General features: G+C 38.0%; 1 protein-coding gene across 3 annotated transcripts; it reads right to left on the bottom strand.

Moving 5' to 3' along the window:
• Positions 1-31,923: 31,923 nt before the first annotated feature.
• Positions 31,924-41,626, bottom strand: CA1 (carbonic anhydrase 1). Of its 3 annotated transcripts, XM_065895013.1 has the most exons (7): positions 41,533-41,626; positions 40,840-41,037; positions 39,383-39,501; positions 36,826-36,921; positions 36,030-36,092; positions 33,327-33,482; positions 31,924-32,379 (listed from the first exon to the last, which is right to left on the bottom strand). In XM_065895013.1, the coding sequence occupies exons 1-7, from the start codon at positions 41,567-41,569 to the stop codon at positions 32,263-32,265; spliced, it is 786 nt and encodes a 261-aa protein (XP_065751085.1). In that variant the 5' UTR covers positions 41,570-41,626; the 3' UTR covers positions 31,924-32,262. The 3 variants fall into 3 exon arrangements, with proteins under 3 accessions (XP_065751085.1, XP_065751086.1, XP_065751087.1); XM_065895014.1 differs by lacking the exon at positions 40,840-41,037 and having other exon boundaries at positions 32,263-32,379; positions 41,533-41,569; XM_065895015.1 differs by lacking the exons at positions 39,383-39,501; positions 40,840-41,037 and having other exon boundaries at positions 32,263-32,379; positions 41,533-41,547.
• Between the last annotated feature and the right edge of the window lie 30,463 nt (positions 41,627-72,089).

The raw sequence follows: 72,089 nt of genomic DNA on the forward strand, positions 1-72,089 counted from the left end.
TTTGGATTTGGCCCTGCCTGTGCGTGTAGATCGCCAGAGGGTGTCTGCTCTTCACTCAGACAGGATGGGGTTAAAGGAGCCGCTGATTTGGGGACTCTGGCTCACTCAGGCCGGGGGGAGGGAGGGGCACGGAGTGCGGGGCGAGCCTGCAGTGGCAGAGGTCGGCAGGATGTTGCACCAGCCTGAGGGTTGCCGTGTGTTCTCCCGGGGAAGTTGTTCCTGGATCCCGGGACTCTGGCAGTGGCGGGCTGCACAGGCTCCCTGGAAGGGGGTTGTGGATAGTAACCTGTGCTCGCACACAGGCTTCTTGGTGGTGGCAGCAACAGCCTTAGCGTGTCATGCCCGTCTCTGGGGTCCGCGCTTTTAGCCGCGGCTTGCGCCCGTCTCTGGAGCTCCTTTAAGCAGCGCTCTTAATCCCCTCTCCTCGCGCACCAGGAAACAAAGAGGGAAGAAAACGTCTCTTGCCTCTTTGGCAGGTCCAGACTTTCCCCTGGACTCCCTCCCGGCTAGCCTTGGCGCACTAACCCCCTGCAGACTGTGTTCATGCTGCCAACCCCAGTCCTCTCCCTGCGCTCCGACCGAAGCCCGAGCCTCAACTCCCAGCCCCGCCCGCCCCAGCGGGTGAGCAGACAAGCCTCTTGGGCTGGTGAGTGCCAGTCGGCACAGATCTTCTGTGCTGGAATCTCTCCGCTTTGCCCTCCGCACCCCTGTTGCTGTGCTCTCCTCCGCGGCTCCGAAGCTTTCACCCTCCGCCCCCCGCAGTCTTTGCCTGCGAAGGGGCTTCCTAGTGTGTGGAAACCTTTCCTCCTTCACAGCTCCCTCCCACTGGTGCGGGTCTCGTCCCTATCCTTTTGTCTCTGTTTTTTCTGTTTTTCTTTTGCCCTACCCAGGTATGTGGGGAGTTTCTTGCCTTTTAGGAGGTCTGAGGTCTTCTGCCAGCATTCAGTAGGTGTTCTGTAGGAGTTGTTCCACGTGTAGATGTATTTCTGGTGTATCTGTGGGGAGGAAGATGATTTCCGCATCTTACTCTTCCGCCATCTTCCCAGAAGCCCAGCCCACCGTCCCCACAACTCTAAATTTTGACTTGAGACTTTGCTTTCTGGAATTGAGAACTCACTAACTGCTCCTTTGGTGCAACAGAAAACTACATGGCTGCTGGGGTAAGGAATTTAGAGTTTACAGATCATTCTTGTACAATGCCGGTTCACAAAAATACAGAAAAAAAGGGAATACATTATTTTTCCAATTTTAGAAAGGAAAAAATGGCTAAGTGATCTCTTAGTTTTGAAAGGTTTCTCCAGATATCTTTCCTCTCTTTAGCTTTCACTGAGTCTTAGACTTTTAAGAAAGTGATAAATGTCACCAAGGACATCAATTTGTTCTTCTTTACTTGTTCTTTAAGTTGCAAAACTTTCTGGGCTCCTAATTTCTATGGAACTAACAAAGATCTCTGTTTAATCTATGTTCCATCTGAGAGCTTAGATGTCCTTTTGAGTTAGTTTTCTAAAGATCATAACAACTTGTTTTTTCCTGGACCTGGCTTAGTGATTAGCTCTGGCACTTACAAAGTAAAAATAATTTCTTGACCTGCTATTCAATTCATGTAGTGAGTGGAAGGAAATTGCTGCTTTTGAAGCCCAATTGCCATTGCATATGTTAGGGAACATTCAAGATTTCAGAGTTGGAGATATCTTTCTAAAATATGGCCAGTTTAACCTTTACCTACCAGTCTAAATATTTCTTTTCTTTGTTTCTCTCACCTTTAAGGCAGTGGTAACTCATTTTGGGGTTTCCATTTGGCTCACAATGACTCTAAACTGCATCTGCTCTCAGAGCCTATCTGTCCCTGGAAGCCAGTAAATTCAATGGGGTCCCCATCCAGTGCCCAGCCAGAGCTGATAGGACCAACACTGAGCTGCATCCAAGCTGGGTTAATTGAAGTCCTTTTCCTAGGAAACTGGGACTAGAAAAATGCAGAAAGTAACTACTAAACAGGGAGTTTAACTTAGTCTGAGAGCACTTTGCTTTTGATGACAGTGTTGACCTAAAACAAATAGAATGTCAGTTATTTCTTTAGAAATAAAAAAAAAAAAAGAGGGGGTTATTTGGGATCAGCAGAGAATTACAGTTCAGAGTCTGCAATCATGGTGAGCCATGTGCAAGTTCCATACAGCAAGGGAAGGAGAACTCTTACAGAGAGGAAAAGAAAGCTGGGAGGGCTAAAGTAAACAAAAAGTTCATGGTTTTTCATTGGCTGAGTTTTTGCCAAGAAAGGAGTCTCTCTTCTTTCTTGTTGGGCTCCCCCTTCTGGTATCCTGACTGTATTTGATTGAGGTTTCAGTTTATTAATTTTTTACATCTCCCCCTTTGATCAAGGTCTTTCTCTGAATGCATTGTTGATCAAGTATTAAGATTCCTGGTTTCAGTAACTTTTTGTCCCTCATTGATACAAAGAACCTTTCCTGGGTATAAAGTCTCATGTTGGAGGGAAATTTCACAGACTGGAAACCTACTGAAGTCACATTTGAGTAACAAGGAAAGGTAGGAGGGAGAACTCTTAGGCACTTTTTATCTAAAATCTGTATGCTATCAAGACCAAAGATCAATGCCTAATTGGAGATCATCTAAAGCATATGTTGTCATCAAAGGATTGGCGACAAACTTCTAACAGGCCTGATCTGGATACCTAGGGAAAGCTGTGTCATTAGATGTCATCTGCTTCAATTCTGGATAATGTTTACTTTCAGATCACTAGATGATGTGCAGGTCAAGTCGGGGTTCAGTGCTTTCTTCATGTATGTACCCTGAATCCAAGTATCCCTTAGAATTTGGTGGCACAAGAGTTGGTTAGCAGTACCTGATAGGGGCCTCTCTAGTGAGATTGAAGAGTTCTGGAGGTGCCTTTTCCAATGGACAAAATCTTCAAATTGCATGGTGTAATGCTTAAGGTCTTCGTCTCCTGAGAGCACACTGTGAAAAGATTGCTCTACCAAAACATGGTTCTTTTTAATAAAAGCAATTGGGACTTTGCAATAATTGGAATATCTCTCTCTTTATGGTTTGTGGGTCGAAGGAAGCAGGATTGAAGTGCACTGGACATCCTGTGACTGTCTCAAAGGTTAAGAATTTATGAGCTCCAAAAAGTGTGGATCTGAGACTTACAAAGACAAATGACAATGCTTTTGGCTGAGGTATTTGGAAGACTTCTACAAATTTTGCCAGTTCTGTTTTAGTAATGATGTTAGTGTATTAGACTAAACCAGAGGATTAAGGGTGGTAAGCACAGTGTAAGTGTTGTAAAACTGGCCAAACAGTGCACACTTGTCAAAATATCTGACAAGTGAAATGGTTCTTTGATCGCTATGATATTTGAGAGGGGTTCCCCAGGTAGGGATAATCTTTTCCAAAAGGACTTTAGCCATATAAGAGGCAATAGCCTGTCTTTAAGGGAAGGCTTCAGGCCAGTGTGAAAACATACAGACCATGATTAAAATATATTTATATCCATTAGACAGAAGAAGCTGTATGAAATCCATTTGCCAGATCCCAAATTGCTCATTAAGCAGTTTAAAATGTCTGGAGCAGTAAGAACAGGCTTCCCTGGGTTGTACTTTGGACAAGTGGGTCTAGTGAGGCAGGCAATTTTTGTGGCTTTGTTAATTTTTTTCACCAATATTGATTCATGAAGGCTATCACTTTTTCAGTAGAACAATAGTTTAATGCATGTACAGTGGTGAGAAGTGAGAATTTTAGAGTCTCCAGTAGGACTAGGTTGCTATTTGGTCCAAACCAGAGCCTTCTCTTTTTATCAAACCAACAATTGTTGAATTTCCCTTTTTTTTTTTTTCACTGAGGCCAGTTGTTGGGCTTCTCTAGTCAGTTTTTTGAAATCATTATTTGGGGAAGTATCTCTTTGGAGCATAACAGAGGTTTGACTGCTGTTGGTCCCTCTAAGGGCAGCATTCCTTGCAGAAATATCAGGAAGGTGATTTCCTTTAGCTTCCAGAGTCAGGTTTACAATGCCCCCAAATCTTTTTTGTTGTTGTTGTTTTCATTTTAACATCTTTATTGGAGTATAATTGCTTTACAATGGTATGCTAGTTTCAGCTTCACAACAAAATGAATCAGTTATATATATATATATATATATATATATATATATATATATATATATATATATATATATATATATATATTCCCATATCTCTTCCCGCTAGCGTCTCCCTCCATCCCACTCTCCCTATCCCACCCCTCCAGGCGGTCACAAAGCACCGAGCTGATCTCCCTGTGCTATGCGGCTGCTTCCCATTAGCTATTTTATATTTGGTAGTGTATATATGTCCATGCCTCTCTCTCGCTTTGTCACAATTTACCCTTCCCCCTCCCCATATCCTCAAGTCCATTCTCTAGTAAGTCTGTGTCTTTATTCCTGTTTCACCCCTAGGTTCTTCATGACATTTTTTTCCCCTTAAATTCCATATATATGTGTTAGCATACGGTATTTGTCTCACTCTTTCTGACTTACTTCACTCTGTACGACAGACTCTAGGTCTATCCATCTCATTACAAATAGCTCAATTTCATTTCTTTTTATGGCTGAGTAATATTCCATTGTATATATGTACCACATCTTCTTTATCCATTCATCCGATGATGGACACTTAGGTTGTTTCCAACTCTGGGCTATTGTAAATACAGCTGCAATGAACATTTTGGTACATGACTCTCTTTGAATTATGGGTTCCTCAGTGTATATGCCCAGTAGTGGGATTCCTGGGTCATATGGTAGTTCTATTTGTCGTTTTTTAAGGAACCTCCATACTGTTCTCCACAGTGGCTGTATCAATTTACATTCCCACCAACAGTATAAGAGGGTTCTCTTTTCTCCACACCCTCTCCAGCATTTATTGTTTCTAGATTTTTTGATGATGGCCATTCTGACTGGTGTGAGATGATATCTCATTGTAGTTTTGATTTGCATTTCTCTAATGATTAGTGATGTTGAGCATTCTTTCATGTGTTTGTTGGCAATCTGTATATCTTCTTTGGAGAAATGTCTATTTAGGTCTTCTGCCCATTTTTGGATTGGGTTTTTTGTTTTTTTGTTATTAAGCTGCATGAGCTGCCTATAAATTTTGGAGATTAATCCTTTGTCAGTTGCTTAATTTGCAAATATTTTCTCCCATTCTGCGGGTTCTCTTTTGGTCTTGTTTATGGTTTCCTTTGCTGCGCAAAAGCTTTTAAGTTTCATTAGGTTCCATTTGTTTATTTTTGTTTTTATTTCCATTTCTCTAGGAGGTGGGTCAAAAAGGACCTTGCTGTGATTTATGTCATAGAGTGTCCTGCCTATATTTTCCTCTATGAGTTTGATAGTTTCTGGCCTTACATTTAGGTCTTTAATCCATTTTGAGCTTATTTTTGTGTATGGTGTTAGGGAGTAATCTAATCTCATACTTTTACATGTACATGTCCAGTTTTCCCAGTACCATATATTGAAGAGGCTGTCATTTCTCCACTGTACATTTCTGCCTCCTTTATCAAAGATAAGGTGACCATATGTGCGTGGGTTTATCTCTGGGCTTTCTATACTGTTCCATTGATCTATATTTCTGTTTTTGTGCCAGTACCATACTGTCTTGATTACTGTAGCTGTGTAGTATAGTCTGAAGTCAGGAAGCCTGATTCCTCCAGCTCCGTTTTTCGTTCTCAAGATTGCTTTGGCTATTCGGGGTCTTTTGTGTTTCCATACAAATTGTGAAATTTTATGTTCTAGTTCTGTGAAAAATGCCAGTGGTAGTTTGATAGGGATTGCATTGAATCTGTAGATTGCTTTGGGTAGTAGAGTCATTTTCACAATGTTGATTCTTCCAATCCAAGAACATGGTATATCTCTGCATCTGTTTATATCATCTTTAATTTCGTTCATCAGTGTCTTATAATTTTCTGCATACAGGTCTTTTGTCTCCTTATGTAGGTTTATTCCTAGATATTTTATTCTTTTTGTTGCAATGGTAAATGGGAGTGTTTTCTTGATTTCACTTTCAGATTTTTCATCCTTAGTATATAGGAATGCCAGAGATTTCTGTGCATTAACTTTGTATCCTGCTACTTTACCAGATTCATTGATTAGCTCTAGTAGTTTTCTGGTAGCCTCTTTAGGATTCTCTATGCATAGATCTGCAAATAGTGACAGATTTACTTCTTCTTTTCTGATTTGGATTCCTTTTATTTCCTTTTCTTCTCTGATTGCTTTGGCTAAAAATTCCAAAACTATGTTGAATAATAGTGGTGAGAGTGGGCAACCTTGTCTTGTTCCTGATCTTAGTGGAAATGCTTTCAGTTTTTCACCATTGAGGATGACGTTGGCTGTGGGTTTGTCATATATGGCCTTTATTGTGTTGAGGTAAGTTCCTTCTATGCCTACTTTCTGTAGGGTTTTTATCATAAATGGGTGTTGAATTTTGTCAAAACCTTCTCTGCATCTATTGAGATGATCATATGGTTTTTCTCCTTCAGCTTGTTAATATGATATATCACCTTGAGTGATTTGCGTATATTGAAGAATCCTTGCATTCCTGGAATAAACCCCACTTGATCATGGTGTATGATTCTTTTAATGTGCTGTTGGATTCTGTTTGCTAGTATTTTGTTGAGGATTTTTGCATCTACGTTCATCAGTGATATTGGCCTGTAGTTTTCTTTCTTTGTGACATCCTTTTCTGGTTTTGGTATCAGGGTGATGGTGGCCTCGTAGAATGCGTTTGGGAGTGTTCCTCCCTCTGCTCTATTTTGGAAGAGTTTTAGAAGGATAGGTGATAGCTCTTCTCTAAATGTTTGATAGAATTCGCCTGTGAAGCCATCTGGTCCTGGGCTTTTGTTTTTTGGAAGATTTTTAATCCCAGTTTCAATTTCAGTGCTTGTGATTGGTCTGTTCATATTTTGTATTTCTTCCTGATTCAGTCTTGGCAGGTTTTGCCTTTCTAAGAATTTGTCCATTTCTTCCAGGTTGTCCATTTTATTGACATAGAGTTGCTTGTAGTAATCTCTCATGATCTTTTGTATTTCTGCAGTGTCAGTTGTTACTTCTCCTTTTTCATTTCTAATTCTATTGATTTCAGTCTTCTCCCTTTCTTTCTTGATGAGTCTGTCCAATGGTTTATCAATTTTGTTTATCCTTTCAAAGAACCAGCTTTTAGTTTTATTGATCTTTGCTATTGTTTCCTTCATTTCTTTTTCATTTATTTCTGATCTGATTTTTATGATTTCTTTCCTTCTGCTAACTTTGGTTTTTTTTTTGTTCTTCTTTCTCTAATTGCTTTAGGTGCAAGGTTAGGTTGTTTATTTGAGATGTTTCCTGTTTCTTAAGGTAGGATTGTATTGCTATAAACTTCCCTCTTAGAACTGCTTTTGCTGCATCCCATAGATTTTGAGTCATAATGTCTCAATTGTCATTTGTTTCTAGGTATTTTTTGATTTCCTCTTTGATCTCTTCAGTGATCACTTGGTTATTAAATAGTGTATTGTTTAGCTTCCATGTGTTTGTATTTTTTACAGATCTTTTCCTGTAATTGATATCTAGTCTCATAGCGTTGTGGTTGGAAAAGATACTTGATACAATTACAGTTTTCTTAAATTTACCAAGGCTTGATTTGTGACCCAAGATATGATCTATCCTGGAGAATGTTCCATGAGCACTTGAGAAAAATGTGTATTCTGTTGTTTTTGGATGGAGTGTCCTATAACTATCAATTAAGTCCATCTTGTTTAATGTATCATTTAAAGCTTGTGTTTCCTTATTTATTTTCATTTGGATGATCTGTGCATTGGTGAAAGTGGGGTGTTAAAGTCCTCTACTATGAATGTGTTACTATCGATTTCCCCTTTTATGGCTGTTAGTATTTGCCTTATATATTGAGGTGCTCCTATGTTGGGTGCAGAAATATTTACAATTGTTATATCTTCTTCTTGGATCGATCCCTTGATCATTATGTAGTGTCCTTCTTTGTCACTTCTAATAGTCTTTATTTTAAAGTCTTTTTTTTCTGATATTAGAATTGCTACTCCAGTTTTCTTTTGGTTTCCATTTGCATGAAATACCTTTTTGCATCCCCTTACTTTCAGTCTATATGTGTCTCTAGGTCTGAAGTGGGTCTCTTGGAGACAGCAAATATATGGGTCTTGTTTTTGTATCCATTCAGCCAATCTGTGTCTTTTGGTGGGAGCATTTATTCCATTTACATTTAAGGTAATTATCGATACGTATGTTCCCATTCCCATTTTCTTAATTGTTTTTGGTTCGTTATTGTAGGTCTTTTCCTTCTCGTGTGTTTCTTTCCTAGAGAAGTTCCTTTAGCAGTTGTTGTAGAGCTGGTTTGGTGGTGCTGAACACTCTCAGCTTTTGCTTGCCTGTAAAGGTTTTAATTTCTCCATCAAATCTGAATGAGATCCTTGCTGCGTAGAGTAATCTTGGTTGCAGGTTTTTCTCCATCATCACTTTCAGTATGTCCTGCCACTCCCTTCTGGCTTGCAGAATTTCTGCTGAAAGGTCAGCTGTTAACCTTATGGGCATTCCCTTGTGTGTTATTTGTTGTTTTTCCCTTGCTGCTTTTAATATGTTTTCTTTGTATTTAATTTTTGACAGTTTGATTAATATGTGTCTTGGCATATTTCTCCTTGGATTTATCCTGTATGGAACTCTCTGTTCTTCCTGGATTTGATTAACTATTTCCTTTCCCATTTTAGGGAAGTTTTCAACTATAATCTCTTCAAATATTTTCTCAGTCCCTTTCTTTTTCTCTTCTTCTTCTGGAACCCCTATAATTCGAATGTTGGTGCTTTTTATGTTGTCCCAGAGGTCTCTGAGACTGTCCTCAGTTCTTTTCATTCTTTATTCTGCTCTGCAGTAGTTATTTCCACAATTTTATCTTCCAGGTCACTTATCCGTTCTTCTGCCTCAGTTATTCTGCTATTGATCCCATCCAGAGTATTTTTAATTTCATTTATTGTGTTGTTCATCATTGTTTGTTTCATCTTTAGTTCTTCTAGGTCCTTGTTAAATGTTTCTTGCATTTTGTCTATTCTATTTCCAAGATATTGGATCATCTTTACTATCATTATTTGAATTATTTTTCAGGTAGACTGCCTATTTCCTCTTCATTTGTTAGGTCTGGTGGGTTTTTATCTTGCTCCTTCATCTGCTGTGTGTTTTTCTGTCTTTTCATTTTGCTTATCTTACTGTGTTTGGGGTCTCCTTTTTGCAGGCTGATGGTTTGTAGTTCCTGTTGTTTTTGCTGTCTGTCCCCAGTGGCTAAGGCTGGTTCAGTGGGTTGTGTAGGCTTCCTGGTGGAGGGTACTAGTGCCTGTGTTGTGGTGGATGAGGCTGGATCTTGTCTTTCTGGTGGGCAGGTCCACGTCTGGTGGTGTGTTTTGGGGTGTCTGTAGACTTATTATGATTTTGGGCAGCCTCTCTGGTAATGGGTGGGGTTGTGTTCCTGTCTTGCTAGTTGTTTGGCATAGGATGTCCAGCACTGTAGCTTACTGGTCGTTGAGTGAAGCTGTGTGTTGGTGTTGAGATGGAGATCTCTGGGAGATTTTCGCCGTTTGATATTATGTGCAGCTGGGAGGCCTCTTGTGGACCAGTGTCCTGAAGTTGGCTCTCCCATCTCAGAGGCACAGCACTAACTCCTGGCTGCAGCACCAAGAGCCTTTCATCCACACGGCTCTGAAGAAAAGGGAGAAAAAGTAGAAAGAAAGAATTAGTAGAAGTAGAAAGAAAGAAAGAAAAGAGGGAGGGAGGGAGGAAGGAAGGAAGGAGGGAAGGAAGGAGAAAAAGAAAGAAGACAAAGTAAAATAAAATAAAGATAAAATATAATGAAGTTATTAAAATAAAAAAATAATTATTAAGAGAAAAAGAAAAACAAAAAAATGGATGGATAGAACCCAGAACAAATGGTGGAAGCAAAGCTATACAGACACAATCTCACACAGAAGCATACACATACACACAAAAAAAGGAAAAGGGGAAAGAATAAATCTTGCTCTCAAAGTCCACCTCCTTAATTTGGGATGATTCGTTGTCTATTCATGTATTCCACAGATGCAGGGTACATCAAGTTGATTGTGGAGCTTTAATCCGCTGCTTCTGTGGCTGCTGGGAGAGATTTCCCTTTCTCTTTGTTCTCAGAGCTCCCAGGGCTCAGCTTTGGATTTGGCCCCGCCTCTGCGTGCAGGTCGCCCGAGGGCGTCTGTTCTTTGCTCAGACAGGACCGGGTTAAAGGAGCCGCTGATTCGGAGGCTCTGGCTCACTCAGGCCGGGGGGGGGGGGGGGGGGGTGGGTAGTGTGGGGCACAGAGTGTAGGGCGAGCCTGCAGCGGCAGAGGCTGGAGTGACGTTGCGCCAGCCTGAGGCGCGCCGTGCGTTCTCCCGGGGGAGTTGTCCCTGGATCCTGGGACCCTGGCAGTGGTGGGCTGCACAGGCTCCCTGGAAGCGGGGTGTGGATAGTGACCTGTGTTCGCACACAGGCTTCTTGGTGGTGGCAGCAGCGGCCTTAGCGTCTCATGTTTGTCTCTGGGGTCCGCACCTTTAGCCGCGGCTCGCGCCCGTCTCTGGAGCTCCTTTAAGCAGCATTCTTAATCCCCTCTCCTCGCGCACCAGGTAATAAAGAGGGAAGAAAAAGTCTCTTGCCTCTTCGGCAGGTCCAGGCTTTTCCCCGGACTCCCTCCCGGCTAGCCGCGGTGCACTAATGCCCTGCAGGCTTGTTCACGCAGCCAACCCCAGTCCTCTCATGGCACTTCGACTGAAGCCCGAGCTTCAGCTCCCAGCCCCGCCCGCCATGGCGGGTGAGCAGACAAGCCTCTCGGGCTGGTGAGTGCCGGTCGGCCCTGATCCTCTGTGCTGGAATCTCTCCGCTTTGCCCTCCGCACCCTTGTTGCTGTGCTCTCCTCCGCGGCTTCGAAGCTCCCCCCCTCCGCCACCCGCAGTCTCCGCCCGCGAAGGGGTTTCCTAGTGTGTGGACACTTTTCCTCCTTCATAGCTCCCTCCCGCTGGTGCAGGACCCGTCCCTATCCTTTTGTCTCTGTTTATTCTTTTTTCTTTTGCCCTACCCAGGTACGTGGGGGGGGGGGGTTCTTGCCTTTTGGGAGGTCTGAGGTCTTCTGTCAGCCTTCACTAGGTGTTCTGTAGGAGTTGTTCCACGTGTAGATGTTTTTCTGGTGTATCTGTGGGGAGGAAGGTGATCTCCGCGTCTTACTCTTCTGCCATCTTCCCAGAAGTCCTCCAAATCTTAATAATAGCTAAAGCAGCAGGTAAAAGTACTGCGTCTAAGAATTCCTGAATATAGTGGCTATTTAAAATTTTATTTCCACTGAAAGTAAGGAAGCTATGTTGCTTCCACATTTCAAAGTCATGAGCTATACTCTAAAAGTATATCTACTATCAGCATAAATGGTTCTGTTTAAGGGCTTTCATTTGCTGAAGTTGAAGATTAAGAATTTTGGTGGTCTTCCTTTTAGGTGCCTTATCTAGATGTATGAGAGAGCTGATTTGCCCAGATTAACTAAATCTGCAGTGTACATAGTTTCTCATTCCATTCTGGCCCATTTTACTTGAAGGGAAGGGTCCTGGTTCAGCCCATTAATAAACAGATAAATAATAACATAATAAACATAAGCTACTCAGGGGGAATCAACATCTGAAGGAAGACCAGAATTTTCTTTAAAAATAATCCAAAGTCAATTGTAATCGCCATGAACATATTCATGTGCACGCCTGAATTTTGTTCCAATCAACAGGCTTTTGAAAAGCCCTAGGATTTGTCTGATGAAGTCACCTAGCAATTGCCCAAACCTGATCATATAATAAGTTAGCTGGCTGGTCTCCAAATTTTAATTCTAGAGATCTTTCAGGATTTTCCCAGTTAGCAGTTTTCATCCAATGCTGAGCCTGGCCCTCACCAATGAGCATGTGAGCTAGCTAATACAAATCAGAGAAACCAGGTTGATAAGTTCGAATGACTATATTAAATTCCTCCACAAATCTGTGAGGTTCTTTGGCTACTTCGGAAATTCTTTGACTATGGCTTGCTGTTCAGCTTCAGTCTGAGGAATATAAAAAATTAAGCGTTTAGCCTCCGGATCCTCAGAAAGCTTAATTTTAAAGGGACAGGCTCTGATAAGATTAGAGAAAAAGAGAGTGGGGAGAATTCCAGAGAAAAGGGTAAGTTCGATGAGAGAACTAGTATGGGAGAACTGAGTGTATAGAGGAGGTGTAAGCAGCACACAAGGGAAGGAGGAAGATGGTGCTAGTGGTGGGGCTGGGGCATGAGCACCAAGACCAGAGACAGAAAGATAATGCCAGCAGCAGAGTCTGAGGCAAAGAAGCCAAGGAAGAAGTCATGAGGTTTTGAAAACCATTTTATCTATCTTTCTTTAATACTTTGTTTGCCTCAGTTATTCTTTTTTTTTTTTTTATTGGAGTATAGTTGCTTTACACTACTGTGTCAGTTTCTGCTGTACAGCAAGGTGAATCAGCCCTACGTGTACATATATACTTTGTTTTTTGGATTTCCTTCCCATTTAGGTCACCACAGAGCACCGAGTAGAGTTCCCTGTGCTATACAACAGGTTATTATTAGTTATCTGTTTTATATGTAATAGTATATACATGTCAATCCCAATCTCCCAGTTTATCCCACCACTTTCCCTTTTCCCTTTGGTGTCCATACTTTTGTTCTCTACATCTGTTTCTCATTCCTGCTTTGAAAATAAGATTATCTATTCCAAATTTTTGGATTCCACATATATGCGTTAATATACGATATTTGTTTTTCTTTTTCTGACATACTTCACTCTGTATGACAGTCTCTAGGTTCATCCACATCTCTACACATGACCCAATTTCGTTCCTTTTTATGGCTGAGTAATATTCCATTGTATATATGTACTGTACCACATTTTCTTTATCCATTCTTCTGTTGATGGACGTTTAGGTTTCTTCCATGTCTTGCCTATTATAAATAGTGCTGCAGTGAATATTGGGGTGCATGTATCTTTTTGAGTTATGGTTTTCTCTGGGTATTTGCCCAGCAGTAAGATTACTGGGTCATATGGCAGTCTACTTTGAGTTTTTTAAGGAACCTCCATACTGTTCTGTGGCTGTATCAATTTACATTCCCACCAACAGTGTAAGAGGGTTCCTTTTTCTCCACACCCTCTCCAGCATTTATTGCTTTTTTAAAAAATTTAATTTTATTTATTTATTTTAAACATCGTTATTGGAGTATAATTGCTTTATAATGGTGTGTTAGTTTCTGCTTTATAACAAAGTAAATCAGCTATACGTATACATATATCCCCATATCCCCTCCCTCTTGAGTCTCCCTCCCACCCTCCCTATCCCACCCCTCTAGGTGGTCACAAAGCACCAAGCTGATCTCCCTGTGCTATGTGGCTGCTTCCCACTAGCTACCTATTTTACATTTGGTAGTGTATATATGTCCATGCATTTATTGTTTGTAGATTTTTTGATGATGGTCATTCTAAACAGTGTGAGGTGATACCTCATTGTAGTTTTGATTTGCATTTCTCTAATAATTAGTGATGTTGAGCATCTTTTCATGTGTTTGTTGGCCATCTGTATGTCTTCTTTGGAGAAAAGTCTATTTAGGTCTTCTCCCATTTTTTGATTGGATTTCTGGTTTTTTGATATATAGCTGCATGAGTTGTTTGTATATTTTGGAGATTAATCACTTGTCAGTTGCTGTGTGCAAATATTTTCTCCCATTCTGAGTGTTGTCCTTTTGTCTTGTTTATGTTTTCCTTTGCTGTGCAAAAGCTTTTTAGTTTAATTAGATCCCATTTGTTTAGTTTTGTTTTTATTTTCATTACTCTAGGAGGTGGGTCAAAAAATATCTTGCTGCAATTTATGTCAAAGAGTGTTCCGCCTATGTTTTCCTCTGAGGGTTTTATAGTGTCTGGTCTTACATTTAGGTCTCTAACACATTTTGAGTTTATCTCTGTGTATGGTGTTAGAGAGTTAGAGCTGTCCAGTTTTCCCAGCACCAGTTATTGAAGAGACTGTTTTTTCTCCATTGTATATTCTTGCCTCCTTTGTCATAGATTAGGTGACCATAGGTGTGAGGGTTTATCTCTGGGCTTTCTATTTTCTGTTTTTGTGCCAGTAACATACTGTTTTGATTACTGTAGCTTGGCAGTATAGTCTGAAGTCAGGGAGACTGATTCCTCCAGCTCCATTGTTCTTTCTCAAGTTTGCTTTGGCTATTCGGGGTCTTTTGTGTTTCCATAGAAATTGTAAATTATTTTTTCCTAATTCTGTGAAAAATGCAATTGGTAATTTGATAGGGATTGCATTGAATCTGTAGATTGCTTTGGGTAGTATAATCATTTTGACAATATTGATTCTTCCAATCCAAGAACATGGTATATCTCTCCACCTGTATGTGTCATCTTTGATTTCTTTCATCAGTATCTTATACTTTTCTGCATACAGGTCTTTTGCCTCCTTTTGTAGGTTTATTCCTATGTATTTTATTCTCTTTGATGCGACGGTAAATGGGATTGTTTTCTTAATCTCTCTTTCTGATGTCACATTGTTAGTGTATAGGAATGCAGGAGATTTCTGTGTGTTACTTTTGTGTCCTGCAACTTTACTAAATTCACTGATTAGCTCTATTACTTTTCTGGTGGCATCTTTAGGATTTTTTATGTATAGTATCATGTCATCTGCAAACAGCGACAGTTTTACTTTTTCTTTTCTAATTTGGATTCCTTTTATTTCTTTTCTTCTCTGATTGCCATGGCTAGGGCTTCCAAAACTATGTTGAATAATCGTGGCGAGAGTGGACACCCTTGTCTTTATCCTCATCTTAGAGGAAATGCTTTCATTTTTCAACACTGAGAATGATGTTTGCTGTGGGTTTGTCATATATGGCCTTTATTTTACTGAGATAGGTTCCCTCTTTGCCCACTTTCTGGAGAATTTTTATCATAAATGTTGTTGAATTTTGTCACAAGCTTTCTCTGCATCTGTTGAGATGATCATATGGTTTTTATTCTTCAATTTGTTAATATGGTGTATTACATTGATTGATTTGTGTATATTGAAGAATACTTGCATCCCTGGGATAAATCCCACTTCATCATGGTGTATGATCCTTTTAATGTGTGGTTGGATTTGGTTTGCTAGTATTTTGTTGAGGAATTTTGCATCTATGTTCAGCAGTGATATTGGTCTGTAAAATTCTTCTTTTTTTTTTTTGTAGTATCTTTATCTGGTTTTGGTATCAGGGTGATGGTGACCTTGTAGAATGAGCTTGGGAGTGTTTCAGCCTCTGCAAGTTTTTGGAAGAGTTTGGGAAGGATATTTGTTAGCTTTTCTCTAAATGTTTGATAGAATTCACCTGTGAAGCTATCTGGTCCTGGACCTCTGTTTGTTGGAAGATTTTTAATCACAGTTTCAATTCCATTCCTTGTGATTGGTCTGTTCATATTTTTGCTTTCTTCCTGGTTCAGTCTTAGAAGGTTGCACTTTTCTAAGAATTTGTCCATTTCTTCCAGGTTGTCCATTTTATTGGCATACAGTTGTTTGTAGCAGTCTCTTATGATCCTTTGTATTTCTGCAGTGTCAGTTGTAACATCCTTTTTCATTTCTAATTTTATTTATTTGAGTCCTCTCCCATTTTTTCTTGATGAGTCTGGCTAAAAGTTGGTCAGTTTTGTTTATCTTGTCAAACAGTCAGCTTTTAGTTTTATTGATCTTTGCTATTATTTCCTTCATTTCTTTTTCATTTATTTCTGATCTGATCTTTATGATTTCTTTCTTTCTACAAACTTTAGGTTTTGCTTTTTCTTTTTTCTCTAGTAACTTTAGGTGTATGTATTTTCCTTGTTTCTCGAGGTGGGATTTTATTGCTATAAACTTTAGGTTTTGCCTTTTCTTTTTTCTCTAGTAACTTTAGGTGTATGTATTTGAGATTTTCCTTGTTTCTCAAGGTGGGATTTTATTGCTATAAACTTCCCTCTTAGAACCACTTTTGCTGCATACCGTAGGTTTTGGGTCATCGTGTTTTTGTTGTCATTTGTTTCTAGGTATTTTTTTATTTCTACCTTGATTTCTTTAGTAGTCTCTTTGTTATTTAGTAGCATACTGTTTAGCCTCCATGTGTTTGTGATTTTTAGTTTTTTTCCCTGTAATTGATTTCTAATCTCATAGTGTTGTGGTCAGAAAAGATGCTTGGTACAATCTCAATTTTCTTAAATTTACCGAGGCTCAATTTGTGAGCCAAGATGTGATCTACCCTAGAGATGTTCCATGTGCACTTGAGAAGAAAGTTTATTCCGCTGCTTTCAGATGGAATGTCCTATAAATGTCAATTAAGTCTATCTGGTCTAATGTGTCATTTAAGTCTTGTGTTTCTTTATTGATTATCTGTCTGGATGATCTATCCATTGGTATAAGTGGAGTGTTAAAGTCCCCCAGTATTACTGTGTTACTCTCGCTTTCCCCGTTTATGGCTGTCAGCATTTACCTTATGTATTGAGGAGCTCCTATGTTGGGTGCATAAATATTTACAATTGTTATGTTTTCTTCTTGGATTGATCCCTTGATCATTATGCAGTGTCCTTCCTTGTCTCTTGTAATAGTCTCTATTTTAAAGTCTATTTTGTCTGATATGAATACTGTTACTCCAGCTTTCTTTTGATATCCATTTGCATGGATTATCTTTTTGCATCCCCTCGCTTTCAGTCTGTATGTGTCCCTCTGTATGAAGCAGGTCTCTTGTAGACAGCATATATACAGATCTTGTTTTTGTGTCCATTCAGCTGGTCTGTGTCTTTTGGTTGGAGCATTTAATCCATTTACATTTAAGGTAATTGTCAATATGTATGTCCCTATTACCATTTTGTTAATTGTTTGGGGTTTGTTTTTGTAGGTCTTTTTCTTCTCTTGTGTTTCCCGCCTAGAGTAGTTCCTTTAATATTTGTTGTAAAGCTGGTTTGGTGGTGCTGAATTCTCTTAATTTTTGCCTGTCTGTAAAGGTTTTAATTTCTCCTTTGACTCTGAATGAGATCCTTGCTAAGTAGAGTAATCTTCATTGTAGGTTTTTCCCTTTCATCACTTTAGATATATCCTGCCACTCCCTTCTGGCTTGCAGAGTTTCTGCGGAAAGATCAACTGTTAACCTTATGGAGATTCCCCTGTATGTTATTTGTTGCTTTTCCTTTGCTGCTTTTAATATTTTGTCTTTAATTTTTGTTAGTTTGATTAATATGTGTCTTGGCATGTTTCTCCTTCGGTTTATCCTATATATAACTCTCTATGCTTCCTGGAGTTGGTTGATTATTTCCTTTCCCATGTTAGGGAAGCTTTCAACTATTAACTCTTCAAATATTTTCTGAAATGCTGTCTCCTTCTCTTCTTCTGGGTTGTGTATAATTCAAATGTTGGTGCATTTAATTGTTGTCCCAGAGGCCTCTGAGACTGTCCTCATTTCTTTTCATTCTTTTTTCTTTATTCTGCTCTGCAGCAGTTATTTCCACCATTCTATCTTCCAGCTCACTTATCTGTTCTTCTGCCTCAGTTATTCTGCTGTTGATTCCTTCTAGTGTATTTTTCATTTCAGTTATTGTGTTGTTCATTACTGATTGTTTGTTCTTTAGTTCTTCTAGGTACTTGTTAAACATTTCTTGTATCTTTTTGATCCATGCCTCCATTCTATTTCTGAGATCTTGAATCATCTTTACTATCATTACTCTGAATTGTTTTTCAGGTAGATTGCCTATTTCCTCTTCATTTATTTGATCCTGTGGGTTTTTACCTTGCTCCTTCATCTGCAACCTATTTTTCTCTCTCCTCTCATTTTGTCTAAGTTACTGTGTTTGTGGTCTCCTTTCTACAGGCTGCAGAGTCGTAGCTCCTCTTGCTTCTGTTGTCTGCCTCCTGGTGGGTGAGTTTGGTCCAGGAGATTGTGTAGGCTTTCTGGTGGGAGGGACTGGTGCCTGCACTATACAATTGCCTGGGTTCAGTCACGTATTCAGTCAGTCTCAACATTTTATTCTCTCAAGGCAGCAGCCTTGGAACAGCTCTCACTGAGGGAACGGTGGGCAGATGACCTTCCCAGAGAGCCGAACTTGTGAGGTGCCTCGGAATTATATTCAAAATCTTGTAATAAACTATAATGGGAAAAAATCCTCTGGCAAACTGATGCACCAGCGTGTCCCTCTGGCTCATCCTCTCTCCCGCATGTCCTCTGGGTGCTGAGGCGGGATGCAGATCTGGCCACACGCAACAGCCACAGCTTCCATCCCAGACTAGAGCTGCATGGTGCCCCAGTGATGGTGAAGGAGCTGGCGCAGACACAGCTGCAGAAGGTGAGCAGCGCAGCCCTCCCCGAGGTGCTGCAGCAGCGCCACCTCCTGCTCTGGCTCAGTGCTCACCACTGGTGCTGGAGGACAGTGCCTGCCTCAGTTATTCTTAAAATCTTATTTTGCAGAGGCAAATTTAGGCTTCTGATAATGTTTGGACGCCTCCAAATACCAATCAAAATAAGCATTCTGTTCAATTTTAACACTATTTTAGTGCAATTCAGTTTTAAGAAATTTAAGTTGGGGATTTCAAAAATTCCCCATAATGACCACAGGTATTCTAAATTACTTTTGGTCAGGTAGTTCCATTTATCTAGAATGCACATGAGAAAGGACATCACTTTTCAAACATAAAAGTCAGCTGGAATTTCTGTAGGGGGTGTGCCCTTGAAATATTTAGATAATTGGGATTCCATATCTCAGAGTTTTTTTTTGTTGTTGTTCAAGGAAAATAAGTATTTTCAAAACCTTCAACAGCACAGACAGCATATAGCTCAAACAATTGAAACAGCTTGCAATTCAAACAATCTGCAGACCTAATACCAGCCGGTTCTAAGGGAACAGCTTGATCCCGTAGGAACCAGGCCAAAGGATTTTCAGCCAGTTCCCATAGAATAGCCCCTATATCAAAGGAGTGGGCTGAAGGCTTAAGTAGTACAGTTTTCGTTGAAACAGTCTTATCTCAAAATCAGACCAAAGTGCCGAATGAGTAGTCACACATAGAACAAGGCCTTAACTGGAAAGATGAAACCTTAAAACAGATCCTGGATAAAGCCTGGAGAGCTTCAAATACAAGAATGGCATAAGCTTGGATCCAGGAGAGAAGCAAACCTTCAAGCTCCAGGGTCAGTGAGAAAAACAGTGAGCTCAATGGGCTCAATCGTGGGTATCCCATCTGTGTGTTCACCAGCCCCAGAGCCTATGCAGGTCTTTTCTGGTCCCTGAATGGGCCATCAAAATGTTGACCTAAACCAAATAATCTGCCAGTTATTTCCCCAGGGGTGAAAAACCGATTTACTCAAGATCAGCAGAGGATTGCAATTCGGGGTCTTCAGCTGTGGTGAGCTACCTTCAAGTCGCTGCATGGCAAATGAAGGAGAAGGCCTTTATAGTGGGGCAAAAGGAAGTTGGGAGGCTACAGTAAACAAAATCCCTGGCTTTTCATTGACAGAGTCCTTGCCAGGGAAGGTAAGTCTTTGGGGCTTCTTCTTGTTGGGCTCTGCTATTGTCACAGGGCATGAGAGTTCTCCCTTCTGGTCTCCTGACTCTTTTATTGAGGTTTCTGTTTATTAGTTTTTTAGAATAGACAAAGAGGATTATAGCAATAAAGGGAAGGTTATATTTGAAAAGTTAGAACCAAAGGAATCACTTCAAGCTCAATGGTGGCATCAGTTAGTCAGGGTCATATTTTACCTCTTTCCACCCTGCAATTGCTTCCTAGGCTGTGAGCAAGCCATCCTGCCCTGTCACCTCTGTTCCCATTGGGGCTGATAGGCACCAGGTCTGGGTGGGTTCCAAGAGTTGTGTTTTGAATAGGTTGAGATATACTTGTGACAACGAAGTGGAGACATCAAACAGTCAATTGGACGAGAGAATTTAAATCTTGGTCTCAGATGAAAATATAAATTTAGGGATCATAAATGTAAATAAATAGAATTTATATAGCCTTTGAAACAGGGTAATAGATAAGGTAATCACATTATAGCAAGTCTAAAATTCTTCAATTTAAATTTCCTTTCCTACATTGAACTTACAGTTTACTTACTTAATTTTTGATAATAAAATTTCTTCTGGAACACAACTTTTGCTTTATTCATGAGCAGACTGTACTATTGATATTTTATGCTCTTTCCAGCGATGTATGAGTTTTTATTTCTTTACTTCACTGACAACACTGTGTATTATTTTAAAATTATTTACCAATATTATATGCAAAGACTCAGAGAACATTGTTTAAAGTTATACTTCTTTGATTATTAAGATTAAACATTTTTCATATATTTATCAATCATCTGTCTTTCTTTTTTACAGAGTTGCCTGTTCATATCTTCTTATTATTTTCTCTTGGGAATTCAATTTTTATGTTAATAACTAGTGAAAGCTTTTTCTGTAGCAGAGCCCTTGTATCTGTGGATGTCATTTATATTGAAAACTTTTCCCCAGTTATCACTTTCCTTTTCATTAAATTTTTTTTATTATTGTTGCTGGCCTACATATTTACATTTTTCATAGTTCAATCAATTATTCTGTTATTTCTTGATCTGTGCATTTGGTGTGCATTTTTTTAAAAGAAAATGTTCTTGTCCAACCGTATATTTAAATATTTACTTATTTTTATAGTACATTAATTATTTCATTGAAAAGTCTAACCCATCTCAGATTTATTTTGGTGTATGAGTGAGATAAGTGTCTATTATTTTTCTGAGTAACAAAGCATTATTCCTGCATGGTATGCTTGTTTGTTTTTGCTGGTAGTTTAGGTGGTTTAATAACATGATGGAAAATAACATATCCAAATAGCTTGGCATGTATCTGTTTCTAAAGGGTGTTAAAATACTTGTTGATGATTCGAGGAAGTTATATTCTCTAGTCTTTGAGGGAAAAAAAAATAAGGCCACTTAAACTCTATTCCTTTCTGACATAATTGCTGTTTCTACCTTCTCATAGTAAAGGGATTAGTCCAGATGCCATTCTGAGAAACGTTTAGTAAGTGCACTTGTCCTCTGAGCATTCTAATGCCTGCAAACATTACCCTTTGTCCATCCATTTACTTGTAGAACAAAGATACTAAAGATACAAGATGAGGGTATGCACATTTCTTTAAGACTCTAGGTTACTCCTAGGAGTTGCTTCTCTATTGAAAGTGAGATCTGCAAGCAGGAGTGCTTGAGGCCCTTTCTCCTAACTTCTTTCAAGCATGTTACATTTCTATTAAGATCTTTTTATTTTATGCATTTTCCCCTTAGCTTTATAAATGTGTCCATATAAGCCTAGGAATATAAAATCCACTATCTTCTTGCAGTAGGTTAAATAACCCACTATTATTCTAGGACTGCTCTATTTTGTCAAATAGAGATGTCCTAGAATAAATGCAATTATCTATTCATTTATATATATGCTTATTTTTCTATCTGTCTCTTTGTCTATCTAGTGAGATTTAAAATAGCCAAATCTAATAAGAGTAATAAGAGAATCCTAGTACAGTGTCTCAAAGAGAACAGTGGGTAAATAAGTATTTGGTATTTATAGATAATCATGAAGATAATGCTGAAATAAGTATTTCTTTATGCTTTCATGGTCTTAGATACAAAGTGTGTTGATGACTTTCAGAGTGATTTGGGCCCAGTATTATCTGATGATATCTTCCCCAAGCAACTTTTCTTCTAAGCCCTTTTACTCTCATTTGTAACTCGTTGTCTACACACTAATAAATGAACCAATTCACTAAGGTTTGGATTATCTTTCTTTTTGTATCTTTTTATATCTGTTTGACAGTGGGACCTCATACCACCTCAAAATAATATTTGGAAAATAGAAAAACAACAAAAAATAATTCATGAGCTATAGTGGAAATATACTGTTATTCCATCTCTAGGGATCTGCTTTAAAGAATGAGGTAGAAAAGCAAAAATAAATGTAAAGTTAGAAGTGAGATCAAGAGAGACATGGAGTCCATTGTAGCTCAGTTTTTATAGTTTAGAGTCAGGATCTTATCCTGGGGTCCAGGGCTGACTTTATTATGAGGAAGGAAGGAAAGGAATGAGTCCCTACATACTGTAAAACTCAGTGTAAAATTTAAGCTACATATAATTATTTACATTTTGGGAGGAGGTAGAGAGAAGATTCATAGCTTTAATCACATATTTATAGGAATTTGTGGTCACAAAATGGTGAAGAACCACTGATAATAGAGTAATCAGGATTATAATAAAATAAAATTTTCTCTTTGGAGTTCTGTCAGGAAATTAATTCTTTCAACATTTCTCTCCCTTCCTTTCCTTCGCCCTAATTCCCTCTGATGAATTTAATGTTTTTAGAGTTATTTTGCTAAAGCTTATCAAAATGAATAATTTAGAAAATATCTTGAGCTGTCTGGACTCACAAATTAGCTAAAAGGTTTCATTAATGTTCAGCATGATATTTATGAAGAGGGAGGTGGTAAATAAGACAAAAAACAGCAGGGAGTAGGAGAATCCTTCTACTCTTGAGCCTACAGCTGAGCCCCATCAGTTGGCATTGTCATTCTGGATGATTAGAAGCCCAATAGATTTGGCATAAAGAAAGTCATGGAAGAAATAGAGAATCCTTGCTGGATGTTCGAAGTCTCCACCTAAGTTGGCAAGGGAAGAGGGCGCACAGCAGGAGGGTGAGTCACAGAAACATATGAGTTGCATTCTCAGATGATCCAGTTCCTGTCCACATACCTCCTTTCAACAGCTGCTTTTATCGGCTACTTCAGAGAAGAGTGGAAAGCTCCCATAATGCACCTTGTCTGTTCTGCCAAATATGTGAAATTTTGGCAGAAGCAAGTAAGGGGAAACATGCTTCCCGGTTGGCATTTAGCTTAGGGATAAAATTTGATGGCCATCATATAACTTCTGTCACTTCTTTGCCCGTTTCATAATAAGACTTACAGATTTATATTTAAATCCTGGAATCCATTTTAACCCTCTTAAAGAATATTGGTCATCAAGTCAAATATTTTTCAGGTCCTTGTCATGATATTCATGTTTAAATCGCACAATTTCTTTATTTTGTTTTTAAAAAATTTTTTTATTTTAAATTTTTTTACATCTTTATTGGAGTATAATTGTTTTAAAATGGAGTTAGTTTATGATTTATAACCAAGTGAATCAGCTATACATATACATGTAACCTCATATTTCCTCCCTCTTGCGTCTCCCTCCTACCCTCCCTATCCCACCCCTCTAGGTGGTCACAAAGCATGAGCTGATCTCCCTGTGCTATGTGGCTGCTTCCCACTAGCTATCTATTTTACATTTGGTAGCATATATAAGTCCATGCCACTCTCCAACTTCACCCAGCTTACCCTTCCCCCTCCCCGTGTCCTCAAGTCTGTTCTCTACGTCTGTGTCTTTATTTCTATCCTGCCCATAGATTCTTCAGAACATTTTTTTTCTTTTTTTTCTTAGACTGTATATATATATGTTAGCATACGGTATTTGTTTTTCTCTTTCTGACTTACTTCACTCTGTATGACAGACTCTAGGTCTATCCACCTCACCAAAAATAACTCAATTTCGCTTCTTTTTATGGCTGAGTAACTTTCCATTGTATACATGTGCCACATCTTCTTTATCCATTCATCTGTCAATGGACACTTAGGTTGCTTCCATGTCCTGCCTATTGTAAATAGAGCTGCAACGAACATTTTGTTACATGACTCTTTTTGAATTATGGTTTTATCAGGGTAAATGCCCAGGAGTGGGATTGATGGTTCGTATGGTAGTTCTACCTTTACATTTTTAAGGAACATCCATACTGTTCTCCGTAGAGGCTGTATCAATTTACATTCTCACCAACAGTGCAAGAGGGTTCCCTTTTCTCCATACCCTCTCCAGCATTTATCGTTTGAAGATATTTTGATGATGGCCATTCTGACTGGTGTGAGGTGATACCTCATTGTAGTTTTGATTTGCATTTCTCTAATGATTATGAGCATCTTTCATGTGTTTGTTGCCAATCTGTATAGCTTCTTTGGAGAAATATCTGTTTAGGTCTTCTGCCCATTTTTGGATTGCGTTGTTTGTTTTTTCGATATTTGGCTGCATGAGATGCTTGTAAATTTTGGAGATTAACCCTTTGTCAGTTGCTTAATTTGCAAATATTTTCTCCCATTCTGAGGGTTGTCCTTTCATCTTGTTTATGATTTTCTTTGCTGTGCAAAAGCTTTTAAGTTTCATTAGGTCCTATTTGCTTATTTTTGGTTTTATTTCCATTTCTCTAGGAGGTGGGTCACAAAGGATGTTGCTGTGATTTATGTCATAGAGTGTTCTGCCTATGTTTTTCTCTAAGAGTTTGATAGTGTCTGGCCTTACATTTAGGTCTTTAATCCATTTTGAGTTTATTTTTCTGTATGGTGTTAGGGAGTTTTCTAATTTCATTCTTTTACATGTAGCTCTCCAGTTTTCCCAGCACCACTTATTAAAGAGGCAGTCTTTCCTACATTGTATGCTCTTGCTTCCTTTATCAAAGATAAGATGACCATATGTGCGTGGGTTTATCTTTGGGCTTTCTACCCTGTCCCATTGATCTATATTTCGGTTTTTGTGCCAGTACCGAACTGTCTTGAATACTGTAGCTTTGTAGTATAGTCTGAAGTCAGGGAGTCTGATTCCTCCAGCTCCATTTTTTTTTCTCGGGATTGCTTTGGCATCTCGGGGTTTTTTATGTTTCCATACATATTGTGAAATTTTTTGTTCTAGTTCTGTGAAAAATGCCATTGGTAGTTTGATAGGGATTGCATTGAATCTGTAGATTGCTTTGAGTAGTAGAGTCATTTTCACAATGTTGATTCTTCCAGTCCAAGAACATGGTATATCTCTCCATCTGTTTATATCATCTTTAATTTCGTTCATCAGTGTCTTACAGTTTTGTGCATACAGGTCCTTTTTCTCCTTAGGTAGGTTTATTCCTAGGTATTTTATTCTTTCTGTTGCAATGATAAGTGGGAGTGTTTCCTTAATTTCTCTTTTAGATTTTTATCATTAGTGTATAGGAATGCAAGAGATTTCTGTGCATTAATTTTGTATCCTGCTACTTTACCAAATTCATTGATTAGCTCTAGTAGTTTTCTGGTAGCATCTTTAGGATTCTCCATGTATAGCATCATGTCATCTGCAAACAGTGACAGCTTTAATTCTTCTTTTCCAACTTGGATTCTTTTTATTTCTTTTTCTTCTCTGATTGCTGTAGCTAAAACTTCCCAAACTATGTTGAATAATAGTGGTGAGAGTGGGAAACCTTGTCTTGTTCCTGATCTTAGAGGAAATGGTTTCAGTTTTTCACCATTGAGAACGATGTTGGCTGTGGGTTTGTCATATATGGCCTTTATTATGTTGAGGTAAGTTCCCTCTATTCCTACTTTCTAGAGGGTTTTTATCAAGAAAGGGTGCTGAATTTGTCAAAAGCTTTTTCTGTTTCTGTTGAGAGGATAATATGGCTTTTCTCCTTCAATTTGGTAATATGGTGTATCACATTGATTGCTTTGCATATTTTGAAGAATCCTTGCATTCCTGGGATGAACCCCACTTGATCATGGTGTATGATACTTTTAATGAGCTGTTGGATTCCCTTTGTTAGTATTTTGTTGAGGATTTTTGTATCTATGTTCATCAGTGATATTGGCCTGTAGTTTTCTTTCTTTGTGACATCTTTGTCTGATGTTGGTTTCAGGGTGATGGTGGACTCGTAGAATGAATTTGGGAGTGTTCCTCCATTTGCTATATTTTTGAAGAGTTTGAGAAGGATAGGTGTTAGCTCTTCTCTAAATGTTTGATAGAACTCGCCTGTGAAGCTATCTGGACCTGGGCTTTTTTTTGTTGGAATATTTTTTTTTGCGGTACGTGAGCCTCTCACTGTTGTGGCCTCTCCCATTGCGGAACACAGGTTCCGGACGCACAGGCTCAGTGGCCATGGCTCATGGGCCCAGCTGCTCCGCGGCATGTGGGATCTTCCCGGACCAGGGCAAGAACCCGTGTCCCCTGCATCGGCAGGCGGACTCTAAACCAATGCGCCACCAGGGAAGACCTTGTTGGAATATTTTTAATCACAGTCTCAGTTTCAGTTCTTGTGATTGGTCTGTTTTTATTTTCTATTTCTTCTTGGATCAGTCTCGGAAGGTTGTGCTTTTCTAAGAATTTGTCCATTTCTTTCAGGTTTCATTTTAGTGGCATATAGTTGCTTGTAGTAATCTCTCATGATCCCTTGTATTTCTTCAGTGTCAGTTGTTACTTCTCCTTTTTCATTTCTAATTTTGTTGATTTGAGTCTTCTGCCTTTTTTTCTTGATGAGCCTGGCTAATGGTTTTTCAATTTTGTTTATCTTCTCAATGAACCAGCTTTTAGTTTTATTGATCTTTGTTATTATTTCCTTCATTTCTTTTTCATTTATTTCTGTTCTAATCTTTATGATTTCTTTCCTTCTGCTAACTTTGGGGTATTTTTGTTCTTCTTTCTCTACTTGCTTTAGGTGTAAGCTTATATTGTTTATTTGAGATGTTTCTTGTTTCTTGAGGTGGGATTGTATTGCCATAAACTTCCCTCTTAGAACTGCTTTTGCTGCATCCCATAGGTTTTGAGTTGTCGTGTATCCATTGTCATTTGTTTCTAGGTATTTTTTGATTTCCTCTTTGATTTTTCAGTCATCTCTTGGTTATTAAGTGGTGTATTTTTTAGCCTCCATGTGTTTGTATTTTTTACAGATTGCTTCCTGTAATTGATATCTTACCTCATAGCATTGTGGTTGGAAAAAATACTTGATACAATTTCAATTCTCTTAAATTTACCAAGGGTTGATTTGTGACCCAAGATATGATCTATCTTGGAGAATATTCCATAAGCACTTGAGAAGAAAGTGTATTCTGTTTTTTTTTTTTTTTTTTTTTCTGTGCGCAGGCCTCTCACTGCTGTGGCCTCTCCCGTTGTGGAGCACAGGCTCCGGACGCGCAGGCTCAGCGGCCATGGCTCACGGGCCCAGCCGCTCCGCGGCATGTGGGATCTTCCCAGACCGGGGCACGAACCCGTGTCCCCTGCATCGGCAGGCGGACTCTCAACCACTGCGCCACCAGGGGAGCCCTATTCTGTTGTTTTTGAATGGAATGTCCTATAAATATCAATTAAGTCCATGTTGTTTAATGTATCATTTAAAGCTTGTGCTTCCTTATTTATTTTCATTATGGATGATCTGTCCATTGGTGAAAGTGGGGTGTTGAAGTCCCCTACTATGATTGTGTTACTGTCGATTTCCCCTTTTATGACCTTTAGCATTTGCCTTATATATTGAGGTGCTCCTATGTTGGGTGCATAAATTTTTACAATTGTTATAACTTCTCCTTTGACCCCTCGATCATTATGTAGTGTCCTTCTTTGTCTCTTTTAATAGTCTTTATTTTAAAGTCTATTTTGTCTGATATGAGTATTGCTACTCCAGATTTCTTTTGATTTCCATTTGCATGGAATGTCTTTTTCTATCCCTTTACTTTCAGTCTGTATGTGTCCCTTGGTCTGAAGTGGGTCTCTTGTAGACAGCATATATATGGGTCTTGTTTTTGTATCCATTCAGCCAGTCTATGTCTTTTGGTTGGAGCATTTAATCCATTTACATTTAAGGTAATTATCGATATGTATGTTCCTATTACCATTTCATTAATTGTTTTGGGTTTGTTATTGTAGGTCTTTTCCTTCTCTTCTGTTTTCTGCCTAGAGAATTTCCTTAAGCATTTGTTGTAAAGCTGGTTTTGTGGTGCTGAATTCTCTTAGCTTTTGCTTGTCTGTAAAGGTTTTAATTTCTCCTTCGAAGCTGAATGAGATCCTTGCTAGGTAGAGTAATCTTCATTGTAGATTTTTCCCTTTCATCACTTTAAATATGTCCTGCCACTCCCTTCTGGCTTGCCGAATTTCTGCTGAGAAATCTGTTGTTAACCTTATGGGGATTCCCTTGTCTGCTATTTGTTGTTATTCCCTTGCTGCTTTTAATATTTTTTTCTTGGTGTTTAATTTTTTTTTTTTTTTTTTTGCGGTACGCGGGTCTCTCACTGTTGTGGCCTCTCCCGCTGCGGAGCACAGGCTCCGGACGCGCAGGCTCAGCGGCCATGGCTCACGGGCCTAGCCGCTCCGCGGCATGCGGGATCTTCCCGGACCGGGGCACAAACCCGTGTCCCCTGCATCGGCAGGCGGACTCTCAACCACTGCGCCACCAGGGAAGCCCGGTGTTTAATTTTTGATAGTTTGATTAATATGTGTCTTGGAGTGTTTCTCCTTGGATTTATCTTGTATGGTACTCTCTGCACTTCCTGGACTTGATTAACTATTTCCTTTCCCACATTAGGGAAGTTTTCAACTATAATCTCTTCAAATATTTTCTCAGTCCCTTTATTTTCCTCTTCTTCTTCTGAGACCCCTGTAATTTGAATCCTGGTGCATTTAATGTTGTCCCAGAGGTCTCTGAGACTGTCTTCACTTCTTTTTTCTTTATTCTGCTCTGCAGTAGTTATTTCCACTTTTTTATCTTCTAGGTCACTTATCTATTCTTCTGCCTCAGTTAATCTGCTATTGATCCCTTCTAGAGATTTTAAAATTTCATTTAATGTGTTGTTCATCATTGTTTGTTTGCTATTTAGTTCTTCTAGCTCCTTGTTAAACGTTTCTTGTATTTTCTCCATTGTATTTCTAAGATTTTGGATCATGTTTACTATCATTACTCTCAATTCTTTTTCAGGTAGACTGCCAATTTTCTCTTCATTTGTTAGGTCTGGTGGGTTTTTACCTTGCTCCTTCGTCTGCTGTATGTTTCTTTGCCTTCTTACTTTGCTTAACTTACTGTGTTTGGGGTCTCCTTTTTGCAGGCTGCTGGTTTGTAGTTCCCGTTGTTTTTGGTGTCTGCCCCCAGTGGGTAAATTTGGTTCAGTGGGTTGTGTGGGCTTCCTGTTGGAGGAGACTAGTGCCTGTGCTCTGGTGGATGAGGCTGGGTCTTGTCTTTCTGGTGGCCAGGACCATGTCCGGTGGTGTGTTTTGGATGTCTGTGACCTTGTTATGATTTTAGGCAGCCTCTCTGCTAGTGGGTGAGGTTTCGTTCCTGTTTTGCTAGTTGTTTGCTGTAGGGTATCCAGCACTGTAGGTTGCTGGTTGTTGAGTGGAGGTGGGTCTTATAGTTGAGATGGAGATCTCCAGGAGGGCTTCTGCTATTTTATATTACATGGAGCCAGGAGGTCTCTGGTGGACCAATGTCCTGATCTCAGCTCTCCCACCTTAGAGGCACAGGCCTGACACCAGGCCATAGCACCAAGACCCTGTCAGCCACACAGAAAAAGAGAAAATGGAAATATATATATATATATATATATATATATATATATATATATGTGTGTGTGTGTATGTATCATTGCTCCCAAAGTCCACCAAGCTCAATTTTAGGCTGATTTTTTGTCTTTTCAGGTATTCCAAAGATGCAGGGCACATCAAGTTGATTGTGGAGATTTAATCTGCTGCTCTTGAGGCTGGTGGGAGAGATTTCCCTTTCTCTTCTTTGTTTGCACAGCTCCTGCGGTTCAGCTTTGGATTTGGCCCCACATCTGTGTGTAGGTCGCCTGAGGGCGTCTGTTCTTTGCTCAGACAGGATGGGGTTAATGGAGCAGATGATTAGGGGGCTGTGGCTCACTCAGGCCTGGGGGAGGGAGGGGTACAGAACGCGGGGAGATCCTGCAGTGGCAGAGGCCAGCGTGAGTTGCACCAGCCTGCTGTGCACTGTGTGTTCTCCCGGGGAAGTTTTCCTGGATCACGGGACCCTGGCAGTGGCAGGCTGCGCAGGGTCCCGGGAGGGGAGGCATGGATAGTGTCCTGTGCTTGCACACAGGCTTCTTGGTGGCTGCAGCAGCAGCCTTAGCGTTTCATGCCCATCTATGCTGTCCGCGCTGATAGCTGCGGATTGCGCCCGTCTCTGGAGCTCATTTAGGTGGTGCTCTGAATCCCCTCTCCTCACGCACCCCGAAACAATGGTCTCCACCTCTTAGGCAGGTTCAGACATTTTCCCAGTCTCTCTCCTGGTTACCTGTGGTGCACTAGTCCCCTTCAGGCTGTGTTCATGTAGCCAACCCCAGTCTTCTCCCTGGGATCCGACCTCCGAAGCCCGAGCCTCAGCTCCCAGCCCCCACCCGCCCGTGTGTGTGAGCAGACAAGCCCCTCAGGCTGGTGAGTGCCAGTCGGCACCGACCCTCTGTGCAGGAATCTCTCCCCTTTGCCCTCTGCACCCCTATTGCTGTGCTCTCCTCCGCGGCTCTGAAGCTTTCCCCCTCCGCCACCCACAGTCTCTGCCCGCGAAGGGGCTTCCTAGTGTGTGGAAACCTTTCCTCCTTCACAGCTCCCTCCCACTGGTGCAGGTCCCGTCCCTATCCTTTTGTCTCTGTTTTTTCTGTTTTTCTTTTGCCCTACCCAGGTACGTGGGGAGTTTCTTGCCTTTTGGGAGGTCTGAGGTCTTCTGCCAGCATTCAGTAGGTGTTCTTTAGGAGCTGTTCCTCACGTAGATGTATTTCTGATGTACTTGTCGGGAGGAAGGTGATCTCCATGTCTTACTCTTCCGCCATCTTGAAGGTCCCCCTGCAGTGATCACACTCCAGCTACAGAAGCCATATTCCTGTGTGTTCCACTCAATTTCTTTTCAGAAAACACTTGCAAACATTGTAGGTCAAGAGCATCTTTTGCAAATATATTTCTTAAATTAAACTCATACTCCTCTTTTGGCCTTCATGATGACCACTGATAAATTTAGATTAAAATCCTTTCAAGGTAACTTAAGTGAAATAAGATGGTCATAGGACAGGTGTAACTGTTTCATGCTTTCTCAATATCTGGTAAATATATATTAATATACACAGTCAAATTACTTTTGCAAAGAAAGTATTTTATTTTTATAGACAGATTATGGGGGTTGAGCTAAATGAAGTGTTACTTGGGTCCATTACATTTTTATTAAAGAAGATTCACTTAAATTCTGGGCTCCAAATAAAAATATCAAAAGATGTCTCCTAGGATTTTTAGGTACAAAATAAACACAGCCTTTACACAAAAGCTACCTCAGAGCTATGGAGAATCTGCTTTGTCTACCTTTCTATGTACAATTATAGTCATTGAGAGGTTTTGACTGATTCTCTGACATTAGACAAGACTAGAACATTGGAATGGATGTGCTCTTTCATCTCTAATATGATTTCTCAGAGAAGAGAAAATAAGTAAATCACAAGACTAAACAATGGACACAAGATTTGCAGAATTCTGAATATAGATATGGCTTCAGAAAGAATGGCTTCAGGTTAAGTACACATCTGACTAAAAGCATATGTGATATTCCTATATGATTCTAAGCCAAATGATTCCTTTACCATTTTTATAAATAATTCACTGGTAACTTTTCTTCCAAATTTGAAGTACAGATTCTCCATGCTAGCTAACTAGTTATAATAATGGGAAAAAAAACCCAACAAAAACAATGAACTTGCTAATGTTGGGGGGTGGGGAGTGGAAGCAATAACCAGAAGCATCATTTCCTATATGAAATATATCATTTTTATCACAGAGTATACAAATGGTAGCAACATGGGCCCAGCATAATAATATTAAATCCATTGTCATCCTAGCTGTCTTTGTCTTCAAGAGTAAGCAAATGAATTCTCAACATTTCATCTCAAGCTACTCTTAGGTTATTACATTTGAGGCAAAATAATGTTGCAAATAAAGCATTTAAAATTCTTAAATGTAAATGAGGTAGAAACCTAATGCCTTTTAAAAATAGAGTACATAATAGACAAGAAGACAAGGATACAATTATTTTATTAGTTCAATTAAAATGAATAAAATGGAAAGAGATACAAATAACTAAGAAATTAAGTACAAATCACTAAGAAATTAATTGTGTTATAAAGAATTCAACAAAATAGACTTGAATTTAAGCACAAGTTTTGTAAACTTACAGATTACTATTTGAGTTAAGCATTAAGAATAAAAATTAAAGCTTTTTAGTTCTGCAGATTAAATTTGAAAGTAGGCTGTCTTACTAGTATTAAAATAAACTTGTTAAAACTTGCTTTATTGGATTACATCAGAAGCAGAGCCTCCCTCCTTGAGGGAGGATAAATTTCTTCTTGTGCCCATCAGAATGAAGCTTTCACTGTTCTGCCCTTCAGAGGCTGGGGTGGTCGGTTGTTGTGCTTAATGGGGACTTCTTTATCACCTTCGACATTTGATAGAAGACTGCGGAACTGTGCCAGCTTGGAGGGAGGATAAAATATTTAAATAGTCAAAAGCTATTAAATTTACACAAAACACTTTGCTTCTAGTATAATTGATGCACTGATATTTAGAAAATCAGGTTGAAGACTGCAGTGGTTCACAGATACGAAGGGAGGAAGCCAAAAATTCCTTCACATTTCTTTGCACTAGGCATTTGGTTTAAATTATCGATGATTGACTGGATTAGAATACCAGCTTTCTCACTCTTGGGTAAGAGACTTACCTGCTTGGTGCCTCAATTTCCATATAGTACTATTTCATTGCATTGTTGTGAAGACTAAATGGGTCAATACATGTAAAGTTCTTAGAATGGTGTTTGGCATATGGCATATGCTCAAGAAGTGTTAGTTACCAATAGGTCACACCACTTGCCCTAAAGGCTTGTTATGAGAATTGACTGACAAAACGTACATAAGTAACCTAATAAAAGTAGTTGCTCAATCATTGGTAGTTACTATTTTCATAATTATAAACAATAATTAATGAGATATTTTGTTGAATATTTACGAGCTTAAGTTTCAAAAAAGAACAAAAACCCATGTCAGCTATCAAAATATGCCATTTGAGAGTCACAATTCCCCAAAGTCTTAATAGTACTTCTAGTGCCAGTTTTTTCTTGTTTTTGAAACTCTTAGGAAGATATTTAACAAAGTTGGATTTTTCCTTATTAAGGCAAAAAGAATAGCAAGAGTTCTGAATCTCATATAATTTTTCTACATAAAGTAAAAAAAGTGTTTATAAATACACTTTTATTTTTGATTATTCAATAGACCTTATGTCACAAATAAATCTTTTTCAGTTGGAAGGGAAAATGAACTCTTCAAAATCTAATTGAAATAATAATTTCCCCCAATAATACTATGAATTGAAATGGTATTCCTGCTTTGCACTTCTAATGCTCACTCATTCACCTTTGATACTCTACCTGTTCTGAGCTAATACTGATGTTTCCCTTAAAGATGATCCAGATTATACTCTCATAAAGAGGAGGATGAGTCAGAGAGCCATGGTAGGTCCAGTAATCCCGGGATGAAGGAAGGAGAACAGAAGGGTCAAAATTTGTGAATGGGGCTTTTTTGCCCTGAAAGGAAAAGAAAAGTAATATATTATTATATCATGATATAAACTATTTGCATCATTACATATATGACATATATGTTATATTATTTGGTAGATAGATCTTAGCTAAAATTTTAATCAATTTTTCTACTATATAGTATTTCATGACTGGTGTGTTTGTGGATATAAACAATAAAAGTAATAGAAGATTGAAAATATGCTACACTGGAATTTTGACTGAGCAATCGGCCTCCTTCTTCATTTGGTTGAAGATAAGCAAAGATTCAAAAAGTTTTTATTATCTGTATTCTTTTAAAAAATAGTTAATTTCCAGTATAAAACATTTATTGCTTCTCTAGGAATGATACCAGATACTGTTCCAGTGGTAAAGATATTTATTGACATGCATATTGGTATGTTTTATCTTCATTCTATTTATTCGTATTTTCTTTTCTGATTGGTTATATTGGTGTATAGAAAATGAATTGATATTTGTAATAATATTTTATGTAGTCAACTTTATTAAACTTGTGTATTAATTCTGTTTTTTACCTGTTTGATTTGTATTTTCCAGGTCGATGTCAATGATCATATCCTCTGCACTTGAGGATAGACTTGTCTTTGTTTCCCTAATATTTATCCAAAAATGTACTCTTATTTATTTCCTTTCTTTATTACATTGATTAGGACATTTATTGTAATGGTCAGTTGTGGTGGTCACAGTTGACACCCTGGTCTTGTTCTTGATTGAAATTGAAAGGCTTCAAATATTTCACTACTAAGTTTGATGTTTGATCCAGGTTGGTATGTGATACTCTTTCTTAAGCTCAATAAGTTTTCAGAGACTTCTTTCTTTTTTTTTATCTTCAGGAATTGGCATTGAATTTTTATCAAATGCTTTTCAAGCATCTAACAAGTTTGTAATATGGTTTCTCATCTTTAATTTGTTACTGTAATGACTTATATTGGAAGATAGTCTAATATCAAACTATCCTTGCATCCTGGAAATAAAGTCTACTAGTTTGGAAACATTGCTCTTTTAATATACTGTTGAATATGATTTGCTGTAACTGATTTTAATATTTATTTTAGCTATATTCCTAAGAAAGATTAGCCTATGATTTCCTTTTTGTGGTGTTCTTACCCAGTTTGGGTATTAGGTTTCATTTAATTAAATCAAAATAAAGATTTCTGTCCCCTCATCTGAGCAGTTTAGTTAACAGTGGCATGATTGTTTCTTAAAAGTTGTGTAACACTTCCCCATAAAGTGGTCTGGGCCTAGAGTTTTCTTTCACTAGATACGATTTTTTCAATTTCTTTTTAGATTCTTGATCTGTTTAGGCTTTCAACACATTTTGAGTCAGTTTCTCTGCATTTTCCTAGAAATTCATCCTTTTAATCTAAATTTTCAAATTTACTGGTATAGTATTATACAGCTGACCCTTAAACAATGTGGGGGTTAGGAGTGCTGAACCCCTGCACAGTCAAAAATCCACGTATAACTTTATGGTCATCCCTCAGAACCACAGTTGTGCATCAGCAGATTCAATTAAGTGCCAATTTTGTAGTGCTATAGCATGTATTTATCAAAAAAAAATCCATGAATAAGTGGACCTGTGCAGTTCAAACCCATGTTGTTCAAGGGTCAAGTGTACAAATTTTTCTCTTTTAAAACTTTTTACCACATCTTTAATTATGACCCAATTCCTTAATTCTAATAAATTTTTTGTATGTGTACCTTTTTTTCCATCATCAAACTTGCCAAAAGTGTGTTTTTTGGTTGTTTTTATCCAAAGAATCAACTTTTCATTTTAGTAATAAAATTTTACCTTGTATATATTCATTTTCTTTCTTATTTTATTAATGTTTTGCTTCATCTTCATTAATTATTTCCTTCTATTTTCTTTTCATATATTTTATATTCCTGAGTTGAGTGCTTATTTATCTTCAGACTTTCCACTTTATAATATATCCATTTGAAGATTAATTTTTTTAGACTCAACATGAACTAGATTTATTTTATATAAAAATACAATGAAAGAAAATGACATATCTCTGACATATGATTTAACTATTTACTATTAAAACAGTAAAGCTAAGGTTAAATATATCATAAAATCCATATATATATATATTTTTTAAGCTGACAGGGGGAATCATGGTTATCAGACACTGCATATTAAAGGGATTTTAAAACAATACCCTTAACTTCTGTATTTTTGTATTGATAAAAAATAAAGATGTCTTTCCCCATGATGTAAAAAGTTCACATTTTAGTTGGTTATAGTTTTTAAACAAATTTGAACAGCTATGAAACCCATTCTTCTACAGGCTTCATCCTGCCAAAATAGATGACCAATAACTATGAAAAACAAAACTAAAATAAAACAAATATCTGAGTCAGAGACCTTTTCAGAAGCAAGGAACATCTAAGTAGTACCTTGATTTTCAGATTGGTAGTTTGTGCTTCGGCCTTCCTACTCCTAACATCAAATATGCAATTAAATGACTTCTGTAGTTCTGCGGATTCTTGTTCTCTGATTTAAACTAACTTAATTAGTCTATTTACCTTAGTTTTAACTGCTTTTAGGGCATCAAGTACTTTCTGCAGGTTTGGGTTGGCCTGACCCACCTGGAGATTAAAAAAAATAAAGTGTGAGATAAAAATTGTTATCAAGTCAAATCCTATTTAGTTAATTTTTTTCAATTAAAAACAGTAACTGAAGAAAAAATATGCAAGTCAAAATATAGGAATTTAACAAAACTGTAATACAAAAACAAACCTACTTTTTGTTCTATTAATTATAATTAGTACAATGAATGTCATGTTGTTAGTGTTCAATAAAGGTTAACTAGAATCACTATAATTCCAAAAGTTAGTCACCCAAATATACCCACTTTAATAATAACTTCCCTATAGAACTTTTCAGGGACTCTCCTACAGAGGACGTGAACAAATCTTCCATTTTAAATATCAATTGAACTTTCTTTATGGGACAAAAATCCTCTTAATATATTTTTCTTATGAAACACTAAACTGATAAACTCCTGACTCTATGAGGTAGGAAGTTTAGAAGAAAGGGACTTTGGAAGAGCTGAAAAAAAAAAATTAGCTTCACCTTCAACACCTTCTCATTTCATCTCTACCTGAAATTTATTTCTCTCTTCAAGTGGGAAAAGTCAAGAGAAAACAAACTAAAATACACTAGGGAACTGTTTGTTCACCTGTGGTCAGCCATTAGTAGAAGGGGAACTTTCCAAAAAAAAAAAGGGCTCAAATATTCTTTTGCCTTATTTCATCCTATTTTGAGGTCTGATTGGTAAGAAATAGTTTTAGCAGAGCTCTGTAACTCTCTATAACTCACCTTCATCAAAACACCAATAAGTGCCAAACCATCAGCCTGTGAGGCAGCTTCAGCAAAGCTGGAGTACTTCGCAGAATTCCAGTGAACTATATGAAGCTAAAAATGACAATGTGGTTGAGTAGTTATTTATACCATTGTGAAAGTAAAAAGTAAGTTAGACATTAACTTGTTAATATATAAAGATATATCTTGGCTTTGATAGATAAAACTTATGTGACCCTTCATCCAGGGCATGGAAAGGGCTATGTCCTCACTCTTAAGAAGAGTTATCTGTGTGCTGAACAGAGTGGGCAAGTGCACATACTGGAACCAGTAAGTAAAATGTCTTTTCTCACAATATCATAACTATTCAATATTACTCCTTTTTTCAAAAAAACTTTGATATAAGAAGATCAGGAATTCTGGCTAACTAGTTTGGGGACAAAAACTTAATTTTCTCTCACTTGAGGTACTTAGTAACTTTATGAGAAGGGGTTCCTGAAGTATCTGGAGTCTTGGCCAAGGACAGATTCTCTTGGGCATATCCAGACACATCTCAAGCCAACATCTCCAGCCTAACCTCTCTGTGGAACTCTAGACTTGTATACCCAAGTATGTGTGTATGTCTTCTTGATACTTTCTTGATATCTCCAGATGGATGTTTAATATGAGTCTCAAACTTAATATGGCCAAACTAGAACTCTTGACTTCCTCCTTGCCAGACCTGTTTCATTTTCCCTTCTTAGGAAAAGGCACCACCATCTAATTGCTCAACCAAAAAATACAACAGTTGTCATTAATTTCATACTTTTCTCCATTTATCAACATCCATCTTTCAGCACATCTCATAGATTATACCCCTTCACTTGGTTCACAACTTTGAGTCTTTGCATTAGCTGCTGATTTTCTCTGGGGTGTCCTTCCCCATAATCTCTCAACAGCAGTATTTTGACTTGAATTAAGGCTGAACTCAAATACCAGTTCTGAAAAAATCTTTTCCTGACCTTCCCTTCCCTTCCTTTCCCTTCCCTTCCCTTCTCCTCCCTTCCCTTCCCTTTCCTTCTCTTGCCTCCCCTCCCTTGCCCTCTCTTCCCCTACCCTCCCCGCCCCTCCCCTCTTCCCCTCTTCTTTGTCTCTTCTCTCTCTCTTTCTCCCCACGTCTCCCTCTCTCCTGCTCTCCCTTCCATCCTCCATCCCACCACCTGTCATATGTTGAACTTTGTGGCTAAGTGCCTGTCGTCTCTACCCTGGATTAATTTTATTTTTCTCAAATTAAATGAGAGAATCACCAGTTTATATTTCTTAATTAAATACAACCAAATGTCCTCCCCCAAAGATGCTACTAATACTAATTTAGGCTTTCAGCCCATTTGATTTTAGTCCACCTTCAATTTTATGAAGGAGAAATAGGAAAAATACATTTAATGGATTTCTGCAACATTGAAAGTCATTAGCCTGGCTTTACAATGTAACATAAAGTAAGTTATACTATTCCCAAATCCTCTATTAAAATGAAAAATGCATAACCCTGTACCTAACAATCCCTCTTATGAAAATCTGCCCTACATAATTGCTTTCACTAGGGTGTAAGATACATGTACAGATGTATTTATTGCAGCATTTTTTTTTTTTTGGTAAAAGCAAAAAGAACAGAACAAAAAGGAAAAGGCATTGTAATTGTCCATATGTAAGGCTCAGTTAATAAATTCTAACATATGCATACACTGAAATATTGTACAGACAGTAAAAGAAGAGGTGCAATTAAAACTACAGACTTGAAAAAATGATCATGATAAATTGGTAAGTGAAAAAAAAGCATGTTGGAAAACTATATGTATTACGAACTCATTTTATAAAAGTAAAATAAAAAAGCCAACCAGTCTATATTGGTACAAATGTATTGTATATTCATACATATGAAGAGCAAAAGTTCTTTGTTTTTAGTCTCCCATACCCTCTGTTGACAGTTTGATGCAAATGTTCTTTATTTTCCTATGGATATACAGACAGAATGTCTTGAATTGGATCACAAACTTCCATGTGGGGATGAATCAAGAGGCCAGAGGGTAGTGGCCTGAGCCAGGGAACCTCAAACCCTCATCTAGAGTATGCTACTCTGTGATGACTCCTGTGATTAAATTTGCACTCTTAGTAGAGTCTTACTGAAGTGTTCCAGCCTAGCTACACCTATGCTACTGGTGTGTCCAAACTTGAACATTTAAATAAGAAGAGAATGATGGTGTGTTCCATTTGGAGGTCGGAGTTTTAAAAGGAGAGCAGCATTTCCCCTTGAGGCTAGCCTGACATCAAGATAACTTTTCAAGGCATTCTGAAATGAAAGAGTATTCTGGGGTTCATGAGTCTGACTCCAAGTTCACCTGCCTCTTTCACATGAAAATTTCCCTCTATTGCCAAACACAGTGTGTCTGTATTTTATTTTAATGGAGCCTGGGAGTGCTTTTCAGGGACCAGAATGCTCATTCCTTTGGAGCCATTAGAATGGAGTCTGATGTTATAAGGGAGCTGCTTCTGGGAGGACTCTCAGTGTAGTTCTCGCTCACTCGTTAAGCTACCTTACCTCTGCAGAATATTTGACTCCATCCACCAAGTGCTCAGAACCATAGTCATCTTTGACACCCCAGTGAAAATGGAACTGATGGAGCCTATAGCTTTCAGAGAGAGGACCGCCTTTCAGCACTAGAAGAAAAAGGAAACTACTGTTAGTGTTACAATCATAAGCTCCAGCTTATCTTTGCATTTAATATAAACTAACATTAAATTGGATTGAGTAGAAATGAAAACAAACAGTAGCACCAAAGTTTCCATCTTGTTGGTTTTTTTCCCCACATCCACAATGATGGTCTTCATATGTATGGTGCACCCTACGATAGTGCATGAATTATATATAATTCTCAGCACATGAGCTGTAATTTTACCTTTTTCTGCCTTCAAGAAAGCATATTGGAAAATGAGTGAATTATATGATTACATGGCTTTCCTTGAATCTGCTTTAATTTGCAAGTTCATTCATTCATTCTTTTAACAAAGACAGTAGTGGGCAGTATGCATCAAAATCTTTAGTAATTTATTTTTAGTAACAAATTACTCAACACATACCTTGTAACTGATCAGGACACAAGAGGGTATCTTGACAGCTTTGTTGAGAATTCCTAGCCAGGGACCAAAAGAATATTCCAGCAGAACAGTAAGGTCACTTTTAAAATTCTAACATTGAATGACCATGTTTCTTTAGAGAGTCTATCCAATCATATGATTAATAAAACACACATAATACAAGACCTAATCCTAACAATGGACATAGCTGCAAGGTGTCTAAAATTTAGGCTCATAACCTTGTAGGAAAGTGCTAAAACAGATTTTGCCTTTTGTCAGTAGAGTTGTTTTATGGAATTGTCATTTAATAAATTATTCAGTAAACAGTTTTGAAAATTTTACTATGTGCTAGATTCTGGGATATGAAGATAATTCAGTACTATGGCCTAGTAAGGAGAGGGGAATATAGACAAGTATACTTATGCACAGAATTGTTCCATGCAAGATGCACACAAGACCATTTTCTTACTGTCACTTCACAGTTACGGAGCCATTTTTCTGGTCACACAAATAAATATATTCTTCACCTCTGTTTTTCTTCCCTACTAGGCTCCTCCACCCTCATCTCGATTAGAAAATATTTACCTTTTCAGTTTTTATATTCATGATGGTCCATAGACCTTTTTGAAAAGCTACTGTTTATTCAGAGGGTGTGAAGTGAGCAAAAAGACAATGGAAACAAGAAGAAATGGAATAGTGTCCCTGAAAAGGAGAAGGACTGAAAAAAGACAGATCTGGGAGTCCCCAAAATCATCTTTACCACTTGTAAATTTTCTAGATATTCAAGATGCCTTACCAGATTCCAGCAACGTTACACATGTACACAAAAGACTGCAGATGGTCGTTTGTGTTTCTTAAAGCCCTATTGTTTTAATTTCCCAAGTAAAGTCGAAGAAAAATTAGAAGGGTCTTTTGGCTCACCTGATCGATTATCATTGTCCTCAAAGTTTACATGGAAGGAATGTCCCACATTGATGATTTCTTTGGCTGTGTCTGGACTGTAGGAGACACTGATAGGTTTGAGAGAGGCATCATGTTTGGTTTCACTGGTTTTGATGTCGATGGGAGATTGGTTATTTCCATTTGCGATGGGGTACAGCTTGCCCCACTGTTCAGGACCTACCAGGACAAACATACACTTACAATCAAAACTTGATCAAATCCAATGTTTTAGGAATATAACTTTGTTTATTAGATTAGGATTTACTGAGGATCTTAAATGATATTCTGTTTAACTTAATGGAACTTCAGTGTTTGAGAATGCCCCTTTTCTATGCTATACTATAAAATGGTGTATTTGTCAATACAAATAATATGCTCATAGTCTGTGGGATCAGACTATACATATTTTACCGTTATAGCAATAGATTTTTCATATACACATATGGAGAGAGAGACAGAGGGAGAGAGAGGAAGAGAGACAGAATGCATTTTGTAGACAACAATGACCCAAAGGACAACTGCTAAAAATACATGCAGAGCTATTATAATTCAAAGTCAGGCAAACCAAACCATTAATCTATGACTACATAGGTACTTTAAGTGCTCAAAATCTCTTTTATTGGAAAAGGGAAGAGGCTGTTATTTGATCTACATGAACAGAAGAATGTTTACCATTTTCACCATCATATCCCCAGTCAGGACTTGCCATTATCTTCTACTTAGTTTTCTTTTTCTGAAAACAAAGATAATACCGGAAATAACTAACTGCAACTGAATGTGCAGTAGACAACTGAAACCACAACTTGTGGGTTTTTATAGAACCGTCTCTGTCCTTAATAGGTTACTATTTCATCATCTCTACCTATCAGGAAGTATATGCATGTAAAAAAAAAAAGATATTGTAAAAGAAGCCCACAAGGGCAAGGTCAGTTCCAATTGTTTTATTTTCTTATATTGTAAGAGAGAAATATGGAAACCTTAGCTTTTATAAAGCCAAGCGCTGTTTCTCTCATGTTAGTAGAAGATATGGCTGACTATTATCATATATGATTCTTTGAATTTCTAACTGAAAATGACTGTGCACTTGAGATTTCTAATTTTTACCCTTGCTGGACACTTAAGCAATACTAGCAACTGTAATTTAGTAAGAAGAATAATTTGCGTGTTTACAGGCTGATCAGAACAAGTATCATGATGTTAATTTAAAATCAGGTAACAGAATCACTAATTATTTGTAATATATATTATTCATAATGGTACATTTCAAAAACACATGATGAGAATAAAGTCCATTTTTAAAGGAGTTGGGATTAATAAATGGAGAAGATTTTATTAATATTGAAATTAAATATGTTCCAATATTTATTTTACACATCAAATACAGGTCTACTGGAATAGAAGGCTTTCTTCTGTATAGTTCTATACAATTTATAGAGCACTTTCATATTATGTTATTTTACCATCACCACTACACTCATAAATCCTATACAGTGAGAATTATCATCTTGTGGCTGAGAGATGTTGAGGGTCTTCACCACAACTAGCAAGAAGCCAAGAAGCCAAGACTTGAGCCTCCAAGTCCAGTTGTTTTCTTTACTACACCTCTGCTGAATGCCACACTGGGTGAGCTATGAGGTGGATGATCCCTAATTCTCTTTCTATGCCCACAATTCTCTTAAGTCCAATTTAAGCTTGGACCAAGGTGAGACTTGCCACCTGTTGAGTGATGAGAAGATCTACAGGACTTTTCAAGGAGGCAAAGAAAACAAATTAGTATGTGTCAGACTGCCTAGGTCCATATTTCCAAGGCTCTTAATGTGCTCAGAGGAAACACAATCAGAAAATATAAGCTTCCATAGTAATGACTGATTTCCATGCCTTGGTAGTCATACTCCCTTTCACACTCTGGAATTTTCTGAGTTACCTAGGCTTTCTGAAATAAGTGAATCTGGCACAATTTTTAGCAAGGCTGACCAGAGGCACATTGTTTGTCCCTTTTGGCTAATGATAGCCAACTAGCTCAGATGCAGATGGACTATGTATGGCTCTTGAACAAAGTTGGAAGAGGCCCAAGCTTCCATTCCACACTTTAGTAGGCAGAAGAAACTATTACTTAAAAGGGAACTCTTTTTAAAGGTACCATTTATTAAAGGTCCAGTATTACTCAAATGCTAGGCTAAACAGTTTATATGCAGTAATTCATTTAATTCTCACAATAACCAAATTAGGCATTAGAATGTGTATTCCACATAAGAGGAAATTGAAGGCAATTCCTCAGGGCTATGCAAAGCTTGTAAGTGGCTGCTTATATCTTACAAGCCTAGGGTTTAAACTTAGATCTGTCTAACTCCAAAGCTTGTACTCTTTCTTAACCTTCCACTATCAACAAATGCCCATTGACCTCAACTTGATTCTGTTTTCTGGAGGATTGGATTGGTTAATCTGGTCTGGTCTGGCTTAAGATGACCAGTAGTCAGACTTGACCCTTGGGCTACTTCATTCTAGACCCAGAGTCTCAGGTTGGCCAGAAGCTCATGGAGTGATAGAAACAGGCAACTCTTTGCCAGATGCCTCCTAATTGCTACTTTGTTAAAAGTAACTTTAAATCTAACTACTATATTAATCAACCTATTTGGTAAAAAGGACAACTTCCTTTTCATTACATGATTATGTGATAATTCATCACATGAATATTTTAACATACATATGGGATTGTATTTTATTTAAAGTTTTAGGTACTAAATTACCTTGAACCCTAACCATTATGACCCTTTATTCCATTATGTACCCAGGGTGTGTTTGTGTACATCTACAAGCAGAAAACTATATAGAGAAAGGATGTAAAATTTAATGAGCACCTATGGTTTAAGTCCTAACATAACACTCCTCCCATTTACTTTTATCCCTCTTTTTCTGCTTACAAACTTTGCCTCTTTCAGCTTAATATCTGTACTAAATCCAATATGTCTCACTTTGTGTTCTCTTTACTTTCACCTGTAGTCTCCTCACAGTATACTTTTCTAGGCCTGTGATCTTTGGACTGCTTTTGCATACCAAGGAGTTCAGTCTATACAGCCTCTGCTCTTCTAATCTAAACAGTTTATTCCCTAAAACCATCAAGTATATAAACACATATTGAAGAAGGTTTTTTTTTTCCCTGTTAGAATATTCCAAATAAATCCGTATGTACATGGAATTGAATCAGGAGCAAGTAGGCTGATGGAAAAACCTATAGTTTTTAAAAAAGTAATGTAAAACTACGTAAATAATTTTGATAGAGAATTGGCTAATTGGTAACCCTTAGAAGTATCAAGTTATATGCCAATTATATGTCAATAATATGGAGAAAACAATTGTAGTACTTTAAATAGAGATTTTTAAATGTTGAAAGAATGATGTGCAGAATGTTTAATTTTAATAATTACATTGGTTTAATTTGCAAATTTGATGAAAATGTATTAATGGGCTGAGGGTAGAAGGGAAAGAAAGATTTCTTCCTTTACCTTATGAAATGGAATTTTAAGAGGCCAAATATTTACTGAAAAAAATATTTAAAGATAAAATGTTAATATTAACTTTCCCTTTAACCATATGCCATAATTTTATCTCTTGACCTTCTTTCACAATACATAAAATTCTTGCAACAAACACACAAGCAAAAAGAATTATGAAAAGTGATAAAAGATTTACTATTATTATTAAGAAGAGCTATTTCACTGTGCACTCATCTAGGGGTACTGAAGAAGGCTAGAAAAGACTTTTGTTCATTGAATAATTACCATCTGTCAGATCCTTTAAAATAATAACTTAATTCAGTTCTCACAGTAGACCTAAGGGTTAGGTTAGTCTCACCCCACTTTTAAAGAGGAATAACTGAGGCTCAGAAAATTCAAGGAGAAGAGTCAGGATTTGAATCCATTTCTGGTTACCTCTAAAACCCATAAGTACATCCTCTTCTCTATTTTATTACACCACCATTTTAACAGGCTGTCTATAAAACATTTGCTTTAAAGTTACTTAATAGGACTTCCCTGGCAGTCCAGTGGTTGGGACTCTGCTCTCCCAATGCAGGGGCTGAGGGTTCAATCCCTGATTGGGGAACTAAGATCCCACATGGGCCTGTGGCCAATAAAATAAATAAATACATACATACATAAATACACAAATACATAAAGTTACTTAATAGCTTATTACATTTATTTATTGAGTAGCATCAACTAACTTTGTTGAAGATTTTTTAGGGCCCTGAAATGTTTTCAAAAAAGCAGAGACATTTTCTCAGTGTTTTACAAAATTTGAAAACCATGTTTAGCTAATTTTAAATTATATTAAGCATTTCTTATATGAATTTTTTTCCTCCTAATCTCTTAAATGAACATTTTCCTCTGATTCCTACTTCAGTCTTTTAAAACTGAAAGCATGAACTCTTATGCAGGCAAGTAAATTATGATGAGTTTCAAATTTAAATTTATAATTAAAAAATAATTCTTTGGTATGGAAGGAACTAGGAATGTGAAAGAGTGCTGTGTCTAACCACTGAAAAGAAATTCCAAAAGGCAATACATTTCTATAATCCTTAGCATTCCATAAGGATAGGTGGTTTCCCTGGGACCCATATTTGCCCTAAAATAAGGAAATATACATAGTGAAAATCAAGTGTCATGTTTATTAAATTTGGCATAACTCTCACTTTGCTCCCTAATTTCCCTGCTTCCCCAGAATTGATATTGTTTAGGGTGACAAGAGAAAGCTTATTTCTAGTGGAGAAGTGGGTCATGGAAAATGGTTATATTATCTTGTACATTTCTGCAGTAAGACAATTGGAAATTCTGCTGAATCAGTTTAAATGGCAGGATGGTTTATCAGGATTTCACAGTTATTATTTCTTCCAAACTGGTCTTTCTCTCCACTTGTAACAAGATGTCTTACCAACTTTATTCTTTCCAGTGGATGTCTTTGTTTCCATCCATACCAAGCTTGTTCCCATTTTAGGACTTTTGCACTTGCTGTCCCCTCTGTCTGGATGCCTCTGTATCCAGAACTTTACACAGGTTCACATTTCACCTCCTCAGAGACAAGTTTCCTGATGTCTAAATTTAATATACCCCTGCTTCTCAGTCACTCTATTAATTCAGTCTGTCTTCTTTCTTTCATAGCATTTGTTGCATCCTGAAATTATTAATATTTTTTGCATACTGAAATTCATTTGTTTACTTGCTTAATATCTATAACCATCTCTATAATGACACCTGGATAATGATGGAGCATTTTATTTTTTTAAATCACTGCATGGAAAACAGTGGTGTTCAATAAATACTTTAGAGAGAACAATTAATTGGTCATTTTAAACTTCAATTATTGTATTTCTATAAAGACTTAGAAGAAAAAACACTCATCAGGGACTGCACCCACCCAAACGTACTGGTCTGAACTCAGGGGTGTGTGAATGAGTTTTGCTGGAGGTGAACTCATGTTCGTATTTGGAACTAAGGAAAAAGAGCCTTTCCTATCTCAGTTCTATTAATGGAGGAATGAAGAGACCCGTTTGTGTCTGTCAGTCATTGCTGGGAGAGTGAGAACGTTGGTCTTTATAAGTGTCAACTTTTTTGACACTTTGTAAGTATCAAAACTTAACTCTTGAAATGTGGTTTGAAATTTTGACATAGAAATTTCACAGATCCATAACTCATGGATTTTATTACTGTAATAAAAGAAAAACTTTCAACCTTATATTTCCTGCCTTGGAACATTTTATTTTTATTTTTGAAGGCAGTTCTAAAATTCACTAATGAATATTTTTTATTAACCTAGTCAACTCTACATAGGTAACTATTTTAATCCACAGCATAGAGGCATTCAATTTCTTACAATTTCTTGCTTTTGAAAACATTACATTTTAAATATACCTAGTTGATTGTCATACGTATTGAAATTACTGGTTGGAGTGATATATACTGAACACACTGAAAATATAGGCTGTGTACTTTAAAAAAATATATTTATTAAAAATTTTTTTTGAATTTTATTTAATTTATTTTTTTTATACAGCAGGTTCTTATGGCTTGTGCACTTTTAAGCTAATTGTTAGGAGTCTCTTCTACTGGATGAATGGGTAACTTGTGCAGATTAATTGTACCATCTTTATATTTATTTTTAAAACAGACAAAATAATATTTGTCTTATCTCCTATAACTGTTCAGGGAATTGATGAGCTCCTCTATAACAGATGACATAATTAAGCAATATTTTTCATCTCAAAAGAAAATAACATGCATAATCCTTAATAAACCTTACAATACTACACAAATGTAAATGATTAACTTCAGCCTCAAAAAAAAGTTTGATTTTAACTCTCAGGTAAATACATAATATAAATACATGAAATAAAATAAAATAGTTCAAGTCATTGCATGTGGCCTGAAATTCAAACAATTGAGTAAAAGACATCTGCTTGCCACAGATTAAACTAAATCCCACATGTAAACATGAAAGGAGATAAATTCTCAAATGTAAATATTAAGGGAGGTGAAGGTCCGTCACATCAGTCACCTTATCTTAAGATGTTTCATGCAACCTTTGTTGGAGTCCATCTACCTAAAAGTTATCCGAAGATTTAAAAACATTTTCTGTTGACTCCCCCAAATAATTCTGTTAGCTCTCAAACCCTTTTGTCAAAGACTAGATTTCTAAAACACATTTGCAACTGAATATGTCCTCTCTTAATCCCGTGTTTCTTAATGTACAATCTGTAGATCACCTGCCTCAGATTCACATATATGTGAATTAAAATACACATGCATGTCTCATCCACTCCCTTACTTTTGTGAGATGACCTGGTGCAATTTAGATTGCTAACGTATATCAAGCTCTGCTGGTAGGTATTGGTAGCCTTTTTAGACGTATCCGGGGGCTATAGGAATCTGCCTTCACAATCTAATTACTAAAGATATGTTTCAATGAAAGCAAGTCTCTGATCAGACCCCCTCCATTGTACATTCATTAGTAGCAAATTGGCACAAAATAGTCATGTGACTTGTCTGCAGTTTCAGGAGGGCTTGCTGCAAGTGAGGCTCACCACCCAGCACCTTGAATGAAGGACTCACTTCAAACACGCTTTGATGATATCAGGACTGGTGATCTTTGTTGTTGGTTCAGGCAGCTGGGTCCACTGAGACCCAATGGGGCCTAGACTTACATACTACATCAATGGCATTCAAGTGTTGTACTTGTCCACTCATATATCTTGTTCATGTTCTAGCAAATTTTCTCTAGTCACTTATTACTCTTGATACCACTAATTTCATGAGCACAAAATTATTTCTAACATCCTTTATAGTATATAACTAACCTTTCAGTGTTGCGTTAGCTGTAGATATGATAAGTAGTCATTCTGAAGATCCTAGGTCCTGATTAGGATGCTATTATGCATTCCTATTAAGCATTAGATTATATTAACAAAGACATTATTAATACTGAAGTAACAACTACTGAATCAAAATCTCTTCACAGGAGGCCTGAGAATCTGTTTTAATGAACATTCCAAGGTGACATTTTAAAACACATTTGGACAGTTTTACAAACACTCTTTTAAGTGGAATGTCATTTTCCTCACATGCCTTCCTCTTTTAGGAAGAATACCAAATATTAGCAGCCACTTGAAAAATTATTTACTGTTTTACTAGTTTTTATCCTCATAAGATTTTAAAAATCCTTTAATGCTTTTACTAGTACCTGACTCCAGAGGAGAAAATCATTTTTCATTCTTTTTTTTTTTTTTTTGATGCTTTTTTATCTGTTGGGTCAATGTGCTAACAACAGGGTGGTGACGTTCTCTGCAGGGGTTTTTGAATCAAATGCTCAAGTCGGATACATGGTTAAGTGAAGACAAGCATAATAACCAAATGTCTTTTAGTAGTGGAAATATCCATGCCTACATGCAAGAGGTTGCCATTTTAGTTCTCTCTTAACTGATTCCTGTCCTAGTAGGGCTACCAAAGAAAAGCGGCAAGACCAGTAATTGAAATACTGGTTTGCAAAATGACTCAGAGTGTACAGAAGAAGTACATTACAGTGAACCCCTTTACTGATCTTAAAAGAGTGATTTACTTTGTTATAAAGCAGAAACTAACACACCATTGTAAAGCAATTATACTCCAATAAAGATGTTAAAAACAAAAAAAAGAGTGAATACAGACACTTATGTGGATGAAGCCATAGCTACAATGCTCCTTTGGTCTCTAAAGACTTTCTTTAGAGTCACAGCTATTTTCAGGTGTTAGCATTAACTAAAATTTGTCTGTCTAACCTAATTTCTCTGAGTCATTCTATTTCTTTATTGTGAAGCGGGTTAATGATTGTACTTACCTTGAAGGTTTTGCTTTTTTATGAGGATTAGAGATAAAGGCACATAGCAGATGCACAGTAAAACATAGCTATTATATTTTCACTGAGTGTACTACTAATAATAGAAAACTGTATGGGTTGTGGTTAAATTGGATGGGAGAGTTAAATGACCCTGAGAGTTGAGGACACAGGTCTGTGTCAGAACTTCCAGGACTTTGACTGATGAAGTATATTAGCTAATCAGCCTTAAAACCATGGGACATAATCCTCCCTAGGGTTTGTTTTTTTTCTCTAAGAAATGGGTAAGAAATAAATGAAATGATTATAGATGCTTTTCAAGAAAAAACCCTTTCTTCTAGAACAGGCCCATAGAAAGGGGTTTTTACTCACTGTAATTATACTCACATGATCTTACTTATAACTTTTAAGAAGATTGTGAGCTGAGTAGAACAAATGTTAGTATCCCTCTTTCAAAATGAAGAAAGAGGCTTTCACAGATGAGAAAGTTAAGGTACTTAACCAAAGTTAGATGTAAGTGTTAGAACAGTGTCTTCAAGCTCTGTATCAAGCATCCTTTCCAGTGATGAATTATAAAATCAAACTAAAAATAGTGTTTCATCACTTTGTACTTCATTATTAAAAAAGAGTTCAGTGATATGGTTAGTTATTACCTCCCAAACAGTCTTTGTATTTTCCTTAAAATAGACTTCTTAATGTCAACACAGACAGGGCTTGGTTTTTTGTCCATGGAAGGGGTCAGGGTGCTATATGGGCCATCATCTTTCCTGAATGATGGCTGCTGTGGGTTTTTGCATCTCCACAGCCAGGCTGTCCAGGCCCACAGAGCTATCACACATCCTTCTTGATGTTCTTTCGGTGTCTACCCTTCTAATATTTCTGTAGAGAAACCAAGCTACACATGATTTCAACTCCCTGGTTGCAGTGTAACTCATGAACATATATCTCCACATTTCCACAAAAATCTACTTTATTTCTTCTAGTCCTAGGGTGAAGGATCAGAGCACAGGATGGAACATAAGAGATCCTCCTCCCTTATATTTCTAGGGCTGGAGGAAGAAAAAGTAAATTTATATTAAATTCTCCCTACAACAAGATTTCAAAAACAATCATTGCTTTTAGCTAAAGGCTAAATAGCAAGATTTTAATGAAAGTCCTTCCAGATCCTGTCTCCTGTAAAGAGATTACTTGTGTAATTTAGTTGCTAAAGGCCATATGTCTTATTCTGACTTTTCTCTGCTTTTCTTTAAATTTTTAAAAAAGTTGCTCTAGGGGGCATCCCTGGTGGCACAGTGGTTGAGAGTCCGCCTGCTGATGCAGGGGACATGGGTTCATGCCCCGGTCTGGGAGGATCCCACATGCCGCAGAGTGGCTGGGCCTGTGAGCCATGGCCACTGAGCCTGCGCGTCCGGAGTCTGTGCTCCGTAACGGGAGAGGCCACAACAGTGAGAGGCCCGTGTACCGCAAAAAAAAAAAAAAAAAAATGTTGCTCTAGGCAAATGAGAGCTACCTAAATATATAACTTATACTAAGCTGATCTCAAAGATAGACTTGGCTACACGTAAGTGAAGAATATTAAGAATTCTTGAAGATCTCTGATAAAATATAACTCTTCCTTTAGCACTGACTCACATAGTGAGAGTGCACAGGGTCTTTTCCTATAGTTTCTTAGGGCTTCTTTCTGGAATCAGAAAACTTTGGGGAGGCTACTTGGGCAACAGTTCTCAACTGTGACTTGAAAGGCCTTGGGTTTCCAAACTTCAGGGTTGAGAGTGAAAAGGTGTTGATTGCATTCCCTTACACCTCATTTATCTGGTCTGTGGTGGAGCTCCTTAGTATGCAATAGTTAGGTAGTTCAGTAACAATCCTAAGTCCTTTAAGACTGTCCCAGACTGTGCCTTTAACTACTTGGTAAAGTTCCACACAACCTTTGTGCAACTGCCTGAGGATTACAAAATGAGGCAATGACATGTAGGTTAGTGCCTTAGTTTTCCGTCATCACCCAGGAGGCAGCCGGAACCAGTCCGGTGAGAAAGAACTCCAGGAAAAACACTTCCCCAGGTTCATGTCAGTAATGCTTTTAAAATGGAAACCCACAGAGTCCAAAGGACTCCTTAAGGGCCTTAGCGGCTATGAACAAATCTCCAGTTAGAATGAAGCTTATGAGCATAAACTTCCTAGAACAAATAGGGCTGATTTTATGCAGTGATTTGATCTGGGGAAGATGAATTCCTGGCAATGTTATCAGTTCCTCCTGTTGGTAATTTTTGGGGGTGCTAGCTAGCTGGGTTTACATTTGACGTTCTTACAATGTGGTCTTTTGTTGCTCCTGTTGCAGGCTCCAAGAGTTCTCAGAGATCTCCCTCAGAGTTGGACAAGATTCAACTGTGCGGTTGCTTGCAGTTGGCACCAGCTGTTGCTACACTTTTCAATCCTAATTTTGTTTTTTGCTTAAGATTGTGTTTCTAGTCCTCCCCCAACTTCTGATACTACAAATATAGTGCCAAGTTGTTTGCTGGTGAGCATGATATTATTAATAAAGGCCAGTGGCTCCTTTCAAAGGAGCATCAACTATTAACATAAAATCACTCCTGGAAATAAGGCTGACTGTGCCATTTATTTTGGTTACTACATTTTTAAAAGAATCATTCTAAGTTTAAAATAAGAGGCGGCAAATAAAACTTTGCTTAAGGATTCAAGGCATTAAAACATAAAGTTGGAGTGGTGAGGAAGAAAGGAAATCATCATTTAGCAGCCGTTAAATATCATAAAGCTTGAAGAAAAGATAAGGTGACTTTTACTAGATCAAATATTAGCAGCAATGTTCTGGCATGATGAACATGCCTTCTGTATGAGATGAGTATGACATCCACTCAAAAAACAGCCCAGTGGGGAGAGAAATGCCAACCATAATAGACGTGACCTTTCAGTGCCTTGGCCATTGGCATTGCGCGAGGGTAATCCTAGATCACCCATTTTTCCATTTGGATGTAGCTGAGACTGACGGGGCAGGTGTCCTGCCTAAACCAACTGATTTACGATCTGCTTTCAGTCTCCTTCCTACTTGCCTCTTCCAAAGTGAGCTTGAAAATCCAATTCTTTCCACTACCTCTTCAGAGAACCTAGCGTTAAGGTAGTGATATATTATTTTTGTTACTGGTAAGGCTGCTTGAGCCAATGCAAAGATTGATGATAAATGCATGCACCTGAAAAATATTTAAATCTATTAAATTTAGTAGGATTGAAATGCAGCTACTCACCGAAGACTTGAATTGCAGTGTCTAGAGAAAGCTACATTGAGCACAACTTAATCCCCTCATCATAATATGAACAAAACATAAGACAAATGGTACCACGGCAGTCGGGCACCACAAATTATGGTTGTTGAAATGAGCTATGGGTTGACTTCGTGACTCACAATTACTCACACACATCAATTAAGGTCACCAGCCTGCCTCCTTAATCATCAGGGCTGCCCCCAGATCATTCAACCCAACTCCAGGCAGTGGACAGTGAAAGTTTGTTGGGACTTCGGTGATCCATCACTTCTTAGGGTATAAAATTGGGCTGGACAGCACTGCATGTGGGAGGGAGAGAATCACATTCACTACATGTGACAAGTAACACTTACAGATTCCTGCCTCTCTCTGATTTGTCCTCAGGAGGAAAAGTGCTTAAAACCAGTCCAGAGGGGATGTCATAGTTCCATTCTGGAGTAAACATGTGTGAACCTGTCTTTTCTGGAAGTTTAACTCTGTTTTTAGTGCCTGGCTTGAATGTCAAACCTACACTTGTACGCCCAGGTTCAGTTCTATCCAATGCCATCCAGAGAAGCTTTGCTCTCTGGACTCTGACCTTGCCTTTGTCTGGGGATGGCCATCACAGATGGACTGCTGCCTGCCTCAGGACCCATGTGTCTTCTCTGCCCATCCCCTGCCTGCCAGCTTAGCCCAGCTTCTCATCCAGAATCCTTTTATTCTATCCTGTTCTGTGACCATTAGTTGAATTCAGGCTCAGATAACCACTTAGGCCACAGGCTGAGAGTACTTGCCAGAGAAGAATACTGTCTGGGGACCTAAGCGACCGAGGGATAGTGCAGCCAGGCATGAGCCAAAAACAAAGACCAGTGTGTGCTCTTCAGTGGTCAAAAATGTGTGGAAAAACATCTGGCCTAAATGGGAAAAAGGTGAAAGCAAGAAGAACATGAGCCATTTATTATGTGCCACACTAATGACTAATGCCAGGCTGTGCACTTGTAACTCAGCTGACTTGGGTAGCATTTGTGTCTTAAGTCTCTCACACATTGTGAAAAATCATTCATGGATATATTTATTTATGACTTTAATTTTTTGAATGGATAATAAGTTCATTTTGTTCTAAACTTATGAAAGGGTACAAAGTAAAAAAATCTCCCTCCCATCATCCCAGAGAGAAATAAAGCTATCAGTTTTGCTCATACTCTTCTAGTTGATGCATATACATGAAAATAACTGCATATATTTTCTCTTTCAAAAAAATACAGATAGTATTCTTGGTATACTTTTTTGGCCCTCACCTTTCCCCCTTAACATATTATTTAATTTTAAAATTAAATGTCTTTTTGCTTGAACAAATAACCCCACACTTCTCTTGGGATCAAGTACAGATAATACCTTGGAATCACAGAATGAAGTTACTTTAAAGAAAGCAAGAAGATAAGGCACATTAGAAAATTTCCTAAATTCCTCTTTGTGCACGAGAGGAAAATAATATAAAATTACTTCAACTTTGAAAAAGCTTTGTGGACTATAGAGTCATTCACAAATATAACAGATTACCAGTTGCTCATCTGAAACATTTGGGACCACATGTGCTTCAGACTGTAGAATGTTTCAGATCTTATAAGAGCATTACAATGCAAATATTATATAAGTAATGCCCTCAGTGGTGCCTGGTGGAGCACCCTGTAATTTAACACATTACTATTTTTATAACAAAATGTATAAGCAGTCATAATAAGTGGAATAAATAAGGACTATAATTAGCTTCATATCAGTTCAGGTCAAGTTTTGTTCACAAATGAGTTCAGGTCAAGTCGGGTCAGATTTTTGCAGAAAAACTTGGTTTTCAGAAAGTTTGGGATTTCAGGGTTGGAAGCAAGTCATAGTGGACCTGTATTTCCCTCTCCTATGTTGAGCGGGTCAACACAACAGCAATGTGAGTGGTAGGAAAACAGTCAGATCTTGACTCAAGGGTCTAAATACCTGCTCTACCATTTAATCCTTAGATGACACTGTGGAAGTTTCTTGACCTCTGTAAGTCTCTGTTACCTCATCTGAAAAATGAGGAAAATAATTCCTACCTTGCAGGACTGTAGTGAGGGCTAAATTATGTTTCAAGTATCTGGTACCTGGTAAGCAAACTAGGATGACAGCTGTTATCATTATTTATGGAGGTGAAGTCTAATGAAATAGAATTTAAATCTTTTATTTTTCATGAAGAATTTGAAAGTAGCAGGAGAGAGAGGTAGGAATTTAGTATAAGAATCCCAGGAGAGTTCCTTAAGGAATAAGGATCAATACCCCAAAGCTTCCTTTCTGGAATTTAAATTTATGGAAACCTGTTAGGGTAGACAGGGCAGTGCTGACCTAAGCTCAGAGTCCTGGAAGTTCCAAAGAGCTTCGGAAAATGAAATCCCCAGAAAGTGGATAGTCCCAAACCAACCTGGAACGAGAAGGACAACAGTAGTCTGGACCCATCAGGAATCGGACATATGAAGATGTCCTACTCCAGGCATTTGTGGTCACACTTTCAGACTGGGATTTACTATGTTAATTCATTTATTTATACATTTAGCAATTATATTTGAATGCTGAATAATCATTGTTGTATGAAAATATTCAGGAAATGTTGGGACATGACCCTATTTTATATGGGTATTATAGCTTATTGGGGACTTATAATAAATAAGTAAACAACAAGAAAATTACTGAAAATCGTAAATTCTTTGAGTAAACTGGGTAGGGAGTAGTGAGAGCAAGAATAGGATGCTTTAGATTAGGCAGACAAAGAAAGCCTATTGAAAATAGTGATCTTCAAGCTGAGATGAGAAAGCACCAGCTGTGTAAAGAGGAAGTCAGGAGGTGGCCGGGGGGGGGGGGGGGGTAGTGGTGGAGATACAGGAGCTGTTTCTTCTGCTTGAAATACTCCTTGCCTGTAACGCCCTGTTGCTGGCTCCTTCTCATCATTCGGATTTCAGATTCAGTGCCATCCACTCAGATCTTCCTGACCTTTCTAAACTTAACTTCTTCACTTTTGCCAGTCACTTTCTACCCATTACCCTGATTTATTTCTTCAGAGCTCTTATCACCATCTAAAATTATCTTGTTTGTCGTTGCACTTGCTTACTGTGTGTCTCCCCTCCTTAGAAGGAAAACCTCATAAGAGTCCTGAGCACTTTGTCTAGTACCTGTGGGTATCTAAATATTTGTTGAATGCCTAAAAAAAGAAACTATGGAAAGACCCTAAAGTATAAAAGAACTTGGTGTATTCTAGGAAATGAAATCAGGCCTTTGGGTCTTGTCACATTAATGGCCCCCAATGAATCTTGCCTCCTGGCATCCATGCTCTTATGAAGCTGTCTCCCACATTGACTTTGGGCTTGGCCACATGACTTCTTTGGCCAATGGGGCATCCATGAACAACATAAGTTTGATAAGTGCTTATTCGGAACACAGATGAGCCATGAGAGAGAGCCCTGTCTGGTCTTGCCTCCTTCAAATGGAAATACCACTTGGAGAGCAAAGCCCTGTCATCCCAGAGTCCCAGTTAAACTTTTCTTCCTGCTGATCTTCTGGTTAAATACAGCTGCATGAGTGGCAAAACCAGAAGAACAACCCTCCTAATCCCCTGAACACCCACACCACAGAAATGTGAGATAAAAAATAGTTGCTTTAAATCACAGAGTTTTTGGGTGATCTGTTACCTGCAAAAGAACTGGACCAAAGCTGAAGCACAGTGAGCAGGGCAAAGTGATATGAAATGGGTTTAGAGAAGTAGACAGGGAAACAATCATTCAGAGCCTTAAACATGTAAAGTTATTTTATATTAAATGTGATGGGAAATTATTAATAGGTTTGAAAGAAAGAAAGAATTTATGATTGAAGGGATCATTTAGGGGGCTATTCCAGTCATCTATTGATGTTTTGACTAATGGAATATGGTGAAAGAATCTTTACTGATTTCCAGGCTCAGGCCTCGAGACTGACACCTTCTACTTTCTTTCTCCAGAAATAATCTCTTGGAGGCCTGAGCCTCCATTTAAAAAGTTGATCCTCTGCTGTAGAAATCATGTTAAGAGGTCCTAAGTCACAGAGCCCCCCAGGTTCAACAGGATGGGATCTACTCTAGCTATCTTTGGGAAGAGTCCAGTCTGCCATAAGGCCCCAGATATTATCTTTCATTCCTCACAATAACACTCTTAAGTCATTAATATCATTTTAATTTTTATGGATCAGAAAAATAAAGTTTAGTTGGGTTATACCACTTTGTTTAAACTTTCATAGAGGTAGAAATTCCAAAAACAGACTATTTCTACTATAAGAGATTAGATAGGATCTGGATTGGTAATATACGAGAAACTTAATGGCAGAAAGAGGAGAGGCAAACATTGTTACAGTCAGGGAGAAGATAAGAGAAAAGGAAGGAATATTCTAGGAAAGCAACTCTTTCTTCTCACCGCTCTTTTCCCAAACTATACCCCACCCCAAGTACCTTCAGTGACAGCTATAACCACAATCGCTGAAGAATACCTCCTTCTAAGTTTTCCACACTACAATTGCTTCAAATCCCTTTAGAAGGAAAACAGAATTATTAAAACATTTTTTTGCAGTAGTTAATAGCTAAAAGCTGGAAACAAATATCATCTAACAGAGAAATGGGCAAATACATTGTGACATTGCCCTACAATGGAGTATAAACAGAACTATATGCATCAACACAGATAAATCTCAAAAATGTAAGCAAACTAAGCAAAAAAAGTTAAATTGGATAACAATGGATATAGTATAACACCAATTACATAAAGTGTAAAATATACATAACAATGCAAAATATTATTTATGGATTTATACTATGTAGTAATAACAAACAATATAATTGAGGAAAGTAACCATGAATTTCAGGTGATCATGGTCACCTCTAGGAAGGAAAAAATAGAAAAAGAACAGGAGGTATAGACTAAGAGCTTTAATTGTATCAATAAGTTCTTATTTCCTTAAAAAAAAAAAAAGCAAAATGACAGGTAGAAGCCAAAGAAACTGTCTTTAAAATGGATTTTGTAAGATCAGAGGCCAAAGCAAAATTGTCTAAGGGCCCAGCTGACAAATTGCGACAACTTGGGAGACATTCGACCCATTAGTTCACAAAATACCACATAGTACCTTGAACACAGTGGGAACTGAAAGAAGTAAACTGTAACTTGATACCTTGAAGTAGTGCAGTTGGGGGAAAAAAATGCATGGATTTTACCCTAGTCAGGGATGTAGCATTCCCACAAAGGTTTTCAGCAGCCAAGGTAGCGGGATGACACCTCTCAAACTGCTTTTGAGGTAAGTAAGAATATAACAGGAAGACAGATGAAGGAACATGAGCAGACTTGCCCCTAAACATACAAAACATCCTGAAAGACTCCAAGGGTGAAAATGGGGTGAGGTTTTGAATGAGGTGGGAGTATAGAGAATCTTATTCTAGCATGTCAGATCAAGAAATCAGTGATTTAATTTGCCTTATAGGTTGGTGGGTGAGGCCTAGGGAAATATAAGTTATACTTAAAAATAGAAAAACCTGGATTAGTTAACATAAAGAAAAATGAGGTTTGACCAAATGCAAATGATAACATCAGGACCTTTTGAATTTTAATTATAATTGGTGGAGAGGGTTTGAAAGGAGAAAAACAAAGGGCCTCAAACTAAAAGAAAGGCTAACATGGAGATAAAAGTGAGGCAGAAAGGGTTGCTGGAGAAACAGAAGACCAATTTTGTTGAAGATTATTTTCTTTTCTCTTCATCTTTGCAAGAACCCAGTGGAAGCTGCTTACAGTGGTACTTTACATCTAGTTGACAACTTAGTGAAAGTTATAGTAAAGCTCATTTTACCATGGCCTATGATGAACACTGGCCTCCTTCAGTTACTCTGGAATACCCAGATTCTCTGAAAACTGAGCCCTAAAGTAAGCACAACTGGCTAAAAAAACATTTACTAGTGTTATATATGACATACCAATGAGGAGACCAAATTCCTTGGAGGAACCAGAGAGCTTGTGGTAATGTTCCAGACAGATTATGTTTCTTGGTTGTAGCATTTGGTTAAATGGAAGAAATTAAAAAACAAAAGACATAAAGATACAGAAAGAACAGTTTAAGCTCCATTAAATTTTTGTCAGCCAGTCTTTGGGAACAAATTACATAGTCCTTTTCCTATAACTTCTTCCAGGAAAATAAAAAATATGAGATTTTATAGGTTTTTTTTAATCACCTGCAACCCTACATGCATGAAATAGTAACTTTTTCATATATTAAATAGAAAATTAAGCCAACCAGATTTTATTTATAAGTTGAAATACCAGCATCCCCTGAAAGTAGGCATACATGTGTTTTAAAGACACTACTCACCTTTACTTGTCAACCTATCAGGTGAAAATTAAATATCAAAATTGGCCCAGGAGGTGGGTTCAAGATGGTGGCCTACAAAGATCCTGAAGTCATCTTCTCCCAAAGACACAACAAATCTGCAACTACATATGGAATAATTCCCTCAGAATAGGACATGAAAATTAGATGAACAGAGTCTCCACAACAAAGGGTAGAAGGGTATCATTGAGATAGGTAGGAAAAACTGAGATATGGTCATGCTGAGGAAAAAACCATATCCCAGCCTTGGTGATCCACAGTCAGGAAGGATCACAAAGGTAAGATTATTTTCCCTGAGAAGAAAGAGATTTGAACTCCACATCAGGCATCCCAACCCTTAGATCTTGCACAGAAGAGATGAGCTTCCAAAACACCTGGCTTTGAAGATCAATGGGAAATCCAGGAAAACTATTAAAACTACAGGGAATGGGAAACTCACTCTTAAAGGGCTTGCACACAGACTTGACCCCAAAACCAGCACAAAAGCATTAGATTGAAAATTGCATGGACCATAGGTAAAGGAGATCCACTTACTAACTTTGAAGTATCTGCTGGAGAGGCAGGGACCAGTTGGAATGCTCTCTCTGGGGACTGAGACACTGACAGGAGCCACCTTGTTAATGTCAGCACAGGTGGCATTTTGGAAATCTCCATCTAACATATTAGCCCCAGTGGGCACACCTGCAGAGAGTCTTGCTCACCCCTGCAACCTAGCCAGGACTTACAGCTGATTGGGCAATAACCACATCCACCAGCACCTGGCAGCATCCATGGCCAGGCCCCATAGCAGTTCTGAGGTCCAGCTCTGCCCACCAATGCCCAGCAGCTATCATGGCTGGGTTCCAGAGCCATTCCAGGGGCTATCCAGTGCACTGCAGCAGCAGCTTCAGCCTTACCACAACAGGAGAGTGTATGCAGCCCACATAGGAGACATCACTTGAGCATCTGGCTCTGGTGGATAGTTGGGAGTGCACTTCTGAGCCTCACAGGACATATCCTACATAAGTGTACTCCTTTAAGACTGGGAGAGGCAGCAGATTTACTCAGTACATAAAAACAAAAACAGAGAATTAGGCAAAATGAGGAGACACAGAAATATGTTCCTATCAAAACAACAAGACAAAACCTCAGAAAATGATCTAAAGAAAACATAGATAAGCAATCTACCTGGTAAAATGCTAAAAGTAATTGGTCATAAAGATGTTCACTGAACTTAGGAAATGAATGGACCACACAGTGAGAACTTCAACAAAGAGACAGAAAATATAAGAAAATGCCAAACAAGTTATAATTGAACTGAAAAATACACCAGAGGAATTCAACAGCAGATTGGATGAAGTAGAGGAATGAATCAATGAGCTGGAAGACAAAGCAATGGAACTCACCCAGACAGAACAGCAAAACAAAAACAGAATTTAAAATAGGGAAGATACTTTAAGGGACTTTTGGTACAACATCAAACAGAATAACATTCACATTATAGGGGGTCCCTGAAGGACAAGAGAGAAGAAAAATTATTTGAAGATATAGTGGCTGAAAACTTCCTTAATCTGTAAAAGAAACAGATATTCAGGCCCAAGAAGCCCAGAGTGTTTCAAATGTGATGAACTCAAAGAGACACACACCAAGACACATTATAATTAAAATGGTAAAAATGAAGTATAAAGAGACAATCCTAAAAGCAGCAAGAGAAAAACAATTTGTTATATACACAGGAAACCCTGTAAGGCTATCAGCAGATTTTTCAGCAGAAAGCTTACAGGCCAGAGACAGTAACATGACATATTCAAAGTGCTAAAAGGAAAAAAACATCTTTCAAATCAAGAATTCTCTACCCAACAATGTTATCACTCATAACTGAAGGAAAGTTTAAAAGTTTCTCAGACAAACAAAAGCTAAGGGAGTTCACCACCACTATATTGGCCCGACAATGTTAAAAGGGGCTCTTTAAGCTGAAAGAAATGGTACTAATTAATAATAAGAAAATGTATGAAAGTAAAAATCTCACTGGAAAAGGTAAATATATAATAAAGGTAGTGTATCAATCACTTATAAAGCAGGCATACAAGTTAAAGACAAAACTAGTAAAATTAACTAAAATTACAAGAATTAGCTAAGAGGTACATAAACTAAAAAGATGTAAAGTGTATCATCAAAAGTATAATAGGGGGGAAAATAAAGCTTTGGAATGTATTCAAATTTAAGTTGCTATAAACTACTTACATAAGATGTTATATGTGAGCCTCATGGTTGACTACAGGGAAAAATCTTATAGTAAATACTCAAAAAGAAATGAAAAAGGAATCTAAACATAACACTGCAGAAAGCTACCAAGACACAAGGGAAGAGAGCAAGAGAAGCAGAAAGAAACAGAGAGGTACCACAAAACAGCCAGAAAACAGTGAACAAATTTGCAATAAGTACATACCTCTCAATAATTACTCTAAATGTAAGTGGACAAAATTCTCCAATCAAAAGACACAGAATGGATGAATAGATTTAAAAAAATCTATATGCTGCCTACAAGAGACTCACTTCAGAAGTGGGGACACACAGACTGAAAGTGAAGGGTTAGAAAAAGATATTCCATGCAAACACAAATAAAAGAAAGCTACAGTAGTTATACACATATCAGACAAAATAGACTTTAAAGACTATAATAAAAAACAAAAGCATTACATAATGATAAAATGGTCAATAAGCAAGAAGATATAACATTTATAAATATATATGCTGCCAACATAGGAGTACCAACATATATAAAGCAGATATTAATAGACCTAAAGGGTCCATTACAATAATAGTAGGAGACTTTAACACCACACTTACATCAATAGATTGACCATCCAGACAGAAAATCAATAAGGAAAGAGCAGACTAAAATAACACATTATCAGATGCACTTAATAGATATATATATAGATATAGAACATTACATCCAAAAGCAGAAGAATGCACATTTTTCATGGGTGCACATGGAACATTCTCCAGGATAGATCACATGTTAGGTCACAAAACAAGTCTCAATAATTTCAAGAAAATTAAAGTCACATCAAGCATCTTTTCCAACCACAATGGTATGAAACTAGAAATCGATCACAAGGGAAAGAATTGGAAAAACCACAAAAACATGGAGATTAGACAACACGCTACTGAATAACCAGTGAGTCAAAGAAATCAAAGAAGAAATTTAAAAAATACCTATAGAGAAATGAAAACAGAAATACAACATACCAAAATTTAAGGAATGCAGCAAAGTGGTTCTGAGAGGGAAGTTCATAGCAATACAGGCTACCTCAAGAAAGAAGCAAACAAATAATTTCCAAATAAATGATCTGACTTTATACACCTAGAGGAACTGGAAAAAGAACAAAGACCAAAATTAGTAGAAGGAAGAAAATAATAAATGTCAGAGAGGAATAAGTGAAATAGAGGCCAAAACTACAATAGAAAAGATCAATAAAACTAAGTCAAGAAAAGAAGAGAGGGCTCAAATAAAATCAGAAATAAAAGAGAAGTTACAACAGATACCACAGAATAGACTACTATGAACAGTTATATGCTAACAAATTGCACAACCTAGAAGAAATAGATAAATTTCCAGAAACATATGGTCTTCCAGGACTGGACCATGAAGGAATAGAAAATCTAAATTGACCGATTACTAATCAGGAGATTGAAATGGTAATCAAAAGGCACACAAGAAACAAAAGACCAGAACCAGAATTTTCACTGGCAAATTCTACAAAACATTCAAAGAAGATTTAAGAACTATCCTCAAACTCTTCCAAAAAATTGAAGATGAGGGAAAACTTCCAAACACATTTTACAAAGCCAGCATTACCCTATTACCAAAAGCAGACAAGGACAACACAGAAAAGAAAATTATAGACCAATATTCTTGACAAGCATTGATGCAAAAATCCTCAATAAAATATTAGCAAACTGAATTCAATACATTAAAAGGATCATACACCATGAATAACTGGAATTTATTCCACAGATGCAAGGATGGTTCAACATTTGCAAACCAATCAAATGTGATACATGACATTAACAAAACGAAGAATGAAAATTATACTATTATCTCAATAGATACAGAGAAAACTTTTGACAAAATTTATCAGCTATTTATGATAAAAACTCTCAACAAAATGGGTATAGAAGGACCATAACTCAACATAATAAAGGCCATATATGACAAACCCACAGATAACATCACATTCAACAGCAAAAAGCTGAAAGCTTTTCCTTTTAAGATCAGGGACAAGACAAAAATTCCCACTCTTGCCACTGTTATTCAAAATAGTATTGGAAGTCCTAGTCGCAGCAATTAGGCTAGAAATAAAAGACATCCAAATCAGAAAAGAAGAAACAAAGCTGTCACTATTTGCAGATGACACGATACCATATATAGAAAAACTATAAAAACTTCACCCAAAACTTGTTAGGACTAATGAATTCAGGAAAGTTGCAGGATACACAATCAATATACAGAAATCTGTAGGGTTTCTGTACATTAATAATGAACTAACAGAAAGAGAAATTAAGAAAATAATCCCCCGTACAATTGCAACAAAAAGAATAGAATATCTAGGAATAAATTTAACCAAGGAGATGAAAGACTTGTATATTAAAAACTATTAAACACTGATGAAAGAAATTAAAGAAGATATCAGAAAATGCAAAGATATTCTGTGCTCATGGATAAGAAAAATTAATATTGCTAAAATGTCCAAACTACCCAAAGCAATATCTATCAAAATGCCAATGGCATATTTCACAGAACTAGAACAAACAATTCTAAAATTTGTATGAAAACATAAAGGACTCCAAATAGCCAAAACAATCTTGAGAAAGAAGAACAAAACCAGAGGTATCAAGCTCCTGGATTTCAAATCATACTACAAAGCTATAGCAATCAAAACAATATAGTACTGACCCAATAGCAGACATATAGATCCATGGAACAGAATTGAGAGTCCCAAAATAAAACAACACACATGGACAACTAATATGGACAATTAATCTACACAAAGGAGAAATGAACATACAATGGAGAAAGGACAGTCTCTTCAATAAATAGTGCTGGGAAAACTGGACAGCTACATGCAAAAGAATGAAAGTAGACTGCTATCTCACACCATACACAAACATTAACTCAAAGTGGATTAAAACCTTGAATGTAAGACCAGAAACAATCAAATTCCTAAAAGAAAACATAAGTGGTAACTTCAATGACATCAGTTTTAGTTATGTTTTTGTGGATCTGACTCCAAAGGCAAGGGGACAAAAGCCAAAATAAACAAACAAGACTACATCGAAATAGAAGACTTTTGTTGAGTGAAGGAAACCATCATCAAAATGAAAAGGCAATCATAAATAGATCTACAGTGAATATTGTGGTACATGACTCTTTTTGATAGCCAAGATATGGAAGCAACCTAAGTGTCCATTGACAGATGAATGGATAAAGAAGTTGTGGCACATATATACAATGGAATATTACTCAGCCATACAAATAAATGAAATTGAGTTATTTGTAGTGAAGTGGATGGACATAGAGTCTGTCATATAGAGTGAAGTTAAGTCAGAAAGAGAAAAACAAATACCATATGCTAACACATGTATATGGAATCTAAGAGAAGAAAAAGGTTCTGAAGAACCTAGGGGTCCGACAGGAATAAAGACGCAGACTTAGAGAATGGACTTGAGGACATGGTGGGTGGAAGAGTAAGCTAGTATGAAGTGAGAGAGTGGCATGGACACATATACACTACAAAATGTAAAATAGACAGTTAGTGGGAAGCAGCCACATAGCACAGGGAGATCAGCTCGGTGCTTTGTGATCACCTAGAGGGGTGGGATAGGGAGGATGGGAGGGAGATGCAAGAGGGAAGAGATATGGGAACATATGTATATGTATAACTGATTCACTTTGATATAAAGCAGAAACTAACACACCATTGTAAAGCAATTATACTCCAATAAAGATGTAAAAAAAAAAAATGAAAAGGCAACCTACTGAATGCAAGAAGATATTTGCAAATCATGTATTCAATAAGGTGGTAATATCAAAAATATATGAAGGCTTCATACAATTCAACAAAAATCCCAAAACAACCTGATTTTAAAATGGACAGAGGATGTGAAAAGACATTTTTCCCAAAGAAGCCATAGAGATGGCCAACAGGCACATGAAAAGTTCAACATTCCTCTCGGGGAAGTGCAAATCAAAACTTTAATGAGGTGTCACCTCACACCTGTTAGAATGGCTGTTCTAAAAAAGTCAAGGAATAACAAGTGTTGGAGAGGATGTGGAGGAAATGGAACCCTTGTACACTGTTTATGGGACTTTAAACTGGTACAGCCACTATGGAAAACAGTACCAAGATTCCTCAAAAAATTAAAAATAAAAATACCATATGACCAAGCTATTTCACTTCTGGGTATTTATCCAAAGAACATGAAAACAATAATTCAAAAAGATATATACACCTATGTTCATTGCAGCATTATTTACAATAGCCAAGATATGGAAACAACCTAAGTGTCCATCAATGCATGAATGGATAAAGAAGATGTGGTATATATATACATATATATATATATATATATATATATATATACACACACACACACAATGAAATACTACTCAGCTATATAGAAGAATGAAATTCTGACATTTGTGACAACATGGATGAACCTTGAAGATATTATGGTAGTGAAATAAGACAGAGAAAGATAAGTATTGATTACTATATGATTTTACTCCTATGTGGAGTCTAAAAACAAAACAAAACAAACTTCACAAATAAAATAAAACAAAACAAAAAACAAACTCATAGATACAGAGAATGGATTAGTGGTTGCCAGAGGGGAAAAGGGTTGGAGGGTGGGCAAAGTGGGTGATACGGGTCAACTGTATGGTGATGGATGGTAACCAGACTTGTGGTGATGATGACCCTGTAATGTGTATAGGTGTTGAACTATAACACTGTTCACCTGAAACATATATAACTAAAAATTCGGCCTGGACACTCAACATTAAAGCTCTTTTTAGAATGTAACAGAAGCTAGCAAAGTTAACATGTTCAAAATGTAACTCTAATCTCCCATCCCTCACAATGCTTCCTGTCAGTATTCCACCTATAAGTGGCACTACTACCTTCCCTATTTCTTGAGGAAGAACCCTGGGAGACTTTTTTGAGCATTTCCTTTCATAAAACCTATTAAAAAAACACTAGCAGGTTTAATATTTTCTTCCTTTTAAATATTAAGTCCATCTACTTTTGCCCAACTTCATAGCACCTACCCCTTTGCCACGAGTTCTCTCTTGCAGAACTACCAGGTCTGGAGAGATTTCACTCTTGGAGAAAATTCCGGTCATGCAAGAGGTAATTGATCCTTTCAGGAAATTCACACTCTGTCTCCTAAACAAACCCCTAAATTGAGAACTGGGTCTTAGGGACAGGCATGGCTTCACCCTTAGAATGGGTACCAATGACAATTCTGAGGCTTGGGCCACTTGAATCTGAACCCATGACTCTCCTGCTGAGCCAAGACTCAAGGGAACTGAACTGGCCCATGTCGGGGGTGATAGCCACTGTATACTGACCTCTTTGAAGGAAAGATTGCCCAATTTAGAATTTAGGACTCCCACAAATAATGATCAGATGATGAGCTTACTACAATCAAAGACTACATATACTCAAGAAGACAAGCACTGTATATCTCAAAGACATTTAAAAAGGTAATAAAGGAGAAAAAGTCAAAGAGGTAATATATGTAAAGCATTTAGCACAATGTCTGAAATGCAGTGGGGGCTCCTTACTAGAAGCTCTATTTGGATCTCACTTCTTCCTTTCTTCTCTGAACCAGTGCTCTCAGCACTGGTTCTCCAGCTACTGTCATCCTGAGCTATGCACTGATCATATAAGTTACCTCACTCTGAGCAGGCAGTCCACAGTTTCATGGTTCGGGGTTCATGGCAAAAGATGCATGGAGGTAATATAGTAGTTTCCTACTGCTGCTGTAACAAATTACCCAAAATTTAATAGCTTAAAACAATGCAAATTTATTCTCTTAACACTTCATGTGGTCAGAAGTCTGAAATGAGTCTTAGGGGCTAAAATCAAGATGTTAGCAGGGCTGCATTCCTTCTCGAGGCTCTAGGGGAGATCTGATTCCTTGCCTTTTCTAGATTCTAGATACTGCCAGGATTTCTTGTCTCATGGCCCCTTCTATCTTTAAAGCCAGCAGCTTAGCATCTTTTTTCTTTCTGCTCTTCTGCTTCCCTCTTATAAGGAAACTTGTGATTATATCAGGCCCACCTGGATAATTCAGAATAACCTTCCCATCTCAGGATCATTAATTTACTTGCTTCTGCAAAGTCCCAGTAAAGTAACAAATTCAATGGTTCTGAGGATTAGGACATGGGTATCTTTGGGGGCCGTTATTCAGCCCACCACAGTTAGGGAGCAGAGAGGAGCTTCTCAAAGATTCATTGAATAGTGGCAGAGATTGGTGGTGGTGGTGGTGGTGGTGGTGTATTGAGGAGGAAAGTGGCTAAATGGGGAAAAGAGATGAATTTCAGCCCTGGGCATGATGGGCTTGGCACATTTAGAGAAGGAGAGTCAGGGAAATTAGCTTCATCTTGAGCTTAAAATTATCCAGGGATTTTGCTTTCTAAAATGCAGGTATAATTGTGTGTGTTTTGGGTGTGTTGGGGGCGGGGATAGGGGTGCTTGAAATAATATGATAAAGTAATAGTTTCATTACTACTGTAAAAAGTATTGTTCTTTGGATATTTTTTAATCGACTGTGGTTGATATAGCAGAAAGGAGTAGATTTTTCTACATTGCTATTTCGTCTGGTGATCTTACTGGATTTTCTAAGTTCTACTTGGTCACCCATTGATTCTATCAGATTTTCTAGGCAGATAACATATCATATATTATTTTGAAGAAAATATCAGTGCTGATATTTGAAGAAAATATCAATAAGAGACACATAAGAGGAAGTGGTTAAGGAGAGCTGAAAATGTATGTTTTGGCAAAATGATTATCAATAAAGTCATTTATGTGCACTGTTCACCTTTAATTCCCCTGCGGCACAATAGCACGAAGGTAAGTCAGATTGATTTTAATGTGAGTTTTATTTTATAAGGGCTGTTAAGTCTACACAGCTTTCCTTAATCATCATGGTTGGTGTTTTGTGGCATGTTCATCCCCTCACAGTTTAAGGAAAAAGTAAAGGGAACACTTTTCTTTTTCAACACTTTGGCTTCAGGTTGCCCCTTGTTACTTTTACTACTAATGGGAGAAACTCCAATTTCTTAGTAGTTAATTTAAACACTAACTTTTTTTTTAAACATCTTTATTGGAGTATAATTGCTTTACAATTGTGAGTTAGTTTCTGCTTTATAACAAAGTGAATCAGCTATACATAAACATGTATCTCCATATCTCCTCCCTCTTGCTTCTCCCTCCCACCCTCCTATCCCACCCCTCTAGATGGTCACAAAGCACTGAGCTGATCTCCCTGTGCTATGCAGCTGCTTCCCACTAGCTATCTATTTTACATTTGGTAATGTATATATGTCCATGCCACTCTCTCACTTTGTCCCAGCTTACCCTTCCCCCTCCCCATAAACACTAACTTTTACCCATATCTTTCCCGCTCCTGGTGGAGTGCCACACACAGGAGCACAGCACAATAAATATTTCTGTTCATGCAGGTGATGAATGTTGTCAAGTGTTCCATCTGTTAATCATTTAAGAAGTGTAGACTTACATACTTGCGAGGCATAGCTATGAAAATGTTACTTCTTTAACTAAAAAGTTATCTACTTGATCTTTCTGCTAAAAGATCAGCACTAACTGAATGATTTGCCCTCACTCTGATCTCTTCCTGCCTCCAGATGATATGCTCATTCTCCTCCTGCCTCCAGTATGTTGGTTAATGTTGCCACCAAAGCCCAGGGTCAGAGTCTAAGCCCACAGGCCTGGACTTCTCACATTCTCCCTCCCTTTCCTTAAGCTTCCTCATGTGAATGCTGTCCATTTTATCTCCACAACACCTCTGACATTCCTCCCTTCCACTTCCTTTTCATTGCCACTGCCTCTCACCTGCTGACATAAAATTGCATCCTACCTGGCCTCACTGCCTGAGCCTCTCTCCCCTCCAATCCAGCTCAAGTCCTCCTGTGAGAATAATGGCCCTGAAGCCTAGTACCAATCAGCTCACTCCTGGTCTGTTAAATTGCAGCAGCTTCCCAATACTTTGCATAAAACGTGAATAGCACAGCCTGGCATTCAAGGGCTGCAAATTTATTTTTCTAGTCTTGTATCTTGCTAGTTCCCTTCATATTGTTTATGTTTCAGTCAAAGAGGATTATATGTTATTCCCAAGTTGATTCTGTGTCTCTCTCCACCTTCAGGCTTTGCCACGTGCAGCTCTTTCATGTGAAACACCCAGCTTCTCAGCCCAAACACACATATCCACTTGTGAAAATCCAACCTATTATTCAAAGTGCATCTCAGATGATAAGTATTTCCTTAATGAAGACTTTCATGAAATTCATACTCTCCCAAGTTTTTTGGCTGCATTGGGTCTTCGTTGCTGCGCGTGGGCTTTCTCTAGTTGCAGTGAGCGGGAGCTGCTCTTCATTGCGGTGCCCGTGCTTCTCATTGCGGTGGCTTCTCTTGTGGAGCACGGGCTCTAGGCGTGTGGGCTTCATTAGTTGTGGCGCGTGGGCTCTAGAGCGCAGGCTCAGCAGTTGAGACGCACTGGCTTAGTTGCTCCGCGGCATGTGGGATCTTCCTGGACTAGGGCTCAAACCATGTCCCCTGCATTGGCAGGTGAATTCTTAACCACTGCATCACCAGGGAAGCCCTGTTTTGTATCTTTCTTATGACACTTCTCATATTCAAACCTTGGTTACATTTATGTGTATACTTGTCTCTCCACTAGATGATAGGATGGCTAGGAATCTTCCACTATCCTTAACAGATCCTCAATAAATATTTGTCAGATGTTGGATGGATAAACAAGGAAGTTGAGTTTGTTCATTTATTTCCATGGGATGTGTGTGATGCTGGGAACAAGCAATGTCAGGCCACCAGAATATGTGCCTGGAGCTGGAATGACAGCATTTTCAATTGAGGAAGACTGTTGTAATATACACTAAGCTAAGAATCATCTCGTCTCAGGAAAATTGGCCAGAATTTTAGCACTCCATTTTCAGGAAAGGGATACTGTTTCTTTACCTAAGACTTGGTCTAATCTTAGTACCAGAAACCTGAAACCTCCTAACTGGAGAATAAATGTTTCAATTTTTAATATGTCATAAATTGTGACAGAGGTGAAAGTATCATATTAGCCTGAATATTGGCCACCCCACTGTGCCAGCCAAGGGGTATGTGGTGACAGAGCAGCTAGAGAAGGCTGGGGAGGGTGGGTCCTCAGCTTCTGGTCATGGTACTGGCAGCAACAGCTGCTACTTGGCTCTGAAGGCAGCCTTCTGCCCTTCCTCTTTGGCTAAGAGGTGGATGAGAAAAGTCACAACAGCTAAGAGATCAAAGAAGTGATGGGGAGGTGGGTGTACAGATGGGGCAGGGGCTCCAGGAAGATTCTAGCCTCAGAAGTGCAGCTGAGCTGCATGAAGCAGGATGATTCGTTAGATCGTCTTCAGCCTATGCAATGGTGACGATCTCTAAATTGAGTCATAATATCTGCTTGACAGACTATATTGCATCTGTTATGAAAAAGAATAACTTCTACATTCCAGAAACAGAGGATTATCTGGGGTGTAAACTTACAGGTGCCTCATTTTGTAGCAATGTGAAAAAATTAAAGGCACATAAATCTAGAAATAGATAGCTTCGGCTCCACCATAATGGATGATGAAAAGTGAGATTAAATGATTCTGAAACTTTACCTGACATGATAAACCTCTATCACTTAAGAAAGTGAACCCTGGGGCTTCCCTGGTGGTGCAGTGGTTGAGCGTCCGCCTGCCGATGCAGGGGACACGGGTTCGTGTCCTGGTCCGGGAAGATCCCACATGCCGTGGAGCGGCTAGGTCGGTGAGCCATGGCCATTGAGCCTGTGCTCCTCAACGGGAGAGGCCACAACAGTGAGAGGCCCGCGTACTGCAAAAAAAAGAAAGTGAACCCTGCTCAGTTGGACACAGCCTCCCTAATATTATTATGGTAAAAGGAATTTTTTACATTGCAGGTCGGGGAAGCCAAATATGGTCTTCATATCACAGTGTCCTGCACCCATCCATACACAGGATATTACTTTAAGATTAGCATTTGCAAGAATTGGTAAATCACTTAATAGACTTTGTGTGGGTTTTATTCTAGATAAATATATAAAGGGTTGATCCACTTTTAATATTTAAAACATTTTCTCCTTTTCACCTTCAGTATAGCCTGGACTTGTTAATTTGTTTTTAAGTTCATGGAGAACAACTGTGGCCATAATCTCTTAACACACAGATGAAGAAGAAACAAAAAATTGGGAAAGATGAAAATCTGATTTCAAATCCATGACCCCCCTCTCCTTGTCAATGCCTTGCTGGCAAGATTCAACCAGTTGATGAGAAATGTATGTGGGTCTCCAAAATACAAAGTCTTAAGAACACACACAAACGTGGGCATCAGTGTTTACAGAACTGGGGAAGGCAGTGGCTTCTGGCTGGAAACAGGCGTGATGTACTAGGGTGAAAAACTCAGAAACTTTGGCTCCCAGAGTGCAGACAACCAGTTAAGCCCAGTGGATCCCCCTTGGTCTTTGGAGAAAATTTGATCAGCCAGTTTCCAGTGTGCAGCCTGCTTCTTGGAGATCAACTCTAGAAGCTCTGGGGAAGAACTGCAACTTTGTGCAGAATTTGCAAATACACAGAGTTGAGGAGGGGAGAAGCCCACCATTCCCTTTCTCACGAAACACAAAGAGGTGTTTTTTGCCTTTTGCATCCAAAAGAAGAGTTTTTAGACTCTGCTCACCAATAGGCAATAGTGTGTGAAAAGACTATGTGACCATTGTGTAGGAAAATGAAATTCAAAGCAATGAGAAACCAACAGAATGGGGGGTAAAATGCAAAGCATTGATAATATTTCTTATGGAAGCATAAAGTGGTACAGTCATTAGTTTGTATACTCATTTGAATTATAAATGGATATAGACTTGGGT

The sequence above is a fragment of the Phocoena phocoena genome, chromosome 17, assembly GCF_963924675.1.
Source record: "Phocoena phocoena chromosome 17, mPhoPho1.1, whole genome shotgun sequence".
Classification (NCBI taxonomy): domain Eukaryota; kingdom Metazoa; phylum Chordata; class Mammalia; order Artiodactyla; family Phocoenidae; genus Phocoena; species Phocoena phocoena.

Coding starts and splice junctions, on each gene's coding strand:
- CA1 (XM_065895013.1), bottom strand. CDS start 41,569: ATGGCAAGTCCTGACTGGGGATATGATGGTGAAAATG. Junction 41,038..41,532: donor GGGATATGATGGTGAAAATG/GTAAACATTCTT, acceptor TTGTCCTGGTAG/GTCCTGAACAGTGGGGCAAG. Junction 36,093..36,825: donor TTATTGGTGTTTTGATGAAG/GTGAGTTATAGA, acceptor TTTAATCTCCAG/GTGGGTCAGGCCAACCCAAA.